Source organism: Ischnura elegans, chromosome 4 (assembly GCF_921293095.1).
Source record: "Ischnura elegans chromosome 4, ioIscEleg1.1, whole genome shotgun sequence".
NCBI classification, from domain to species: domain Eukaryota; kingdom Metazoa; phylum Arthropoda; class Insecta; order Odonata; family Coenagrionidae; genus Ischnura; species Ischnura elegans.
Genome location: NC_060249.1, coordinates 132241653 through 132313741, shown reverse-complemented (window position 1 = coordinate 132313741; position 72089 = coordinate 132241653).

The following is a 72089-nucleotide window of genomic DNA, read 5'->3' as shown; positions in this document are numbered from 1 at the left end:
CATCTTCTCGTGATCCTTCCTGCCGTAACACGATGCTATCTGAAAGATCTATTGGATGCTATTCGAAAAGAGTCTTCCCTCCACACCTTTTACTTATGCCTGTTTCCCCGCCCTTACCACGCAGGTGCTCACTATTGCTTGGAATGGCTTCTTACGGAGCGACAAGACAAGAACAGATTCATACGCCATGGCGGATTGTCGTCTCTTAGTTTTGACCGCAAACGATGTACCTTGGGTGTACGCATGGATATACCTTGTAGAAGACAGCGGAAAATGCACTGCAATGGGTGATTTAGGCTCATTGCTACCAAATAGACTTGAAAGGCATAGAAGATGAATCTTGTTGGAGTACTCGAGTCTTGAGAATAGTGTGTGTCTATTGACTTAAGGAAGCAACTTTGTGAAAGATGGCCAGCCTATTGATGAATAAGGAAGAAAAATATTTCTTCGATATTCACAAAACGCCAAACTGAAGGGGATTGCATTATTCAAACGACCATTTTGTAAAATTCCAATTTATTTTGCTTTAACCCTGACGTTTGTGGTTTTATAGGTAGCAATTTCTTCCGTACTACCTGAGATCATCTTTCGCGACTCATTTTGGAGACCATCTGCAGTTCAAAATCAGTGAACGAGACAGAAAACCCGGGAATGGACAATCATCAGATTCAGCGATGTGAAAACATTAGATAAGTATATTTTTGAATCCGAAGTTTTTAAGGTATGCATATAAAGAAACGACTCATTCAAACAGTGTAAGCATTAAAGAGCGCAGGCCTTATAGTAAATCTAAATCATCGTTTGCATTATTAAGAGGGCATTTTCAATTTTCTAATGAAAAGTTATGCATATTTTAATCGTCATTCGTAATATTCATTCCAGTGTACTTACAAAAGGAGCGTGTGTTTGCTGCATCAAAACATGCAAATTACGTCATGTTCCGTAACACCCTCCTTACTATTACACGTATATTGTGTTTGTATTTAAGTTTCTCGCACCAGTATGAACTTTCGGACTCGATTTGTACGTTCATTCACGTCGATAATCCCATGTGAAAATCAATCCAATCAGTTTTCCTGCGTTTGGTCAACTTGGCATTCTCAATTGACTTATTTTTGCTATCAATGACCCACGTATGCCAAATTATCTGGTCATGCGAACCTCGGCTTGCTTTGCTTTCTAAATGAGAGTGCGTCGGCTGTTACCTTTCTAGTGGGTCGTAACCGGAAAATAAATCGAATCAAAGAATTTGTTTGATGGAAGGGAAAAATAAATGACGGCGTAAATAATCTTCCACATTCAGTCATCCCCTCGTTTGTTTAAATTTAACCTTTAAAATAAGAAAGATTGAATTCCCACTTATAATGAGTTTGTGACGTTTCTTCTGCTCCAGCATATTCACTCGTTCAGGGAGGGTTCAGGTTGTCATGGGGTTCGGGTTGGTATGATCGCTAGAGTGATGGATTCCCAACCACTGGGCCCGGGTTCAGAATACTCTACGGAGACTGCTCGATCCCCGCTTCAGTGCTTTGCGCAACCACTTCAAGTGCAGCACTCAGGCCGTCGGATGGGACGTTGAGGTGTGGTATCCTTGGCGTCATTCAATGAGAACAGGCGAATGGCGACACCAGGATTCTCTCCACCCTTCCTTCTCTTCCCTCGTGATATTAGCAGTCGGTCACCTCCTCCATGTACCACACGGGAAGCGCTCGCGGAGAGGTAGTCTATGGCTCACAGCACATTGAGAAAGCAGCGTGAGGCTTTGGCTACAAAAAGGCCGAGATTGCCCTTTCAGCAATTAGAGTGGGCCCATCATGTAGAATCAACCTGCTTGAAACAATATTATAAATTTAAAATATAAAAATTATCATGCTATGCGCGTCGCACAATTTTGCATAAGGGAGGAACCTATACTGCAATGTCAGACTGGACTAACATAAGGCCTAAAAATGGACGAACGTAAACCCCATGTGCTCACGTTACCCGTGCGTAAGGGTCTTTGTTCTCTCCTTTCTAGCCTATTTTTGCCTATATTTCTTCGTATTGCGTTCCTCCAATTCATCTTTTTTACCATCCCTATCTTTCATGCTGTTTATTTTTTCTGAGGTTTGGAGCTTTGAGCAGGAAAGAGGGGTGGAATATCACGGAGGCCGATAAAAAGAGGTTCCATAAAGAGTCGGAAAGGGAAAAAAAACACACATCCCCCCGAATGAATCGCTCCGTCCCCTCCTCAGACCTTGGGGTTGGCTTGGATTGGGTGAGGGGGTGGGATCGGGGGGATGGGGGGAGCAGGAAACAGGGGGAGAACCACCCCCACCCTCTTCCTGCCCATTCCGTCTGGCGATAGAAACAAGCGAGGGGGCGAGGGCGTGTGTTCTCCCTTTCTTCTTTTTCGTATCTTTCTCTCGGTCCCAAAGGCACCCTCCCCACCCCACCCACTCACCCGCTTCGCATTTGTTTCTTTTTCTTGGCCAAAGGTCCAAAGGGTTTTGTTTTCTCTCGGAGAGAAGCCATGTTTGCGTATTCCGGGGTTTCCAAAAAGTTCGCATTTCAGGGTCCTTCCTGTGAGAATCGTCCCATACACTTGGCCACACTCTTGCTCTTATTGTTTTCCTCTGCTCTTCCTCCCTCCTGAGGCCCAAGCATTTACCAGACTCCCTCTCTCCATAGGCGCACCAAATATTATGACCGTGTACCCCTGCTAACCCACCCCAGTGTAAAAATGGTAACGCGCATTTCTGTATTTCCTCTCGGGTGACTTTCCGCGAACTCCTCTTCCTCTATGGCGGGAAGGAGAGGATGCTGGAATTTCCTGAACCTGAGTGCGGCAGTTGATTTCTGGCTGTCCCATCTTGGCAAGTTTCATTCCTACTGGAGAAGCGCTTAGTGAATATGAATGATTTTTAGGCATGAAAAGTGTTCGTTAACACCTGAATATGAATTTAGAAATATACATTTCTACCTGATGATAGCGGAGCTGATTTGTTGAAACGCGTCGTACAACAATAAATACTGTGGAAATACTCAAAGTTTTTCATTTTTAATTTACCATGAAGTCATAAATATGGATTTAAATTAAGAATATAATGTTTTCTAGATTTTGGAGAATATAAAATAGGTATTAAATTATTGTTATTCATTATTCTGGAGTCTGAGGGTAATTATTATATTTTATTTCTGGTGGTTAAAAAATAAAAAATATTTGCATATATAATAATTCTGTATTACCATTGAACGCGACAGTTAGTAATGCCTTGTCTCAATTTTCAAATGTTGACTTTATTAATTTTAAATTTGTTATTTAATATCAATTGACTCCGCTCCGAAGTTTTTGTGTTATATGTTTCTCTAGGCGGCTGGAATAAAAGATCTTTCGCATGCATTGGTGATTATGTAAAAACTATTTATCAATTGGTTGCCCCTTGAATTGTGGAAGTTAGGTAATATTGTAGCAATTTAGGTGGGTCACTCTGATTTTGCGGCTCTTTTTCGTTGGAGTGTGTGCACCGATCAAGCAGAGATTTCCTTATTAATTGGGACTCTAACCTCAAACTATTGCGTTCCGACCATATAGTATAGTTCAATTATTGGAAATTAAACAAAATATCGATGTGATCTTATAGAAAATGGACGATTTTATTCATTAAATATCTCGAGTGTTTTCTTCCGAATAACGCACTTTAGAGAATTGATATGTGTGAATTTGAGTCATATCAAATTACATATTAATTATTTGAGCTTATATTTGGGTTGATATGCTTCCTAAGTTTCCATATATGATCTTAAAATTCCGAGGTGGTGCCAGAGGCAATGTGGACGTCTCGTGCTCATATCATTCGCGGAATAATTATAGCAAATTAAAAAATCCTCTAAATATGTATCATTGGAATGATCATTTGAATCACACATTTTGCCGTTTAACACAGCGAATGATGGTCATTCGTAAGACCATTTGAGTGAAAATTCACCGTGTAAAACGGCCTTTAAAGATTGCTAAAGGCCACTAAATGCAGTAAAAATCGATTTTAACAAATGAATAGAGCAATATCATGTTTTAAAATCAGCTCTTAACGACAAAAGCTAACTCCGCTTTTTGCGTCTGAGAAACCGTTTTCGATGAATGAAATATTTCAGAGCAAAAATAAATTCCTCCGTAAATAGACGCTGCTCGCGACCCGCACTCCCTGTCATCTGATTGGTGATCTCCATGGGAGTGGTCAATTACGTATAAACTTGGAATTTAGGATGAATGTTTCTCTATCACTAGTCATGTAGTTGGATAATTCCTCCTGGAGGTGTTTTAGGTAAAATTGGTATTTTTTGCTAGATTGCAGCTTGGGCCGCAGTTTGGCTGAAAATATTTTTTTCTGGAGAGGGCTCATTTATATATGCGCCCAAATTAAGATCACTAAAAGCATTTTTCCCCTCTCATCCTTCAATCTATCGAAATGTCGTTCGATGGTTTTAACCAAACTTAAAATGACCTCATTAAAGCCAATATTGCGAGAGTGGTGGAGCTTTTACCTTTTCCAACTTAACGCTAGATTAGTGGCCATTTCCTCTTAGTGAATCTTTTGATCCTTTATCTTTTGAAAAAGAAATGACAGTTCATGCTCGTAAACGGCCTTGAGTGCTCACTGTCATTAAAAATTTCTCAGAAAATTAGATTTGGACCGTAAAGTGGGAAAAAGGGGAACGAAAAAATTCGAGGATCGGACGTGCAACATTAATTGAATTTTTTGGAAAGCAGATCCAAAGGACGCGAAATTGTGGAGTTGATCCTCTTTGCGACACCCACCCCACTTTCGGATTCCCCCCCTCAACTCCCTGCCCCCCTCTCTCCCCTCCCCCCCCCCCCCAACACTCGTCGATGCCATCCCGTTGCGATGTGATGCGTCGCCATCCGAGCAATTACACGTGGAGAGCCTATATGTAATGCGATATTTCGTAACGCGCGTACGGCTGTGATATCCAAACGAATGACCTTGAGAGGAAATTCTCCTGGAACGAGAATCGACCCACGGACCTTTGGTTTTCTGGGCCACTGCGCAGTCCAACTACGCAACCCAGGTTCATGATTTCCTATGACATGGGGAATTTTTTCTCGTGTGAATATTCGCAATGCTGCTTTTTCTAAAAAGGAATTTTTATAATTTCAGTTGGCCTTATCGCCAATCTATATCGGCATCATACGTGCGATTTCATTTAATCTTTAAGTATGTCAAAACAATTTTTCAAAAATCCGACGAAACAAAAAATTGCTAAAGGAAGGAACGGCGGACTAGGCTATGGCATGAAGGCACCCGTCAAGAGAGCAAGAAGTGAATTCATACTGACAGGTGAATACATATTCCTCAGAGGTTGGTTGATGATCCTGATATCTTCACCGAGTCTGTCAAAAGCAAAAAATATCTATTCTTACCGAAATAACGGAAAATATCGTGAAGAAGCAGGGGATGACCAGATGGTATGTTCACCTCATGTAATAATGCATTGACGGATCGAAATATAGGCCGAAGAGAAATAGAAAACGACAAAGGTGGTGGTGATTTTCAGTTGGTTTCTTTGTGATCTAAGGCAGGTATCGAATGTAAAATGAAGAGAATGTGATGTGATGTGCTTTTTAAACTGTAAATATTTACTATGGGCTTTCATATGAGCGAGAAATTCATGGCTATAGTGCGTAGTTTTTCCTTCAAATTTGTCCATCAATAAAAAAGTATTGTTTTGCTAAATCATACTTTTTATCGAAACCTACTCTCAGTAAAGGAGGTAGCCTTTGTGGTTCGGTTGCTGGAGTTACGCATTTCAAATGCATCGACTAAGTAGCTAGGCAGTCGGGAATCGTGTGCGAGTAGTGGGATGGCGGCTTGGCGTCAATTTTTAAAGCGCCCCGCACCAGCAGCGCCCTCAGGTGCATTTAACTGCACCAACTCCGCGGTTACTGCCGGCATTAGCTGAACGTGATATTGAACCCGAGTCAAGTGTATTAGGAATTGATTCGCCATTTCGAGTAAGGGATCAGCCTGGAAGTGCGTTGCGCTGGTGCTTATTGCAGCAGGAGCGGACGGCGCGTCGCAGCTGCAACTGTCTGAGTTTGGCCCCGGTTGTTTTCCATCTGAAAAACTTGGCGAGATTCCTTTAAATGAGTAATAATAATTCCGATTTCGAGACGGATTCTTTCTGTAAAACAGTAGAGACGACCAATGATCTAAGATATTTTGTTTTTTATCAAGCTACATATTTTAAAATATTTATGTAATTTTTAGAACGTAGGTTTCCGCGGCGATGGTTTGGCCTCTGCATTTCTTCCGGGTTTCCTTCCGCGTCAGCTTGTTAGTAGACAACAGTTTCGCTGAGACGCAAGACGCTGGCAGGATAGCCAGCGAAACTGTTGTCTACCTACAAGCTGACGCGGAAGGAAACCCGGAAGAAATGCAGAGGCCATTTATGTAATTGTTCACTAATTTAATTCAAACCAATATATGTGTAGGAAAATACGTATTAGGAATAAATGTAAATCTTTGCACTCGTTTAGAAATGTTCAATTTACAATCACTTCATGTTGTTAAATGCATTCCTATGTTAAGATTGAGGTAACTGCATTATATTTCCTGAAATTTGGTTGCAAAGTAAAGAATTAACACACTCTCCAAATTTGATTCGTTATATAGATCTTCAGCTTGAGGTTGTACCCATCTTTATAGAGAAGGACAGACAGTCAAGGTTTTATTCATGTAGATCTCGGGCGTTGTTGAGCGGTTATAGAACCGTTTGAATCTGGCCATCGTGAGAGGGTGGTTTATGTGCAATAGCGGTGAAATGTACGAGGCGAGCAAACAAATAATGAATCACGAGTGTATTCCAAGAAAAAATCACGCTTGAACTCTTCGGAAAATAAATTCGTATGTGTTTGACGTAGTTCCGAATGTTTTCTTCGGAATATCGAAGGATCAGTATTTTCTGTCTTTTGGAACATACGATGAGAGTGTAAATTCAAAATCAAAAGTAAATAATTTTGGAAATTATTTCAATCCAGAATATTAACAAAACTGTTTCCCAGTCATCAAAATATACCATTCCTGTTTGAAAAAGGAATGAAAAAACCATTCAACGATATTTATTATTTTTTCCATTTGGATTTTTGATTCATTATTTTAAATCTTGAATTTCAGCAGTTTCCGAAAATGAGAGAATTGGAATTTTGTCTTCTAGTGATTGTTGTATTCTCGAATGAAGACGATGCCATTTGTAGTTAAATACTCTTCTATTGTTTTGAAGCGTTCTCAAATGAGATATTTAGTTGAAATTCGGTAATAGATTGAACCAGTTTGCAAGGCCTCGAAAAAAGGGTGGTTTGAGCTGCCAAATTTAACGGATTGAGTTCCATGGATAATGTGGATTTTTAGATGATTGTTTACATCAATAAAATACTTGATTTGTAAAATTTAAAAAAATTGTTTAAGTATTATGTACTTAAAGCATGATCCGGTATTTCAATTTTCATAAATCTTGTTATGAAATTTATTATTTTTAAACACAGTGAAGGCCATGTTAACGCCACGTTAATCATATTCCGGTAATAATTTGTGACAAATTGGTTTATGTTTCGGTATTGGGCGAGTTCGAATTCGAGAGTCATGTTCATAAATTATGCTTCAAAATGGGCATTACTCATTCACTGAATAAACTCTGATCAATTTCCCATTTCTATATTGGTCATCCATGTGCAGGCTCATATTTGAAGTTGCTGGTGTTGTCAAAAGGTCGGGAATTTTCGTTTTCATGGCTCTCGAGGCAGTGCGTTGGTTCAGTTCCCTCGTGCACTTTCTGGGGCCGGCCGGGAGGCAGTGTTCAATGATATACCACGCAGTCATTGGAGGGAATGCAAAGGAGAATGTAGGAAAATCGGAGCGGAGGAGACAGCCCGTTGGCCGCCGCGGAGGAGGGAGCGGAGTTGGTCGCTGTGGCGCGTCAAAGTTACGTTCCTGCGCTCGGAAGTTTTGGTTTCGCTGCGATACGTTCTCAAATTCTATGCAAGAGTTGAAGTGGTCCTTCATTTGCATGGAATTACTCATATGAAACTGTTATTTTTTTGTTACAGACATCAATGAGAAAAACCTTGATGGTTGGCGAAACGATTCAGGAACTTCTGGTGTGTACTGATGCTTTTTATTATTTAATTTAATTTTATCATCGGTTTTAAGCAACGATAATCTGTGGAGCCAAGATTGAGGCCTCGAACTTAATTTGATGCACGGCGGTACATTTTTTGAAGAGTTCGTCCAACTTAAACCATTTTTATGCTGTGTATGGTATTAACATAAAGGCAACAGACGAAGTGAAGTACCTAAGAGTTACGATAACCTCAAACTTCTCGAAGGGAAAAAAATTTAAGGAATATTTGCACCATAGCCCTGAAGAGATTAAGGCTTCGTCGAGCGTATTGTGGGAAGATTTTTTTATGAGAAAGTAAAAGAAAGGTGTTATTTCACACTTGTCCGACCACACCTTGAATATGCAGCGAGCGTATGGGATCCGGTGCAGAGAGACTTATTCCGCGACCTGAATAAAATAATAAGATACAAAGGAAGGCTGCGCGTTTCGTCAAAAACTGCTACGGGCGTACAGACAGCGTTACCCAGATGTAAGCGAATTAGGCTGGTAGCCGCTGGAGACTCGGAGGCTGCGCGCTAGGCTTAGATTGCTTGAACAATTGAGAATGGATATCTTTGAGAGCGACACAGAGAACATAATATTATAGCAACACTATATTTCCAGGTCCGATAAAAGCGAAAAATTAAGAAAGGTATTTAGCCGAACGGATAGATAGTGGAATTCGTTTTTCCCTCGAACCACAAAGGACTTTAATAACTGCTGATCGTAATTTCGTATTTCCTTTCTATGTGTGAACGGCTGGTGTCCTAACACACCCCGCCACACGCCTTTTGGGCGGCTCGCGGGGTAGTACGTAGATGTAGATGAATGCTTGGTGATGCGGCGAATGCTTAACGGCTACGAGCCTGTGACCTCAGTTTGGCTGCGGGCAACGAGCTTTCGTATCAGGACCAGTTTGTTGCCGTACACATTGCAAATCCTTCCCCCCCTGTGTTAGGGGTGGTCAGCCGCCGTGCAACCAAGTACAACATTAAATGCGACGTTTCTTAAATATTATTCAGATTGTAAACTGCCAAAAACCTTCGATTGTAAAGAGCGGAATGGCCATTTGCGCCATGCTTAGCACACGAAAGTTTTCTAAATCGATAATTTTACTAGTTTGAGACTTATGCAGTGCAATTTTAATTTGCTTTTATTAATGCCACTGCAGATGTAACCTCTCACTCAATGACCCGTAGGTTAGTTTTAATTGGTGAAGGTAAAGCTCACCGTGAACTAAGCCACTGTTGTGTGTATTTCACACATTCGATGTAGGGGCAATTCCTTTCCCTTATTTGCCATCTTGCACATGGGGGATTTTGTTTGGGGATGTCCGAAGGCGTCACCCTGGATTTGAATCAGGGAAATCCATCAGCCACCAAGCACTCTCCCCACTCGGCTACCTTGCCCTCTTTAATTATAATTACCTTGTAAATAGTTCATCAAGTAGTTCTGCTAAGGGCTCATTGCGATTTCAGTTTTATGACATGGGGATAAACTCATCAGTGTCTTTTTAAATTGTTTATATATTCTCTTTATGAACTTTATATCATTGTCACCTAATTTTTAGCATGAAATATTCTTGTCTCAAGTCTCGTAGTCAAAAAATAGTCAACTTCATAATATAGTTCATGGATGGTACAATTTTGTGCTAACGCCGGGGCTGAATTCGGAATTAAATGAAGGACAATAATGCTAATGTATCATGCGGATGAAAGTTTTAGCGCGGCGGTGTATGAACAGGCCTTTTTTATATAATACAAGTTCATGATTATATCATGACCTTTGAAGGTGCCTGCGTACAGTTTATTTTCTAATTAAGGTTTGTTTCAAAGGCTAAACATAAAGCCCATATTTAAAGGTGGTGACAAAAAATTTGTTGAGAATTATAGGCCAGTAAGCTTGACTTCAGTGGTTTGTAAATTAGTTGAAAAGATAATTGCTGAGTACCTCCGGGATTTGTGGGAAAGTGAAAACTGGTTATTCGAACGACAACACGGTTTTAGAAAAGGACACTCATGTCAAACCCAACTCTTAGGGTTCTATCAAGAAATGGCCGACTCCATGGATGCGAGTTTGGAAAAACACCGTTGTAGTTGACCTGTCTAAAGCCTTCGATAAAGTCGAACACAATCGACTCATACTAAAGATGAGACAATTACCCCAGCAAATAGACAAACGGGTGTTCCTGTGGGTTGAGAACAGTTCTGTGTGTGGGTGGGTTGAGAACGGTTCTGAAAGGTCGAACTCAAAGAGTACAAGTTGGGGATATGAGTTCCGATGATACAATGGTTACATCGGGGGTGCCTCAAGGTAGTGTTCTTGGGCCAATCTTGTTTTTAATTTATATAAATGACCTCCCAAAAAAAATTAACTCGCATGTTAGACTTTTTGCCGACGATTGCATTATTTATAAACAGATCGGAGGAGAGAGCGATCATGAAACTCTGCAAGTGGATATTAATAAAATGGCAGATTTGGGTAACTCAGAACGGGATGGATATAAAGGTAAGTAAATGTAAGCTAATATCCTTCGGCAACAAGATAAATTCTACCAAAAGGGACTATCCGTTCTTAGGTAACCCTATTCCTAGGTGTGACAACTGTAAATACTTAGGTGTTCACCTGTCTAAAGATTTGAATTGGGGGCTGAACGTTCAATATACTGCTAAGAAAGCCTTCAAGAAACTGCACTGGGTGATGAGAAATCTAAAGGGAAGCAAGTTTCGCACGAAGGAAATGGCGTATAAAACACTGGTTAGGCCTATCCTAGAGCATGCCACAATGGTGTGGGATCCCTATGAGGTGGGACATATGAAGGCTTTGGAGAGAGTTCAAAGAAAAGCGGCTCGATACGTTTTGGGTAGGCATCGGAGGATAGAGAGAGTATGAGGCATGTTAAAAATACTGGCGTGGGAATCTTTGGAAAGTAGGAGAAAAAGAAACCGACTCTGCGGTATGTATAAAATATACAAAGGGGATAAAGCATGGAGGGAATTAAGCAATGAAGTGGGAAAACATAATTTCATTGGTAGGAACGATTATCAGTTCAAAATCAAATGCCGGGCGCAGAGGACCAATGTTAAAAAAATTTTCATACCTGAATAAAACAATTGAAGATTGGAACAGATTGCCTGCAGAGTTATTTGAGCCCTTTCCTAGTAATGTAAAAATATTTAAGAAAAAGCTGAAAAAGTATTTAATTTTTTAGAAATTTTAATTAAATTTTAAAATTTGTACTGTCTAGTTGATATGTGACTTTGTGGGGATGTTGTGTTTTTCTTTTTTGTATATACACGTTACCACCTGGCCAGTTGCCAAATTGTAACTTATGCAGTAATAATAATAATAATCCAGGTTTTATTTGATAACATACATGTTCTATTGCCTTTCATTCCAGGTAAGCTTGAGTCAGTGACCTCATGTCCTCAGGTCACCTTTCAGCGTTTTTCACAACGCACCCACACCAACAAGGTCAGTCAATTGTTATTTTCCGCCGGAGAAAAGGAAAAACTCAGCTACTAGCAGTTGTGTAATTTGATCTAATTTGAATCAATTTATTTACCCTGATTATTTATTGAGCTTTGACCGAGTTCTCATGACCTAGCCATATTTTTGTCAAGGGTTATGCATGGGCGACTAAATTGTATAGACTCCACTATATTATCAATTATTTTTAGTTAAAAATTGTAATCTGCTTAGACAAAAAGTTTTGCAATCAATTTAGTACCAAATATTTGACCGATAGACGAAGTCTAGTCATGACTTCACTGATTTTGTCCACTGGATTTCATGGTGCGTACGTCCTGGAAAAAATCGATGCCTTATCCCGCTAGTTTGTCATATTTTTTCTTCAGTTAAGTCACATACTTCTATTGTAGCATGAGAATCATACTTTAAGACGCATCAATAAGTAATATCTGTATTTATACGTTGGATGAGACTTCATGGACCGGTCAGAGATTTTTCAGCCTACCCTGGTCCTTTCCGTCGGTGCGTCAGAACAAACATTTGGCTCACTTAGTGACTTGTTTCCCATTATTCATGGCCAGCATTAATTTCCAATGATAGGAAAATCATTTTCCAATTAATTATATACAGTGGCTCCTCAGTGTATGCTTTTGGTAGTGAATTTTTTCCAGAATATATCGCTGTATTCATAAAAGTGTTTAAACATTATAGGGTACCAAAGCGGCATCATTTCATCCCCTTATAAATGTAACAAATTACTACTAAATTTCAATGTGATAGAATAAATTTGAAATTTTGTATTGATCAAATAAGATATCATTAATACGAAGGCAGTAGTTATGCGAAAGCATGCTAAAATGGCGGCATTAGATATGTGGCACGAAGGTTCAGTTGCCAATTTTAAATTCTGGACTTTTTATATTTATTGCATTATTAAACTGAATACATAGTCATATAAAATGAGAACGACGGATGAAATATTGATTGTAAAATGAGAATGAAATACCGAAAGATGAAATCTTTTCAAGTGTTAGGAGAATGTCAAGTAGCTTGCTATAACTGTTGTCATGTAGCCTATTGCCATTGATCTGCGGATCGAGTAATGTTTTCCTTACCAAAATCTACTTAAATATGAAATTAAATTGAAATACCGAATTTACGACGTACTTTGATGAAGAATTGGTTTTTGGTCACTGTTTTCAGTGGGTATGATTTCTCTTTTCCTTATTTTTGCGGTCTTAAATGTCGTAAATAGCACATTTAAGCAGTATTCTCACGCGAATCGTTGACAATCGCGTGCAATGTAAATCGGTCTCTTTCATTATGTTTTATGCGTATTTAATTATATTTGTTCTTAATTGTATTTTGTAAAATATCTTAGATTATTTTGGTCCATCTAGGCGTTACTGTTCAATAATCCACTTTCCTTAAACGATGCCAATATGAACTATTTTATTTCCTTACCCTTGAAATTTTGATCTTAAATATGTTTTTATGAGTTTCGTATTATTTGAAATAAACATGGTACCGTCTATTCGATCAGCTCTCTTGGTTGAAGTATGAGATTTCAAGTGGTACACGTTATCGTCATGGCAGGTTGAAATATTTTCGTTATGTTTAAGTCAGTTGGAGCTGGCATTAGGGAGATCATATCTGGTGTATCACATAAAACAGCGTAACTAAAAATAGTAGACTAACTCTACGGATAAATGTTATTGTGTATCTTCTTATCATGCCACGGGGAATGCGATGCGTCCTTAGCCGATGCGGGGACGACGTTTTTTTCTTTTCATGCAGTGTTCCGCCCACGCCTTGGGCGATGGCAACTGCGTCTCCCCTCCCCCTCTCCTCGTCCTCGAGCACCTTTTTTATGCTTCTTGCTTTTTATGCGCTCTCCTTTCTGCTAATTAATTAAGACAATTTATCCCCGTCCTCCCCTCATTATCTCTCTCTCTCTTTTCTCTTCTTTGCCTCGCATCCGTTTATTCAGTTTTTAATCTTCCAAATTTCTCCTCCCCCTTTCTCCTTTCCACTCCTACCCCCTCTCCCTCCCTCTTTACCCCATTCGCCCGTTCATGTGTTGTTATTTGACGGATTTCTTTTAAAAAAATTCAATCAATGTGAGTGCCTATTCATGTCTCTTTAGCGTATTTTGTTTGAGTGTTCCACTTCTCCGGCCGCTCGTCAGTTCAGTTATTATAGCCGGATGAAAGTCAAGTGTGGGTATACTTGGTCGAAACCATTCAAGTGAAGTCAAGGGGTGGGTAAAGGGTGTGCTTCGGGAGAAATGCTCTCATCCACCACACTCGATGCCAAATATGCAGTTCGCTAACCTCCAAAATACTTGTATTCCCATTTAAAATTTATACGCCTTTATTTCACTTCTATCTTCGTGAACCACTCGTCATAACTCAAAATTTAAAATAAAATTGCTATACTCTCTCTCCGCTTGGGCTTCTTTCCCCGAGTGGCCGCACGGGCTCGAATGGAGAGAACGGATCGCACAGTTAAAATTTAATTTCTTACTCATCTAAGCAGAATGTCGTATATTGGTGCATTTCACTACAACGGCTCAACGTGACATCATCCATATCTAACTACATATTGGGTCTTCATTGTGATTGCATGGAATCAGTTAGTCGGTAATAATTGTTATCTCGATAAGAAAAGGTATTGGACACTCGTTTATCAATTAGAGGATTGTTTATTTTCCCAAAATTGATTTCATACGGGTATTTTATTACGATTTTCTATTTTTCCGTGGTTAAGATTGACCAAATTATTTCTATCCTTCATGCGAGTGTTCTTATGATATTCCGAGTAGGTCTCTCTTTCGCACTTCAAAAGTTTTTATCTGAATTGAAATAGGCAATAGGAGGAAAATGTCACACTTCGGTATTGAATTTTTCATCGTGTGTAAGCTGAGAAATGTCTGAAGTTTTGCAAATTTATGAGTGCAATGTTTTTGGAAAAATTATTGCCTGTAAGCGAGGAACTATTGCGTTGTATGTTATAAAATCTGCTTTACAAAAAATATCTCTAGGTACTCACAACCATTTCCAAGCCCGTGGGCCATCATTAGGTAGTCCTTCTTCGTATGTTGGCGCTCGTACTATTTGTTTTCTTCGAAATGGGTAGTTATACGGTGTAGATGACGCACTTTTACCCCATAAAGAATTACTGTGTTGTAATTTATTTAATTGCGCAATATATTCTTAATTAGGCTTGAATCTCAAGTAAACCTTCCTTTTCCCGGCGATTAAAAAGTTGCCCATTTCGTGGAAGTTCGATGGACTGCAACAGTACAAGTGGACCATATGAGAAACAGATTTAAAATTGGCAATGGTCGGTTATTGATCATGGATACTGGATTGAACATCAGTAGTCTTATAAAAATAGATAAACTGCGGAAAAGATAATTAAAATAATATCCGCTATTTTTTTAATAGTGTTTCTTTACCCCACCTGTGAAAGACCCGTCACTAAATACCGAGCTTAATTTATTTATCAAAACACGCCCTAGATGATAGAAACTCCATTCGTGTAAAAAATAAATAGCTCAATTTTAGCGCCATCTCACTCAGTAGTGAGGTGATTTTGTTCTTTGGGAAACCTGTGTTCGTGGTATATCCGGTGATCTGCTTTTGTCGCGCGCTTCAACGGTCAGGAAATAAGCTCACTCCATTTCCTTACCATATTTCCAATCCATGAATATCCAGAATAAATCTTTATGTTTTTTTTTGGGTTATTGAGGTACATCTCACTAAGTTTCATGTGCGATGATGCTAAAGCAAAGAGCATGCAGGGAGGGCAGTGGCATCTATGCTTCTCATTATCCGGTCCAACCAAGTCCCGCATTTTCTCAGCAAATGTTTTTTCTCGCGTCTTTTTTTTTCCTAAGGGATTTCTAACAATTTCCGAGGCTATTGATCTTTCGTGCTTGTGTATTGAAATCTGTGGCACCAATGAGAGCAGTGTACTTTTTATCTAGCGCTTTTATGGTGACGACTGGTGAAATCCACCCAGATAAGGAGTTTAATAGGTCGTATATTTTTAATCGGCTAATGTTTATCATCCATTGTTATGGCATTTAACCATTTCACTTTCCACTGGACTTATTAAGAGTGGAAATGTCACAAATCGACTGATAGTTTGCATAAATCGAAGAGTGTGGAGTATACAGGTGATGAAATTCAAGGTTATTATATGTCAAGGGAATTAAGACTTTTGAAAATGGTTATCCTTGAATTTTCATTCATTTTTTAGTTAATGAGTATTAATAGTTTGACGGACGGATGTCCTGTCGAAATATCCCGCATAGCATTTATGGCAACTGAAAATATGCAAAGTAGACAAATGCGAGATAAATTGAAGCATGTTGATTTACTTTGAACCGTTATGAGCTGTCATCGAAAACTGATTACGAGACCGAAGTCTGTATCATTGAGTGGATGTTTTTAATTGCTGGTTATCCGTTGCCATGGCACATTCTTTTTTTAGAAATGACATTTACGAGTAAAAGTCCGTAAGCCGCAGTCTCGCACACATCATTATAAGAGTTAGAGGGGAGGAGAGGAAATTAAATAAGTGCTCACGCCGTACGTAATGCAGAGAATGATTTTTCCTCCCTGCCGCTCATAAATGAATAGTGTAATTGATATCTCCGCATCCTGCGTTCGAATTTCCTTTCTCATGGAGCAGAGGAAATTGCCTCAGCTCACCTCCTCCCCGTCTACATCCCTCACTTTTCCGTTCCTGCTACGTGTGAGCTCGTCGAAGGAAAGAGAAAAAATGTGTGTACAGCAGTAGCTGTCTCCTCGGGAACAGCCATTATTCTGTACTCGAGGAAAGTGTGCGAAATCCAGTGGTGTTATTTGTATGTAGCGAGTGGGGTGGTCGTAGGGAGGGAGGGAGGGTGGTCCAGAACAATTGATCACGGCCAAAAGAGGTTGGGTCGTCTCGAGGCATTGAAAAATTTTATTCGCTTCGGGGTCTGTTCCCCACGGGACGTGTTTAGCTTACAAATAGTTTGCTGGTGTTTAAAATGTGCGTTGACTCGCATTCCTTGTATCGGCCGGGAGGAGAGGAAGGGCAGTGGCTGGTGGTGGAGGTGCTCTCCTCGCTAATTGACCTCATTGTGTGACCTTTCGGCCCTCTCTCAATTAAGGGCGCGTGGTCATTAAAACGCGCTCGTGGGATTTGACGGTGTGAATATAATTGGCTCTATTGGCCGGAACCTTCTTTCATTGTTTTCTTCGCGTCGAGGGAGAGGGAGGCATAACGAGCAGCCACTGTGGAGTAAAAAATAATGCAACCCTGCTTCTTATTTTTATTCCACGCCCTTTCTAAAGTGAAGGAAGCGAAGACGTTGGAAGAATTTCAATTAGTGAGAATTGTTTTTACCTCTCTTTTTCTGCCTCTAATCGATTAAAAATACGGAGCTGCGGTGACTTCGTATGAATACTCGCTAAACTCTTACTTTTTGTCGGCGTTGCTGTGGAAATTTTCATCCCGAAAATGATACGTTTTTTCACATTTAAAAAACTTTTCTTATTAAAAATACCAAGTTTTGCCGCTATCTGTGATTCCATGTAAGGGTTTGCCTAATCATAGACTGTTATTTTCCTCTGAATGTCTTAACGTTTTCTTAAAAGTGATTTATTTGACATCGGTAATTAATGCCTTCACCTTTTTTCAACTGTAATACAATTATTTCCAGGTTGTGAAAGATAAGCAGATCAACCTTCCCTTTATAAAGTTGCGGATAAAAATATGTAGATTAGCTATTAAATCTCAGAGTTGAGGAGGGACCAAGAGACTGTTCGGGTGTAATGGGGCAAATGGGAGGGGGGCAGTTCGAAAATATATACAGTTTTTATTTTGAGTTTTTAAGTGCGATGTAGTCTTTAAACGATGAGTTCAACCGGTCAGAAGTTGTAAAATTCAGAGGAATTGTGACGTGTTTCAGTACTTCAAAAGCTAGTTAGGCTCAATTAGGGTAAGATACCGCACATTTTGTAAAATAACTATATTCTGTACTACTTTGATTTTTCGGTTAAACTAAGTTGTAAATAGGGTGGCTAGTCTTGTCCTGATGTACACAAAAAACGTATACTTATATCATTCTTCTCTCAGCTGTAAGAATTGTTTTTGTAAAACTTGACCTCGCGGCGTCTATCCCGTATGTTGCGGGTGACACGCCGCACCTATAAGGGTGATTGATACGCCGCATGCTATTGAAACCGACTAAAACTGATTCCTGTATTCTGTAACTCTACTTAAAGAAGAAAAATTGTTGCATTATTGCATTTTCGAGGAAAATGAGCTTTGCAAATACTTTTGATATATTTTTACCATTTTTCTAATTACTAGTCCATGTCTACGATTTTAATGCGACTAAAATGCAGGGTGTAAAACTAGAGCTATGTTTATGCCATTATATGTATTATAAATATAGGAACACACATGTAAACACTAAGAAATTTAACAAACATGGGCTATATTAATTCAATTTTTATCGAAAAACGCTAGTTGAGCATAAGAAGGTCAGTTAAGAGAGACTTTGTATTCAACGGTGTTCGGCGAGATGTTGTGGAACATAATGATACAATGGTAAATGAAGAGCAAACTTAGTGCATGTCCACAGTAATTTTATTTGGTACGACGCGTTTCAGCGACCTTACTTCGCTATCATCAGGTACAAAATGCCATATTTTTGTCAAGAAGTCATATATATACAATCATGCAAATAGGAGGGGTATATTTATGAGTCGGCCCATCCTTTACCCCCCCCCCTCCAAACCCTCTCCCACTTCCGCCGACTCATAAATATACCCCTCCCATTTGCATGATTGTATATATATATTTATATGACTTCTTGACGCAAATATGGCATTTTGTACCTGATGATAGCGAAGTAAGGTCGCTGAAACGCGTCGTACCAAATAAAATTACTGTGGACATGCACTAAGTTTGCTCTTCATTTACCATTGTAAGAGAGACTTTGCCTAGGAATTATTTTTTAGAATTCTAAAATACAAGTTGAAAAATAAATTGAAGCAATTAATTTAAGTTTTATCTTCCTTAAGTCAAAACTTACTGTCACCTACAAGTTGCAAGAATAAGTGTCACCTGTCATATTGATGTTCAGAATATGCGTACAAGTAATTAAATATTTCGCAGCAGAAAAACATCTTTTAGTTTTTGTATACACGCTATAACTGTTATGACGTTGCTAAAAAGGTTTTATAATTCATTTGAACTCATTTTCCATTCCGTGCGGCATGTATCCCGCTTAAGAGAAATGCGGCATCTGTACCGAAGTTTTAGTACGGCGTCTCACCCTTTCTCTGAGAGAGAAACGCCGCACTTCGTGGCTTATGGCCTTTAAGGCCAATATGGCGTAACTAGACTGAAAGCATTCCGAGCAGAACTTACAGTTGATACAAACCTCAAAAAATCGTAATATTGCAGTAGTTCAAGGTCCGATGCGATTTTAGTGCAAGACGAGGAAAACTTTGGAAGATAAAACACCAGACTTATAGCAGTTCTTAAGCTTTAAAATCTGTAAAACAAATGAAAAAAAGCGGGACATTCTCACTTATTTCCTCGCATCTACAGTGAATTGCGCATCTGCACGCAATCTGTCGGGAAACACCGAAACTAAGGAAGGTGTGCTGTTTATCCCGTATGCGGCGTCTCCCCCCGAATTACCCTACATCTATTTTGCTATGAAAAATTAAAGCTTTGATTTTTACATCCTACAATAGATGGTGATAAAACTCAATAAATCTATTCAGGTCGTCGTTGCATAACTTTTCACCATAGAAGCTATGCGATGGAATATTTTTATGCATACCATTGTCCAAATGTACCGAGTTACGCAATATATTGTATAGTGTATTATTATTGAATTTTATGTATTATTGCATTGTATTGAATATTGTCCATATGTACGCAATATAAACAGATAGACTCACACCCCCACTATATTTGGAGCAATAAAGTGTTTGATTATAATTTGAAAGGATGTGCGATGTCAAAATGGAAGTAGTGAAAGGGATGAGGGAAATATTGTGGAGACGAGGAAAAAAAAAAGATTTACTATTTCCAATAGAGCACTGCTCATTTCCGGCATTACCCTGGTCTCTGTTAATCCATAAAATGGTGAAAAAAGAGGGATGAATCCGTCTGCGGAATTTGCACAAGTGAATTTGACCATCGATAAATTTGTGACAATGTCACGACGCGTCGTGCGAAAAGCTGCCAGCAAGCGAGAGTGGTTGTGACAACGAGAGAGGGGCAATGGAAACGGGAGGGAGGGGGAGTCAAAGCCAGCGTAGATAGGCAAGCCAATGCGGCAAATTCAAAGCCATACCATGAATGGAGAAAATATAAACTATGTGACGTCAGTTTTTTGGGCTGTTGCCGGGTACAGCAGCTTTAGTGATTAAGTGTACATGTAAAGTGACAAATTCGTGTTCGTATTTGATAGAAGGTAAAAACCATCGATTGTAGCATGTCAAGAGAGAGGGAGAGATAGGCTTACTTCAAATATCCGATGTAGTTTATTCGTAATTTTCGACTATTTTGATAACAAATGTTTCCCTTTCTTAAGAGGATGGATCTCTACAGGATACCAGTTTCCCTTTCAGTCGCTAACTTCTACATTTGGTCCTCGCCGCGACGGCGATTCACCTCTTAACATAGTTAAGTGTCCTCCGAAAGTTTGCTAGTGTGCTCAATTACTAATTATCCTTAGACGCGAAAATGGGTAATCTCAATAACGCGATACTAAATCTTGCCAAAGTCCGTGAATAAAAGACTGCATATAAAGGTAAAAATATATTCAGATGAGGGGAAAGAAAAGAAATAATCGCAATCTTATCCCCTGAGTTGATCTGGTACCCATACTAGGCAAAACTGGTTGAAGAATCACTAAGGTAGGACGCAGGACAGATAGATTTGCAATGGTTCAACGATCGAACGATGGCTACGATCAGCAGAACAGCGTGAGATAGGCTGGAAGCCGTCACTTGAGCGAAGAACTTAGTATAGGTGGAACCTAATAAACTGATTCAGGGAGAAGAAAAATATAAAAGAAATTGACAGCAGAACAGAGAGATTTAAGATGCTCACCTCTTCAGGGTACATCAGGGAAAGTAATCGATGTGTCATCAATGTAATAAATCGCTGGACTCGCTAGGTTGGCCAAATGCGTTTAACTAAAAGAAATCCCGTCTCTGGTTTGAGTTTGTTGGCCCTTGTATTTCGTTTCGCCATGTAATTAGTGTTATGTAGCTGCATGGATATTAATCCACTTAATAATTTTGTATTTTTTCCATGGTTGGTACCAACTTGCATGGAGCAATATATGATCGGTGAGAGCCCAAACAGCTTGCTTGCATTCATGCACATTCGTTATGGCATTTTTTTCTCGATGACTACGATGTATTACATGCTGGATACTGATATATACTCACCCTCGGCCTAAAAAAAACTGGGGTGGCCCCCATGGTATTAGGTAGATGTAGAATTGATGAGTGACTGCTTTGATTCCTGCTTGTTGTGGGAACTAGGTTGCATCCCATTCTGTAGTTTAATCTTCAATGTATGCTCTCACTTGTGGATGTGTAATTGATGAAATTGTATTCATGGAAAAAATTTTTTTCTCCCTTTGATGATGTTTAATGCCAGTGGGATTTCATCTCAAGATATTTTCTCTCTCACCTGCAAGATTCTCCAATTCTTCAATAGCCATGGTATACCACCCTGTTCCCACGTAGATCCAACGCAAATAGGAGTCCAACATTAAAACTTAAAACCCTTTGGTGGAATGATTTAGTGAGTTTGTCTTTGAGATGAATGTTTCAGACGCTTGGTGAATTATGATTGCTTTGATTTTTCATTTGTGATATCTCCACGAAGGGAGAAATTGTGTCAGTCATTATTTATTCATACCTGAAACCGTTACATCCGCTTAGCGAAGGGATTTTTGATATCTTGCCAAGCCCAATAATGATTCGAGTAACATATATCTCTGCTTAGAGTCCCGCATGTCTCCACTCAAAATTTTCGAATGCACCTCGGATGTTCTCTCACTTCTGTTTCTGCGTAGTTCCTATGGTAGCACCGTATCCCCTGTATTTCATCACTTAATATTTTATGACATTTAAAAAAAGTAGCATTTCCTTAATTTGACTAAGGAGATACTTAGACATTCAATAGTGAGAGAGAGTTCATTTGATTAACATGTAGTGCATAAATGATATGTGAAATCAATATCCTCTGACTGAATAAGTTGTCTCTTGAATGTAGTTTTTCTCAAACGCCTCATGTAGGTAAGCAGTTGGTATAAGGGTAACGTTGCAATATAACTCTCGTTTTCATTCAAAATCCACCTTCCATTAATGAATCAAGTTGTTTATCCCTCAGTTATACTGATTAGTTTAACTTAATGGCAAAGTATGCTACTTAATATTCTGGTAAACACTTCTATTCCTATTGAATTTTGCTGTGTGATTTGTTAAGGAGGAAGTGAGTCGAATCCAAACTGAACTAAGCAAAATTATGAAAAAGGGGAAAATGAAATGTCCGTTAAGTTTTTCAGCGTTAACAACAACAGTGTTTTGGTATTTGAACGGGAGCTATATGTTTAGCCTTGGATATAAACTAGTATTTTTACGAAACGCGAAGAAGGGTGCTGACTATTTTCAACAAATCTAGTTTTACACACCAGGAGGAAATAAGTATTAGCTATAGAGTATGCGATGTCAGAAGTTTGTAAAGTAGAATTTTAGAGAAATGAATTTTTGAAAAGTCTTCGTGAAATAAGACTTAAATTCGATATGTATGTATTCCTTACAAATGGAAACAAATTCATTAAAACCCTCGAGCTCAATTTCAATTTTTTACTGTCAAATGTGTTATTTTTAATAAATAACATTTCATTAAAACCTACATAATCTTTCCTTTATTTTTATCAGAAATGCGTGCGTGAAATATATTTTTCCGGTCAAACTCCCTGTGACTATAACATGAATTTGCTCCTATTTTATCGTGATGATGAAAACCTGATTTGCATCCAAAACTTCCGCTTGCTTTTGCCTGGCAATGTGCCAAGTGAATTTCCAGTTGGTGTTTCAAAATATTTTCTCACCTGAAAGATATGGGCATGCATGTAAAGCAGAGCGTGGAGGTAGATAGAATGTGGTTGTTTTTTTCGTGAGTACAGATGACCAAATGCAACATCTGCTGAACAAATCGTATTATTTACAAATTTATAGTCTCCATGGCCCACTCGAGGGGAACCTAAAATTCATTGAAAAACAAAACCGTCCTGGAATGGAATTGACGCGAGAGGGTAATTTGATGTTTTCTCTGCATGGACAGAGGGAGATGTAGGTGGGGGTGTCGTTTGGCAGATGACGGAACTGAATGGGTTGCTTAGGGGAAAGAGAATGGAAAAGGGCATAGAGTTGGGTTGGGTTGGGTGGGGTGCGAGCGGTTCGAGTGGAATTGAAATGCGTGTTGGACCTCGTGACTCTGAGATTGAAGGGCTAAAGAGGGTTTCCGGAGGGTGATAGCTGACGTCCATGCCATTCGCCGTGTCACCCTTATCATCTGCTCCCCCTGTGACCACTCCCCCTCCACCACCCTGTCTCCAACTCTGCTCTCCTCTGCTGTAACGGCGGCAAAATAACCGGGTTTCTGAGGTGCTAAGCTATTCCATCCATTTCGGTGTGATCGAGTAATGCTTGAAGTACATAGTTGCCCCTCAGGGTAATATCGATAGAAATACCGGTATTCGTATGGTTTTAACGGCATATCAATAGCACTGTTATCATTTAAATTACATTGATTGAACTATAAGCCTAAAAAGATTAAAAATTTTCAATCTTAATTACTTTTAAGATAAGGTTAAATGAGTCATATTAACTATTTGTTCAAACTAAGCTTAATAGAGCATAAAAGTTTTGGTTTAACCCATGGGAACTATAGCTCCAAATTTTATTTAATACAGTATGTAAAATATAGCTGCCATTGCATAATTATTAGATCATGTACGGTATTTAATATCTATCTGGTAATGATATGATGGCGGAAATTACGAGATGAAAATGATTATTTTGTTGAAAATAGATACCTACAAATAGACATTTGAGATTATTTTTCGCTAACAAGGTAATAGAAAATTTCTTGCGAAACCTTTTCAGGTGGCCGACTAGTTATTTAGTAATATCAAATGTAATAATGATTTGGCTTGTTAAATATTAACTTTCACATAAGTAGGCCGGTATTTTTCAGCAATATTACTTCGTGATTACTTATATCGATTTTTAATATTTTTTGAATATCGATAAATTATTTATTTTAACTTCCAATCCTTCCCTCTTCTAACCCCTTACTGATTGTAAACCTCTTCTCCGATTTGTGGTGACTCTTTAGCAGTGGTTGCCACAGCAATGGAAGTACTCCCCCCCTTGCTGTGCTGGTCGCTGAGACGACGCCATTGTCATGGATGGGAGCGGCAAACTGCATCTGACATGCGGGAAAGTTGCTTCAAAGGCCGCCATGCGGCGAGGGAGGAAAACACATTAGCTGTGGTGGGGAGGGGGATAAATGAAATTGGCGCCGATCCACTTTTCTTTCTTTTCAAAATCGGCATTCAAGGTCGGCGGAGGAGGATGGTGTCTGAAGGGTTGCTTGTATTTTGGATTGCTTTGGAGTTGTGCGTTCTGATTTAAAAAAATGAAACAATGCAGCGTATGCATGACCAGATATACCCGTAAATATACTTACAAATATGCTCGCAAACAAATGTATTTGGGAGATTCAGCCATCAACAGAAGTTAATATCATTTTCCCGAAAATTTAATTTTCGTCTTCAAGAAGAGCAGCAGAGAAGAGGAACCTCAGGAACACCATGACAAGAAGATGAAACTACCTTATCAAACTTATGTTAATCATCGATATTAATCTATCCCATTCCGTGCATGTAATTCATTGCTGCATTTTTTGTCATTACATTGGTTACTTTGCGTTAAGTTCCTATTTCAAAACATTGATTCATAATTTTATTTCCTCTAAAATCAATTTTTGGTCAATTATTTGTCATTAACGCCTTGATATTAAAGATTCTGAAAATTCCGGTACAGCTCATTTGATATGATATTGGTCACTAAGTCTGCTAAATGCTACAACGCAAGCTACAAGGTGACATTACAATACTTATCTTCCATTGCTGCTTAAAAAATAAATAACTGCCGTTATTCATCAAAATGTAAGAGAGAAAGAAATAGGAGTCTAGCCCCTCATGTGGTGCAGGTGGTGTGGTGTCTTCCACGTGTAGGGCAAGAGTCCTAATCAAAGCTTTCGCATGTGAACTTTCCCTTTGCAGAATATATGGTGCAAGGTTTTTTCCTCCATGTTTTACATTCATTACAATCCATCCCATCAAAAATTGGCTTACCTGAGCACAATTTTCCACAAACTCCACAGTGTTAATCAGTTTTTCCGGTGAAGTGAATGCCCAGTTCAACGTCCACTAACCACCACTTAGCACCGTCACCCTTATCCTTATTTTTAGATATCTTCATGTATATTTTCTGGGTGTAGGGGGAACTCATAATAATTTCAGTTTTCCTTTGAATGTTTACACCACTTATGCGATTGCAATGCTTTTGGATGTAGTATATTGCTCTCATGAGAGACGTGTGGCTGTATTCCTCCCCTGAACTCAGCTGATGCTCGCCTGACAAACTTTCCTTCTCCTGTCGCCTTTGTGCCTTATAACGATAAAAATTTTTACTTTAATTATGTTACGCCCCTTTCCTTTGGGCTACAACCTTGTCGCGGTGGAAAGGCTTGCGCGTTCCTATGACCCCTAGAGCTGCACTGGCGGGATTAATTCTAAATTATTCCCGGTAGGGCCACCCATGCCAGATAGGTCGAAGGGTAGGAGCCAGACGAAAGGTAGTCCACGTGATGGTGTCACGTAAAAAACACTGTTGGAATGGAAGTGGGAAACCCTACCAACTATCTCTTCCCTGAACACATGGAGTACAACCAAATGAGCCTCGGAATCTCATCGCCCGGGACCCGTCCGCAAAGGGCGGGTGTCGGGCACGGCAGCGAGGTCGGCAAGGTCCTCGGGGTCGCCAACATGCGAAATCCTTGCAGAGACTTATCATCATCATCATCATCAGCTGCAGCAGCAATGGAGAAGGAAGAAAAGAAGACCAAGAAGATGGAGAAGAAGAAGTCGGCTATAAATGTGGGGACGTGGAATGTGAGGACTATGATGAGGGCGGGAAAGTTAGAAAATATCAAAAGGGAAATGGATAAAGGGAGGATAGATATATTAGGATTATGCGAGGTGAGGTGGAGGGATGGCGGGGACTATTGGAGTGATGGGTATAGGGTTATATATAGTGGAGGGGAAGAGAGCCAGCGAGGGGTAGCTTTAGTATTAAACGGGAAGATGGGTAAGCGTGTGGTAGGTATAGACCAGGTAAGCGATAGGATTCTGGTGGTAGAAATTGAGGCGCGGCCCACCAACCTGGTGGTGGTCCAAGTTTACATGCCCACTAGCAATCATAGGGAAGAAGAAGTAGATGAGGTGTATGAACAGCTCGAGGAAATAATTAGAGACACACCGGGTAAGAAAAATCTGGTAGTGATGGGGGACTGGAATGCCTCAGTGGGGGAAGGGAGGGATGGAAACGAAATAGGAGATTTTGGTCTAGGAATACGAAACGACAGGGGAGAGAAAGCAGCAGAATTTTGTAGGAGAAACAAATTATTCATCACTAACACGTGGTTCAATCATCATAAAGGGCGAAGGTACACGTGGAAAAGTCCAGGGGATGTGGGGAGATATCAAATAGACTACATTATGGTAAGACAGAGGTTTAGGAATAGTGTGAAAAACTCGCGCAGCTTCCCCGCAGCGGATGCGGATTCGGACCACAATCTAGTACTCATGAAATGCAATGTAAGATTCAAAAGACTTATGAAAGTTAGGAAGGCGAAGAAATGGAACGTAGGAGCCCTGAAGGGGAGTATGAGGAGAGAATATCAGGAACTAGTGGACATTAGTATACGGGAGATTGAAAGTACTAAGACTGTTGAGGAAAGATGGGATAATATTAAAACGGGAATAGTCAAAGCGGCGGAGAAGTCAATTGGTTACGTTGACAGTAGAAGGATAAAGAAGCCGTGGGTAACGGAGAACATGATAAGGGAAATGGAGGAGAGGAGGAAGTGGAAGAACGTGGACACGGAACAGGGAAAAAGAATGTATAGGGAACTGAATAATCGATTACGACGTGAAACTAAGAGGGCAAGGGAGGCTTGGTGGAAAAGACAGTGTGAGAAAATGGAAAAGTTCCAGAAGGATGGAGAAATAGGCGCGTTGTACGCCAAAGTTAAGTCGCTATCGGGCGGCAAAAGAGGACAAGCCATGTCTAAAATTAAGGGTAAAGATGGGAGGATGCTAACCGAGCGAGAAGAGGTACAGAGTAGATGGAAGGAATATGTGGAGGACCTGTATGACGGAATGAACAGACCAGAGAGATTGACTCTAGAGGAGGAAAGTGCAGTGGAGGAGGATAATCTTGGGCCGGGGATATTAGATTCGGAAATAGAGAGAGCACTTCGTGATATGAAGGCTAGGAAAGCAGTAGGCGTGGACAATATCCCGTGTGAGCTTCTGAAGAATCTAGGGAAGGAAGGTAAGAATAGGTTTTTCGAACTAGTGCGCAGGATCTATGAGGAGGGATGCTGGCCGGAAGATTTCGTGAAGACGGTTTTAATTCCGCTTCCGAAAAAGAAGAAATCTGTGGAATGCGGAGATTATAGGACTATCAGCTTAATATCGCATGCGGCGAAAGTGGTGCTGAGGATATTGAACAGACAAATGGAGGCGAGGGCAAACGAGTATTTGGGCGAAGATCAATTTGGTTTCAGAAAGGGGAAGTCAACTCGTGATGCAATAGCAATAATGAGGTCCCTCGTGGAGAGGAACCTAGAATACGACCAGGACGTATATGCGTGTTTCGTGGATTTTGAAAAAGCGTTTGATAGAGTGAACTGGGTAAAGTTAATGGATATTCTGAAGAGAATAGGTGTAGATTGGAGGGATAGACGACTGATTCGTAATCTGTATATGGCCCAGACTGCGCAAGTGAGGGTAGCGGACGGAGAATCCGGGTGGGCAAGCATTGGCCGAGGTGTGAGGCAAGGCTGTCCTCTGTCGCCGCTGCTCTTTAACGTGTACGCTGAAGAGATGGTAAGGGAAGCATGGGATGAGTTAGAAGCTGGAATAAAAGTGGGAGGAATGATGTTCAAATCAGTGAGATTCGCGGATGATCAGGCGCTGATTAGCCAGTCAGCAAGGGGGCTTCAGGCTCTAGTGGATGCGTTATACGAGCGTTGCGAGGAATATGGGATGAGGATTAATCACAAGAAAACTAAGGTAATGCGGTTTTGTAAAGCATCACGAGCGAGGAATGTGAGACTTAAGATAAAGGTGGGTGGTGAAAAACTTGAGCAGGTTAAGCAATTCAACTATTTAGGCAGTACGTTAGAGGAAAACGGATACAGTAGTAAGGACATTAGGAAGAGAATTGCATTAGCGAAGGAGGCGTTCATGAACCGGAAGGAGCCTCTAAGAGGATCGTTATGTAAGAGTTTAAAGAAAAGGTTAGTGAAGAGTTTGATCTGGAGTGTAGCTCTCTACGGTGCGGAAACGTGGACACTAAGGAAAGAAGACGAGAGAAGATTGGAGGCATTCGAGATGTGGGTATGGAGAAGAATGGAGAGGGTGAAATGGACGGAGAGGAAAAGGAACGACGAAGTGCTGGATATGGTTGGCGAGGAGAGGCAGCTTTTAGATGAGATACGGAGGAGACAGAAGGTATGGATGGAGTTAGTGCTTAGTGGTGAGGGGATGTTGAAAATGGTGCTAGAGGGTAGAATGTTAGGGAAACGAGGGAGGGGAAGGAGAAGAATAGGATTTTTAGATAGATTGAAAGAGAGTAGGCCTTACTGTGAGTTAAAGAAGGCAGTGCTGGAAGGAAAGGGAGGCTCCCAGATCACTTCTTGCGTACTCCATGGAAACCTACCTTAATCGGTAGAATACTATAATAATATGTTACGCCAGACGCTCTGCGTAAGGTACTCACTGCGTCGAAATCTAATTCAGTTGGTTTAGATGACATCTCTGTTAAATATTTAAAAATTGCTTCTGAAGTTTTGACTCCTGCTCTTCTTGAAATATTCAACTGTTCGCTGATGTCTGGAATTTTTCCCACACTTTGGAAATCTTCCCTTATTCGTCCGATTAAGAAAGTCAAAAGTCCGTCTTCCCCTTGTGATTACCGCCCAATATCAATACTTTGCGCCATGTCTAAATGTCTTGAAAAGATAGTATTTCAACAAACTGTTGATTACCTCACAACAAATAAGTTATTTGATCCATTTAAGTCAGGTTTCCGCAAAAACTTCTCTACTCAAACGGCTTTAATCAAAGTGTCTGATGACATCAGATCTTCTATTGACAAAAAATTGTTGACCATACTGGTACTGTTCGACTTTAGCAAAGCCTTTGACTTTGTAAACCATAAGCTGCTCCTACAAAAATTGAGATATCTAAATTTTTCCTGTTCGTCATTAAATTGGTTTAATTCATACCTAACCGGACGACGCCAATCAGTAAAAGACTCCAATGGTAATTTGTCTGAATGGGCGTCTATCTCACATGGAGTACCTCAAGGATCAGTTCTTGGGCCATTACTGTTTTCGTTGTACGTGGGAGACCTTTCTGCATGTATCAAAAAATGCAAATACATGATGTACGCTGACGATCTCCAAATTTATATACACTGTCGCCCGCACGATTTCTCCGAAACTGTTAAATTAGTAAACGACGAAGTAACTGCTATTGTGTCATTGGCTCAACACAACTGCTTAAAAATAAATAGTAATAAAACCAAATCAATGATAATCGGCCACTCTAGGATAATTTCTAGGCTAAATATTGCCGATATGCCAACGATTGAAGTTCAAGGAATTTCAATACCTTACAAAAAAGTGGCTAAAAATTTAGGGGTCATATTTAGCAATACCCTTTCATGGAAAGATCACATTTTATACGTGTCAAATAAAGTTAATGCTGCTCTTCATCAACTAAAACTCCATAAAAAACTACTTCCTATCCATGTAAGAAAGCAGCTTGTCTCTACACTAATTTTTCCACACTTCGACTACTGTTGCCTGGTGTTTCACGACCTCACAGCCGAACTTGATATTAAGCTTCAACGCCTCATGAATTCCTCAGTAAGATTCATATACAACTTGAGAAAAGATGAACATATAACCCCCTATCTTATAAAACTCTCGTGGGTGGACATTAAAACAAGAAGAAAGTTTAAACTGGCCTGCTTCATGTTTTCCCTCTTTAAAAATAACGAACCGCAATATATCATAGATTTCTATCCCGAGAGAACAACTTTACCAAATGTCATTACCAGAGCCGATCCGAATTATCTCCATATATCACATTATAGGTCCACGACGTTTCAAAAATCATTTACAGTTGCCGCCTCTAAATTATGGAATAGCCTCCCCATAACACTTAAGGAATCTTCATCCCTACAAGTGTTCCGTAATAGACTATACTTGATGTTAGGCAGCTCATCCTGACTGGCTGCTTGTACGTTGCATAGACGTGTTTTGTGTGTTCTCTACTGATGTTTTTGTATACTTTTCCTACGCTTTATTTTGATTGATTTGAAAGTTGTTGTAAATGTTCATTTCTGTCGATTGTTTCAATTTATTTTTCCTTCCATTGTATTTGACTGACCTTAAAATTTTGTTATGTGTTAATTTTTGTTAATTTGTTCAAGTTGTTTTCTGCTGCACTTGTTTGACTTGAATCTTTTGTGCATGTTGGTTTCTGTTGATTGGTACAATTTATGTACTTCTGTTGTGTTTAAATTGTCTTGAAGTTTTTTGTATAATCCCATTTTTTGTTAACTGGTAATATTATATTTGGTTAAATTTATTGCTGAGCTAAAATCTGGCTACATATAAATGTTCTAACGGATGTAAATCCGAGAATAATAAATTATATTATTATTATGCATGTCTACGAATAAAACGCACTTAAAACCCTGAAATTAAGCAATATTTACGCAGAGGCAATTCATCAATTTCCATACCAGCTGCAATAGAACATGCGGAATCTTCATTGCCCTTCCTCAGTGTAGCTACCTCCAATATTTGTTGCCCAAATTCTTTCCCTTCGGTTTTTCTCCTAAACTTCCGCATTTTATTTCAATGCAATTATCAACAAAGCACATGTGATATTTATAACAGAAACTATGAGGTCATAGAAAAAAGCAATGGTATAAAGTAGGGCAGGAGTGAGCGCCCGTGGGGCAAGAGTTCTCATGCGGACACTTGACCCAGGAACCCCACCGGGACTGTGGGTTCTTAAAACATCTGTGTTACCTACGCTACCATAATTATATGTTTTTTTCATTTCATTTGAGCTGAACTATCTATTATTTGGCTATAATAAATTATAGTTTGCCATTAAAGATATGCTTTTGATTATCTTTTGGCCGGGAAAACGGCAGAGTCGTCCGATAAAAGTAATGGAATCTCCAAATTGAATAAGTAGCCTCCTTGGTTTTACGATTTTCCGGCAGTATTCAACCAAGCGCCACAAAGCCCGTTTCATTAGCTCCCTTGTTGGGGGGAACATTTGCGATGTTTTGATTGCCCCTCTCACGGCATGCTCCCATATTTTCGCTCTCCGGAGTGGGGATTTAATCTCGCGCGATTGCCTCCTTCCTGCAGCCGTCGCTTACAATCCCTCTTCATTCATTCATTCATCTCTTCATTCTTCTTTCGTTCGCCGTTAAACACTTCCCAGTTCCCTCCAGCCATCAGTCCCTCCACTCCTCTTTCTCCTTTCGGCACCAAAGTCCATAATGACAGAATTGCGGTCGTGGTTTCCTTGGTTACATCGCCCCCACACCCTCTCCTTTGTTCTATCCCTGCACCTCCCAATTCGCGCCCACCCTCCAGAAAATCGCCCGTCCACCGGCTAATTATGCACCCCCCGACAACCCCCCTTTTCCCATCCTCCCCTTTGTATAACTGTTGATGTTAAGGCGAGGAATTTAATTTCGTGTGGCAGCCGTGCGGTTTCATGACGAGAAGTAAGTCGTCTCTCGACCCTTTCATAAAACTCACTCTATCTCTTCCTCTCCACGCCCAAACGAATGAAACGTTTGCGCGCGAGAATTTGTTCTGTTTGCCTTCAACATTTTGTGGCTAGCCTCTGGCGTGAACGAGACCCGTTTGAAGGCAAACGTTATCGCTCGGTGTGGTCGCGCTACAATTTCGCCAGTTATCCGCCGAATGAGGGAATGTACTGTTTGTGGGAGTGTTATTTCCCAAATAATTATGTATCTAAAAACTTTTACGGTCAATTCAGTGGAATCTGCGATGGTTGTGCTCGCTTGAATAATCCTATTAAAAGAGGCTCGTGCTGATGCACATGATGGCCGTTTGTGTCATTATAGCAATACTTTCTAAAGAATTGCCAATTGATCATTGGATTAAATTTTAGCCAATTTGTTACTACGTGCGTCCTGGAAATATTTTTTAACGATTAAATTGGATGAAATAATTTTTTACGCCTTTGTTTTTAGGTAACTGCAGCAAATTGTTCCAACATATATATTAAGCTAATCCTGAATTAAATTTTCAATAGGTAATTTGAGGGCTCTGACGTGAGCAAATAGGAGTGTGTAGTATGCGCCAGGTTGCTTATGTGTTGAATGCCAAGAGATTAAAAATTTAAAAAGTTGGACGTCACTTCTTAGAAGAGTCTTCCTAAAAAATTGCAGGTGCTGCCCGATCCGTTCCTTGCGCCGCCGCTGCGCTGTCCTCATTAAAGCATCTCCTAACCATCAACACGAAGCAAATTCGTAATCTGATTCTCTGTAGTATTACTATTTTTGCCACATATCACACCTCTTTTGGCTGTATGAAGTAATTTGTCAGTGGTATAAATGAGCTGGGAGGATTTTGACCCGTGCTCCAAGGTTAGGTGACTTTTGCGCGTGTCTGAATTGATTGAAGGATAGTCCTTGGGCATCCTTATTCTGCTTGTCCTGGTATTTTTTGAAAGTTATCGTAGAAGTTTGAGGTGAACCAGCCTCTCGACCGTTACTGGTGCGACGATTCTTCTGCGTGGAAGTGAAATAAAAAATAATCCAATCCCTCAGATGCGCGTCTGATTGCTCTCCAAGACCGTACTTGGGCAGTCTACCATTTGAAAACGTCACGTGTCCCAGAGTACATCCCCAGTAGACGTCTGTGTTCACGGACACCTTCTCCAAGGATAGAGTCAGTTAGTGAGCGAAACGTTACAATGGTTTTTTTTCTGATTTTTGTATTCCATCTTAGAGCGGATTTTTAAACGTTTTTATTCTTAGATTTTGCTCTTAGTTTGAGCGGAAGGTATCTGATATGGATCCATTATCGGAGGGTCGTCGGTAGGAATGAAAAATGAAGGAGTACCACGATAGGAAGAGGAGGAAATTGTTTCTTCATCGTCAGTATTTAACGGAAGGGGGAGTCCTTAGACTTATTTCATGCTTTTATTCGTATTATGTTAGAATTATTGCAGTGGGGGAATAGTAAACGAAGGATATTTTCACTTAGTCTGGGAAAAGTTCTCCTCTAAAATTAATAAGTAGACATATTTTGTTCCTTGCTCCACGTTCCTGTAAGCATTCCCATATCAACTCGTTTAGTATATGGAAACAATACTTTTTTATGGTTACAATTCATCACAAATTTGGCCACCCTGCGTTGTGCTATATTTTTCTACATTTATTTGCTCCCCCACTAGAGAAGTGTGGGGGGGGGTGTTAGGGCACCATCAGTTAAAAATTAAAAGGAAATACTGCAGTGACGCTCCAGCCGGCTTTTATAAGGGTCCCACATCGCTCGGGGGGAAAACGAATTCCCAAAGCTATTCGTTCGGCAAAATATCTCTTCTAATTTATGGTCTCCGTCTGACCTGGTAATGAGGTAGGGTTCTATTAAGATGTTCTCCGTGTTTATCTTAAACATATCCATTCTCAATTTCTGAAGCGAACTAAGTAATCAGATTGACTGTCGACGATTTCACTTTGTGGAAGTTCATGGACAGTAATGATTCAAACAGCTGTTGAAATTTCCATTTTCTCATAGAAAATTAAAAAGTGTGGAAGATTACTACAGCTGTGTGAATCAATACCAAACTAAATAATCCTAGCTTGAAGGCTGATTTACTTGGGCGAAACTTGTGCCCTTATTGTGCGCGGGGGTGAATTCATTTTCTTTTCCTATTCCATCTCACCCGAAGTCATTGGAAAACCCTTCCTTGAGATCACACGTCTCTCAAATGTCGAAACTTCAAACCCTTTGAACGTCGGCGCCCACTAACAACTTCCCGCGGTTCAGAACCTGAAACATGACAAATATTTGTTTTCTGCTGTGTGACCATTTTATAGTGACCTTCCCGAGTACATAATGTTGTGGTATTGAGATATAAATTGGGTGGGAAATGTTGATAAATGCAGGAGGGTTGGCATGTGAAAAAATACTGGCATTACATTACTAATTACCATTGTGAGTAATAAAGTGTGGGAGGGTCGTATTGTTTGGAACATTTGAGTTTTTTTTAAGGAGAGAGTCTTCAGTGGCTCCTTTAATACTTCCATTATATTTCTTTTTGAAGTTACTGCAGGGGATGGGGTGCCCGTGTAGGGAGATTTTTCCGATGCTTGAGCGAAAATTCTTTCCTGTGCGCGAGTGTGAAAATATTTTTCTGCTCCTCATCCTGCTAATGCACTCGAAGTGTTTGCAGAAGTTCTTTTTTCCTGAACGTCCACGCATTAAAAACGACGTGCGTTGGGAATTAAGCGCCTTCGATTCGTCCCGCGCAGATCTAAATTCTCATTTTCGATAGCCGCAGGATCTGCAATCGTCGGTTTGTGGGCGCCAGAAAAGGTCGTGCCATCTCTTTCATTGTTTTCACTTCACTAACTTGAGTGAATCTTTCGCATAAGTTATGCATTGGGCTTGTTTATTTATTTTCACTACCCCATAAACAGCACATTCACGGCCTTAACGGGGAATGGCATTGTAGAGGAGCAATACATGTTTTTACGTCATCAGGACAGGTTGAACAAGAGGCTTTCTTTTTCTACTCACTTTGAAATTATTTTAAATTCATCAAAGCAGTCCCTACTGTATCTGCTAAAGTTCTTATTCTGGCAATCAAAAAATGTTTAAAATGTAACTTATTCAAGTTGGGATGCAATATAAAATTGAGTGATCATATATATCATTGACACCACTCCGCGGAAGGCTTTTTCCCATCATATCTTGCTTGGTAACCCTTAGAATGTAATATTTTGTTTTTATTTATATTTCTTGTGATGTCCTTAAAATGGAAATTCATCTGTTTTATGAGTAAAATGAAATCCGAAAATTAAAAATTTATTCTTTTATTTTGTGGATGGGTACAGACTAACCTTTATGCGCTCCTCAAGGTCTCATTGTGATTTATTTTTGTGGTTCTCATTTAGATGCAAGGGAGGGCCTTCGGTTGCTTGGGCCGCCACTTCTCCTTCCTCGAGACGTGAGAGAATCGTCTCATCCACATCACTCTACCCTTCTGCACTTCTCACTTTCAGCCCATTATATTTTCATAGCCATGGATGTCTTGAGAACGTCTTGAGTTTTAGCTTAGACCGCTTAGAGCTCCTTTTTTGTCTACGTGACTTAATGGGATAGTAAGATGTGAGGGTTTAAGGGATGCCGTTTTTTTTGGAGCATAGCAGGGTTGCTTTGATAGAAAGTCCTTGTGCTTCCTTTTTCCTCTGGCCGTTGAATTTTTTTTAAATATCCCTGCAGGGGGGAAAGAGGGGTTCCTACCTTAGCTAGGGCGACACTTTTTCCTTTTTTGGGCGCGTAACTTAATGAATTCCTCTGCCGTACTTACTCATGCCACTCTTTCTACAGCCTACCCAAAGTCCTTCTGTCCCTGGCCATGCCTTCGAAATTTCGTGCGATCATTGGCTCATGCTTTCGGTACGTCGCACTTTCGGAACGTTGCGAGTTGAGCGCCTCGCGACTCGTCGACCCATGAGCACTTGCATTTTGCACAAAACCTGAAGAATCGTCGCTAGGGTGCATCGTCATCTGCTGACTTCGCTGAGACTTTAGTAAGCTCACTTAGAGCGCATTTTTTGTCTATGTAACATAATGGGATGGTAATATATAGATGTGTTCGGTGGGCACCACTTTTTTTTGTTTGGTTGGATGAAAAGTCCTTGGTCTTTCTTTTTCTGCTCGGCTTGCCATTCTTTTTGAATTTATCGCAGCGTCGTGGGGTTGGAGGAATGGAGGGAAGGGTTCCTCCTTGAGCGGGTGTCACACTTGTTCCTTCCTGGTGCGAAAGACCCCCCTCCCCTTCGCCCTGCACTTGAAGTCAAAACGATTCTCGACTGCGGGGGAGGGGAGCCCGTTGCCACGTCAGCACTTCTCTCCATTCCATCTGCCATATTGCTCACCCCCTCACTCCGAGCTTTACAAACGGAGATCGCTCTCTCTGGCCCACCCTCCACAATCAACCCCCTCCCCTCCCCTAGGAATAAAAAAAGAACGCCCTCCATTTCGCATTTGTTGTAAAAGCAGTTGGCTTTGACGCATCAGTCTCCTCTCTCCAAAACACCTCTCTTTCTTTCCGCGAATAATCTCTTTTTAATATCTTCTTTTATGGACGCTGCGCGCCAAGGCTTGGAGTCCCTCAGAGCAGTTGGAGGGAATAAAAGAAAAAGGTCGCCATCATCCCGATTCGTCAGCCGCTCTGAGGCGTGGAATTTAAGTTCGGATATCTCCGAGAAAAATCCAGTTGAAAAAAAGAGATGGATCATTTTGTGTACAACCTTGATACACGTATTGTTGTTCAGATCGTTGAGAGGCATTTTCTTCTTGGATGATTCATTCAACATTATTTGCCATGGTGTTCATCATTTTTTGTGGCGTAGTGCATCATGTGTTTGATTGGTTTGTAAAAGTCTTTTCAAAATGTGCTAAGGAGTTTTTATGAATGGGATATAAGGTAGTCTTTGAGATAGTCTAGAAAGTTACTAACAAGAAAGATATTTTATTTTGAGTAGTTCGGCAACAGTCATACGAAAAAGATTATCTTCGGTCATTAATGTATGAGGAATCTGATTTAAAGTTTCTTTAAATGTAGAGAAATACGGCAAAGGGCTCCTAAACCTAAGTACTACAGAATATTTATGTACTGCTATCAAATAATGAAAATCCATCTTTGTTGCCTTGATTTCTCACCAACAAAGCATAATACCTCTATTTTGAAAGTTCTCTATTTTTTGTTGTTTTTAGAGGTGGAAGTGAAGAAAAAATAATATGGTTGTGATATAAAATTTATTTACGCCAAAATTGCTGTTAAATGCTTTTTGCGATTTTTCTTCTGAATAAAAAATTATAGGACGGTAAACTTGAAAAATCGGATGAACATATCTTAAATAAGCATTAATTTACCTAAAAATTTGCCCTCTCACCCGACTAAGGACGTTAGATGTAACCATCAACATTGTCGTATCATATCATCAATTACTTTCAAGTTTGTCCATTTCTCCGTCCATTTAGGACAAAAGTATAGAGAGGTAGGGTGAAGGAGATGGGGGGGAGGGGGGGAGGGGAAGAGGCGGAGGTGAGGGGGGTGAGGGTTCGAGGCACATCTCTTGGATTGATGGAATCTTGCTCCCACTCTCCTCTGCTCCTTTGCACGCATGCTGGTCGGAAGGAAGTGGAATGGGTCGAGGGGTGGAGGTCATCTTCCTCAAGCGCTTTGAGCTTAACGTTGACTCTTACGTTCATCATGAGTATCAGTCATTAATCCTATCAGTTGGTTTGACCAAGTCCACAACTCAGCTCTCCTATCGGCTAATACTTTGACACCTGCATATTGTTCTGCTTTACATTATTTATCACCTATCCAATATATCATAACCGTGGCCTACCTCCGTCATTCTTCGCTTCTACTTGTTCCTTCAGCGATTATTTTCATTACTTGTCCAATGATTTGGCCGATTAAATTCCACCGTGATCCATCTCCAGGGTTTTAAAAGACTTCTCTTATTTCTTAATCTTCTTCGAACTTCCCCATCACTCACACATGCTTCATCTTCATTCTTCTTTAACACCTCATTTTGAAAACTTTCAAACTTAATTTATTTGATACTGTCGTCACACATAACTCACTGCCAGACATTTGATAAGGTCCGGCAATTAAAGCTGATAAAAAAAGTTTGGAGCATACATTATAGATAAGCACGTAGTAAGTTAGGTCAAGGATTCCTTAAACGATTGAGAATAGAGGGTCGTTTTCGATGGAGTTGACTGTGATACTATTTAAGTTCCCTCTGGTGACTCCAAGGAAGTGGTATAGGCCCTCTTTTGTTCCTTCTGACGTTAATGGCATTACCACCGCAGTCACTACAAAATACGCCTCTTTAACCCTCATATGGATTCGCTGCGCCTTAGCGGCGCTCGTGGTTTTAAAAGTGGTGTAAAAATTTTCCATTCCAATGAATCATTTTGAAATTTTCAGTAGTCTATTTTTTCTGCTTTGTGCGTCTAAATATAAAATTTTGTTAGCGTAGTGTCTATAGTTTACATTTTATTGGCCTCTAATGGAAAAAGTTACGTCGTTGGATTTTCGGCGCCGCTGCGGCGCTCAGTATTTCCTCGTCGCTACGTCGTTGACTGCACTCTCAATGTTAATGTCAAAGCAATTATGTTTCGTATGAAATGCTATAATATATTTATAATCATATTATTTATATTTCTAAACATTATAAACAAAATAAAATTGTTAAACAAAAGGAAAATATTACCATACCAATTTTGCTTTCTATTTTAGCTAAGAATCAATCTATTTGCCTCGTTATGATGTTCATTGACAAAACTTCATCTTTTTACGAGAATTATTCATAAAAACTCATGGCTAGTCAAAGTTGTTTTTTCATGGGCCTCCGACTTAGTTTTGCTTGGGCCGAGAATTTCCTCGTCGCTACGTCAGGGTCTGCACTCTCAACGCTAATGTCAAAGCAATTATGTTTCACATGAAATGCAATAATACATTTATAATCCTATTATTTATTTTTTTAACTTATAAACCAAGTGAAATTGTTTAACAAAAGGAAAATATTACAATACCAATTGTGCTTCCTCTTTTAGCTAAGAATCATTATGTTTGCTTCGTTGTAATGTTCATTGACAAAACTTCATCTTTTCGCAAGAATTATTCATAGAAACTCATGGCTAGCCAGGTTTTCCTTGTTTTTTCCGTGGCTTCCGACTTAGTTTTGCTTGGGCACCTTCTCCGCTCCGCGCCCACGTACCTGCCGTGGTGATAGTCGCCTTTGGGTACATCCTAGGGTGACTCTGTTTAGAATTACTCCAAGCCGCAATTCTAAGAAAAATTTAACACAATGCATTATCCGAATTCGTAGAATAATGCTTCCTCACCGTTGTGTGAATATTTCTCGCTGAATGAGTAACTGTAACTTGCCAGGAGATTCAGAAATTTCACCGACTACCGTGAAGAACACATCGCACAGTTATTGTTATATGTCTTGTACCTTTCATTCGAAAAAAAATCCCTTTGCGTCTAAGATAGTCTATACAAAATTGCAAGCGTTAATACAGTTACTGATGACGTGACAGTTTACCATTGGGGTGAAATCCAGATAACTACCCAACTAATTGTGTGATAGAAAATAATTTCTCTTTCCTGACGATGAGTTTAGACTTCACATGGTAAAAATCATTTCATTATGAATAGGTGAAAAGACAATTTACCGTGAGGTGAAAATTTGTGAACATATTTCTCGTTTCTTTGTGTACTGAAATGCACAGATGTATTATGCATTGGGGGTGTTACTAACGTAAAGGGGTGAGTGAGGAGGAGAAAGGAGAAGGAATGCCAAGAGGTTGTTTTGAGGTGAAGTGGTGGTAGTGTGTCGACTGCCAAGGATCGGGGAATACCCAGATCGTTAAGACAGGTAGGAGTAGAAAATCCTTATTGCGGAAAAGGTTGGGAGTGCAAGGAGGCAATTAGATACAAAAGCATGCTTTTTCTTCTTCCTTCCATCGCTGCATGAGGGACAGGGAACAAAAGCCTTGTCAAAACGCCCCGCGGTGGCCCTCCCTTCATTCCGAGAAGGTCTAGCTCGGTGGGTCATTAGGGTGGAGAGAAGTTCAATCAAGTTCTGTGGGTGGGGGGAAGAAGGTGGTGAATGACGAATAAGGGAGCTTAGTGGGAAGGTATGGACAGTCTCAATGTTTGGGTCAGTGAAACGCTAAGAAAGAAAACGGAAAGAAAATGTAAGGGAAGTCCTTCCAAAGTGAGGGTATTTTTGTCACCCCAAAGTATTCTTTCATCGGTTTCTCACGCAGAGCTGGACGAAAAAAAGGCAGCTGCTCCTTCTCCCCTACCACCAATAACACATACTTCTAAGAATTTATTTTTTTTGGATTTCCCACCAATCCAGGAGTAAAACCTAATCTGATGCACTCCCACGCAAAACATTTACCCGTCCATATCTAAGGAAACCTTTTCCTTGGGCTACACGTCCCCAGTGGGGGAATAGGGCTCCGTGGTAGGAAAAGAGTACCGACTCTTCTAGCTTCAACTCCAAAGAAGCGTAGGGTTCTTTGACACGTCGCTTGTCATCCCATATTATTTATATTTCAAAACCCATAAGACTTGATTTTTTTAATGCAGGACATAAGCTCCCAGAATATTCGTAAGATTTGTCTTGATCGCCAGAATCTAGTAAAAATCACGAAAGTAACACTCGTCTCTTCTCACTTAACCAACATCTGTTCCATTATTAACGTTTAATAACTTATCCTTCTATATACACTACAAAGATATAGCAAATGGGTGGACGTAGTGAAGCAAAATTATGTAATATGGGCATAAACGAATTTTATTCGGTCATCATTTTTAGTATTTCGATACATAAAATTATAAACAATATAAACATTAAAAAGCGGAGTTTGTCGAGCTCTGCATATCAGAAAAATATTTCAAACAACAATAACACATGAAATTAAAACTTTCATTCAAAAATAACAAACAAAGGGAACTGAAATAAAGAGCATTACGGCAAGAAATGGAAAAGAATGCAGCGTTCAAGATTTTTTGTTATAACTTCAACAATAAGGGTTTAAATCTAGCAAAACACGGTGAGAAATAAAGATAATAGATGTATTTACCATTATCAATCGGAAAACTTGTAAATTCTGGCTAACTTTGAAAGATAATAGCAAAAAATGACGCGGCGCCGCTGCGGCGCCGAGAATTCAACGACGTAACTAATTTTGTAAATCCATATGAGGGTTAAAGATGCTGTAGTTGTGTAAATGTATGGTCATTGCGATAGATTGACCTTGAATGCCATTAATGAGTGGTGCAGTATTTGGGAGTTTGGATTAAATTTTGAAAAGTGGGTAGAGATGAACTCTCGGGAAAAGGATATCTCATCAAGAAGGACTTACACCACTGAAGAGATTCATGAATTGAATGCCATGTTCGTAAAATACTGAGGGGTCACAATTACTCGTGATTTTTCGCGGTGTAAACTTAAACGCAAAATATACGGGAAAGCGTAAACTGATATTTGTAAAAATATGTCTCGAAAAATGCCATAGAAAGGTGAAAGATGTGGGCTACCAGTTAATGGTAAGGCCTCACTTAGAGGGTATTGCTGGCGTACGGGACCCTTATGAAGTAGGACTGATAGCAGAAATCAATGGACTAGGTACAGCGCAGGGCGACCAGATTTCATGGTGAGTTTCTGCGATGAAAAGCGCAGGGTTCCCAATTGTTTGGAGGGTTAGAATGGAATGAGGATCGTTTATCAAAGTATAGGCTTAATTAGCCTTGTGAATTAGGGTAAGATTTTTTTTTCATACGACGTCAAACATATCCTTCGTTTAACGTCGCATTGTCGTAGACGGGATTACAAGAAGAAAAAAGGAAATAGAATGCAAAACAGAGACATTTGAAATTTCATTCTTTCCTCGTAATAGTAGCGACGACGTCTCAATTAATAAAATTAATGGCGTCACTCGCTTGGATGAATGATTTCATGTACTAATTTCTCCCATGCTCTAACCTTGCATTAGGTTACCAAGGGAATTACTAACCGTTGCAATTTTTACTTTGCATGATTGCGCGCGTAGTTTTTGTTAATTTGTATACGATCATGCGGGGATTGTCTTGCTTGCTGATGATTGGTCAGCCCTTTCAAACACCCCAGTGGTTGCTAGCAGTCTATTATGTAGATGTAGACTTTCATAAAGATTTTTACTCCAAATGTAAGTCCTAACGAAGTGCTTTCTCACTTCAACGTTTTATCGCCATTCCCTCTGTAAGGAATTCCCCCTTCACAAGGGATGTCCTCTACAATATTTCTCTCTTGCTAAATACACCGTTTGACACTCGGCAACCCAACTACCAGAACTCCTTCACTTTCTCAAGTCCATGCTTCCCTATTTTCACATTAGTCTTCGCCTCTACTGCGGACGTGATGTCGTCGTCTCTTTGGTTTTCTTTGTATTGATACCCAGTTCATAACTGTCCATTATGCTTTCCAAAACTGATGGACTATTCTTCGTGTATCTTTCTGTCTGTCTATGGTCGTTATGTCGAAGGGAAATAGCAGCACGCCAATTTTTTCGTTGTGGATTTTCACTTCTGGCACTTTCACTTGGCACGCTGATACCTTTCTAAAAGAACGCATTGAAAATCACGAGCGGCGGAGCACATCCTTTTCTCCCTCCTTTCTTTATTCTTGCTTCTTTGCACTTGAATCCGGATTTAATTACAGCTACTTGCTTTTCACACTGAAAAAATTGGGTTGAGGATGGTGTGACCCAGAGTAATGAGTCACAAACTTTCATTCTGTTTACACATGGCGGACTTCTATTTATGAGTAGCTGGCCTTGTAAATTCACGTATAGAATTCTTTGTCTTTTTACTTTGCTGTCCGCTTCGAACGTTGTTTTATCATGCTGTGATGTGCTATGACCTAGTGATAGGAATGCTAAGAAAAGCCCTCACCTCAACATTCGCTTTTCAAACGCTGTGGCTGTGGCAGGACGGAACCATCTGGGATGCACACAGGCGTAGAATGGGAGATCAGGATTTTTTTATCGTCTCCTAGATAGGTATTTTTCCAAGCGTGCGGAAAGATGTTATCTCCTTTCAGTGCCGGGGATTCTTGATAGCGTAACGCCCATGGAGAAGATAAGCCGATGGCATGAGGAACATTCCGGACGGTTTGAAGGTATAGGGAGAAGGTGAGCGAGGACTGGATTGATGGCTTGGATAAAAAAGCGCTGCTCTTGTGGTCTCTACCCTCCGGTGTCCCATCTTGTCCTTCCCTTCCAGACAACGATAAAGCCAGACTACGTCACTACGGCTTGCTCGTTCATCTTATTCGGATATCCAGTCAATGCCAATCGGTAACTGAATGGATAAATCTTTTTTATCCGTATGTTTTCTCAAGTGTATCTAATGGAGAAAATAATCTTTTTTTTTGTATTGGTAACGGTGAAAGCGGCTGCGAAGGGAGTTCTCAATTTTGGCAGAGCGAATTTCGGTATTTCATTTTTACGGTTTCCTTAGTACTATTCAGTTACCACATTAAATGTCAGTGTATTATCTTCGATGAGATTTCAAACGGGAATTGTTTTGCTATTTTTCCATCCTCTCTCATTTCTAGGATGTGTAGTTGTTCTCAATTAGCATTCGGATCTCGTGAAATCCTGTTAATACGACTGTATCCACTGAAAAGTCTCGCGCGCTTCCCCGTTTTCGAAGAAGCGTTGAGGTTTACTTATGTCTCGATTATTCTCATTTGTTTCAGGGTTCAATGAATGATAAATGGTATTGATTCAAGTATATAGCGACTCACTCCTCGCGAGGATGGATTATTTTCGTTGACTGGTCGCATTGCGTTTATTTTTGCTAAATATTACCCGACTGTCGATTTCATATCGATCGATTCCATTCGATTTCATCTTTCATTTTAGGGAATATCTTGTCAAATATTACTTGCCTCTCAAGTAAAAAAAATACCTCCGGTTATGCTATATGGACAATTTTCCTGTAGCGGATACACGAAAATGTTGAGAAAGGTGTATGGCTTGTGCCCCATTAAAATTAAAAAAAAACATTTTAAAAGAGGAATACGTTCAGAAAAAAAAAGAGAAAGGCCGACCTCTTATATTCGCAATACATTTACTTTTCGTTTGGCTGTGATCACCTACTCTTGCCGATATCTGTGAAAAATGAGATTTAAAACGATAACTCTGCTTTAATTGGTTTGTAATGAATATGACAAAGTTCATATTGACTTTGATTTACATGAAAGATTTTGTGACTTGAATACTTGTAAACAGCAGCGATGTGTTATATGCGTCGAAGCGGTGCCAACATACATTATAAGTGAATAGTCATGAAAGCCTTTGCACAATTCACCAGTCAAGTGGCTGGAAGGTGACACAAAATTTCCTGAGTCATTGAAAATCAACTTTGGTTGTAACAGATTAATGGAGCAATGTTCTTATCTAGTTCCTTTTCGGTTTTCAAGCTGTTTAATGAAGTGCATAGAGTAGTACTGTGATTACTTACTGTTTATCGCACTCCATGTCATGTGTTGTGAAAGAATGGTATCGACCAATAACAAATTCTTACATTCGTAATTTAATTCTACAAAAGGGAAACCATGAAGTGTTTTATTATGGACTACATTTCTTATACTTTATGTAGTTCAATTTTGCATTATATTTCCATGTCAGCCAGTAAATTTGCCTGCTCTTTAAAAAATTCTTTCCGTGAAAAAATTGGAACTACTAAAAAAATCACATTTAAGTCAACTGAGTTCACATCTGTCTCTTATGACCATGACCATTCAGTTAATAATAACTTTTTTCTGTGCCCTGCTTTTAATATACATATTTATTTTAATTTGGGTCAGTTTTGGACTCAAACCTTTGATCAATGAATAAAATCGCTGGACGTAATATGCGGCCGTGCGTATACCATGGCGATGGTCTTTCATGTTATTGAACATTCATTTTTTGAATCCATGGAACTCACATTGTGCGTATTAACGAATTGCCTGCGAAGGAATCATCCAGAAACACTTTTATGAAACAAGCATTCGCGGTATTGCCTTCCACATTTCATTTCTCTCCGCTCTGAAAAACATGGCATTGGTGTTGATCGCGAACGAATATTTGACCAGGTAGGAAGCGGTACGAAATTGAATATTGTGCGTGATTAAATGAATGCATATCTGTCACTGATTAAATTTAGCTTTAGTTGGCCGTTTTTTTGCTTTCCGGCACGTTTTTAAATGAAAAGCAATTTGTATACTTGCGAATTATATTCCGGTGTGAAATTGAATCTCTCGCGTGGCTTTGTTTTCTATAACCTCCGAGGGCATTGGAAATGTTTTTGTTACAAGTTTTTGAAAATTTTTAATCAATCGGCTTCCATTGTGGTCTGTGATAATATTGAAACATTACAATGAAACGCATATTGATTATTGATTAACCAGTGAGGTGATGAAAACCCTTTTCGTCGTGTAAAGGCTGATTCTATAGATTAAAACATTTATGCATGCCGGCTTTATTGAGAGGTAACAACTAATTTCATTTAATTCTTGTGTAACTGTAATGGTAAAATGTTCACTTAAATACTTTCTTTACTATTAAAATTGCCTCTTTTTATAAAATTCGAATTATAGATTCCTTAATTTTATTCTAAAACTAGGAAAGAGAGTGCCTATAATCTAAAATTTTTCCCTCCTGGCTGAAACCTCTCTCACATTGCTCTTGTGTTTTGAGCTCCGCTCTGCCGATTCAGAGGCAACTCTTATTCCCAACTCTGTTACAGTTTGGCCTCTTTAGGTTCTTATGGCTTCATGGTTTAGCCTCTTTTGTGTATTTTCTTTCATTTATCCTCCACAAGTATGTTTCCATTGATCATCTGTCGGTGAATATCTTCAATTGAGCGTACGTTTTCAGTTATAGTCATTAATGAGTAGCATGCTCCACGGGTAGATTGTCATCACTATTTATTCTACTTGAGATGTGTTTATGCTGTAAGGTGAATTTGTTTAGAGCTGTGTCTCCAATTTTTAATTTATACTTGATTTTACCAAATACCACTATCCTCCACTGGTCAATGCCATTGGTATTTATTTTGCTTGAGGTATTATCATGGTATTGGATGAATATTTTGAGGTATGGAACCCTTGTTTTTACCAAAATGTACAAAATATGAGACAAATTATACTTCGAAGAAAAACAAACGTTTGCTTTCGCCAACAACTTTCTCAGTGACGTATGTTTTGCGTAAATTTCGCTCCACAGAAAGAGCATTGTGTGAGTTGCATTGACGCATCGAAGGAGATCTCCTCGCCGTTTCTCATGTACTCAGGACTGCTCTTACATGGTAACGTACTCCTCCTTTGTGCGAAATTCTCAGCCCGTTAAAGTAGATTGTTTTAGCGAGAAGTACGAGTTTAATGCCGTATTACAGACATTTCTGTGTAATATTAATTCTTGGAGATACGTAAAATCCTCTGTATAGGTGCTCGCCGCTTTCTATTCGTACTCATTTCATTGTGGTGGTTTATTGGAAATTATGCTGTAAGTCTACGTCACCTCCAAGTGCACTCGGAGATCGTATTTTTCAAAACTACTATTGATAGGAAATACCTTCGTGTTCAGCCTCTGTTTGTTAGCGATATGCGCATTCTGTATGCTGTCATCTGCTATTCCATATTTTCAGCTAAGACCATCTTGACCACGAAACATATGCAGAGCATTTGGATGCAACGTTAGGTATATGAACTGGCTCTACGGAGGAGATTCGGAAACTCGAAAAACCCGCAAAGAATTTTTTTTTTCCCTTGTGGAAGTTTTCTTTCTCATTATGATTTCCACTTTTCATGCTGTAGTTAATATTTATGAATTTTTTTATTAAAAATCAGCAATGTTTGGAAGTAATCCATACAAGCAAGTATTCAAAGTATGCGGCAAAGATGGTGTAATAGTAGTTAATAAAGTGGTATAAAACAGTGTTATTAGGAGTGTAGTGTGCGGTAAGGTAAATAATTACCTTTTGAATTTATCCAAAACGACTGCTTTGCCGTCATTATAAAGTGATGAAAGGGAAATTTGAAAAAATAATTGGGCTGGAAAACAGACAGGTAGAATGTCAATAAGAATGAGAGAATGTATGCGCAAAGTAATGATGATCAGAGTGTTTTTACAGTGAATTCTGCAAAAACTCTACCTGGTCCAATTATGTGTAGTGAAACGACACCATGCAGCAAAGCGTACATCGGCGAGACATGCAGGTCCTTGAAGATCCGCCTGCAGGAACACAAGGGGGCAGCACGGAATGAGAAATTCAGCCAATCAGCAGTCGCCGCACATGATTGGAGCGACCCCGGACAAGACTTATAATTTGATGAAGCAAAAGCCATCGCCAAGGAAAGAAGCTATTTTCGCATGGTGATAAGGGAGTCAATAGGGTAGTTCATTCAATCATTTCAGGCATTCATCAAAGAAAACGAAAGCCATTGATTGCGATTCGTTACCCACCATTAGTGTATTTATAATATACAAATTATTTGGTTTTAGAAATACCAGTTAAGACAAAAGTGTATGGTCAATTTTAATCGCATTTGAAAATGCCCAGATTGGCGCCCATAAGATGCCACTCCACGTGGCGTCACAGGGACCTAGATTCTGTACGAGTAGTCAGAAGTTTTACATCGTCTGAGATTACCAATGCATGCATGTGGCACTGAGCTCAGGGAAACATCTCTTAATAATCACCTATTAAAATTGCCTATGGTCTGAAAGTTTCCTTCGCTTGATTGGATATTAATAATCCTCATTTGAGGCAAGCGCTACCTGCTAACAGCCTGCATCGTATCGGCGCTCATAGTCTCATACCAAGGTGGCCTCACACGGCGGCAGCTGGAACCACAATGACGTCACACGGGATTTTCCCATTCATACTAAAATTCATTCCTATTAAAATTGCCTATGGTCTGAAAATTTCCTTCGCTTGATTGGGTATTAGTACCTAATCATCATTTAAGACAAGCGCTACCTGCTAGCAGCCTGCATCGTATCGGCGCTCATACTCGCTTCTCTGCTCGTATGGATTGTAATTGATGTACCAGTAGTTTTCTTTATGTTTTTATTCTGATCTGGTCTTCCCACTTTATTTACGCCTTTATCCATTTAGTTTGAATAGAGTCGTCGTATGTAATATTTCTGGTAAATGGGTACCAATCCGAAACATTTAATTAAATGCGTTATGCATTATTTCATTTGTGATTTATTAATTTCACCTCGCTTACCGGTTATGATTTACTCTTTCATTCTTCCTGTCACCTCTATTATTTGCAGATTTGTAGCCGTGAACCCAAGATTATTTTCTTTGCATAAAGTTTATTTAGTATTTGTTTATTCGATGAAAGCCACAATACAATATAAGTTACGAATGTTACAATCAATGTAATACTTTCCCATGATGGTAATTACTTGTTCATCGCAAAGCATTTTTATATGTTTTCTCCGTTGAGGGCGTCGCCAATTTTTAGGATGTGTGGCAAACCTGTAAATTTGTTTTACCACAATAATTCTTTTTTTTCAATTGCTCTAGTTTCTTTATGAACTACGAATACTATAATGAATTATGTTTTAATTATAAATATTTTCTAATGTGTGGATATTGACTTAAATATTGAGTGCCTTTCGTGGGAAATTCTAAAGTTTTTATGGAGCATTCTAGAATGAAATTACCTTAATTTTACGTTTTCCTTTCGTTTACTTCGATCCCGTTTTCAGTTTTAAGTAATTTGTAGCCAAGAAGGAATTATTTCATCTTATGATGCCGAAAATAGGCGTTATTTAGGGCTGAAATCTTTTAATAGTTCTCATATTGTATTATTTAAAGACTTTTCCAGGCATATCAGGTCTCAGCAGGTTGTGAATGTCTTAGTTTTTACTTGTATGCACTTCCCTTCGCAGCAGCTTCGCAGCAGTGTTTAACCAACACGTTGGAATATTTTCACGTACAAGTGTGTGGATTGAGGTGATCTCGCATTATATAACGCTCCATGCAACGCACAAAACTAATAGTGACACGAGCGACTCACTGTGTCATTGAATTATATGTCCACTTAAAAGGAAAAAAAGAGGATTTACGGTTAAAAAGTGCATATTTTAAATCGCCTTTGCAGAACGGTTGCGTGCAAACGTCTAAGATGTTATTTTCCGGGAATTGCACGTAGAAGATAGGATTGTTTCTTAAATATTTTTCCATGAATGTAATGTTTTAATGTCTCTTGTGATATTTTGTACAGCAGTGCGATGATGACACTTTTAAAATCTGATCATGTCCTTCCCTCCCTCCCTCCCCTCAATATTTCCGCCCTCTCGTGTGCATTTTCTGACACTGTTTTTCCTTTCCGCCCGTGTCTCTCGTGATGGCCAATGCTGTGCGCTCATATCGTGAAACCTATTAAATTTAACCCATACCTACCTATTGCACGTCTCTCTTGAATAATGCGGTCGTTTCTCTTTCATTTTCACCGCTTACCCTCTCCTCCCCGCTCCTTTTTTGCTCGAATGATTATTTTTCTCCCTCGATGCGTTTTTTTACGTCGGACTGCTTGAATTAGTGTGTTTTGGGCCCAATTAAGCGAAAAAATGTATCATTTGAGAATAATTAAAAATCTCTGCCATTTTTTATTCTTATTTCAGTATGCTGGCTGGGCATGTTTTCACATTCCCAAATTTCGTTGAAATAATATTTTCGGTTGCTAAACTCCAATAGGTGGTTGCGCAACTGGGAATTAATACGAGACATTCATGTTTTCCTTATTTAATTATACTGTTTACATGGCATGCGTTTATTTATTGCAGAATTCTACGCTTTGCTTTTCGTCTTTTTTAAGAGGTGAATGGATTGCGAACGCAAAAATTGTCGCTCTGAACATTATTTTTCCAAGATTGTCATTGACACGTGTTGATGTACATTGAAGTGTAGCAGATTCGTATTCATGTGGCTTCTCATTTTAATAACTCTTGAATCCTTTTTATTGGGACGTTCTAAAACAAAAAAATTGATATATGATGAAGAATTGGTGATACGTTATCCTCTAAATTCGGAGCGCCAGGTTACAATGAAAACGACACTTGACGGAGTCCTGCTGTTGAATGAAAAATGCGCTCGTTACTCTCAATTTGAAAATCGTGATGCAGAGATTGGCACTGTAGAGGGGCGGAAATTATTCATGGGTAAAAAGTAGTCGCATTTATCTCCACTAGTCGCCTTTAACATCGTCCGTTTTTGTCAAAATATCCTTGTGATGACTACCTCTTAATTTGGGGTAAATACCTCTGTCCTCGTACTTTTTACCTATTAATGGTTATTGATACGAGTCACAAGGTTTCCTTTTTCATTTTTCACCTGAGTCTTTCAAGCAAAAACCTTAACAGTTTTACATGAACTGACCGCGAGCGTCAGGGAAACAGTTGACTCTGCTTTTAAAGTTCGAATTTTACTGACTAATAGGTATTTTACAATTTGTCATTTGATTAACACGGTTTCATATGCTGTATTTATTTTATTTTTCCACTTATTCATTTCATTGAGAGGAAACGAAAAAGTCAATCCCTTCTTGCTTCTTAGTTTAACCCATGCCCAAAACATTCATTTATCTCGTCAATAGGCGTATACTGTCATCTAAATCGGTAAATCGCAAATGAAAGATGAATTAATGAGTTTCTGACTAAAATATGTTCTGAACACACGATCACAGACTTTCTTTCCATTATTTAGGGTGACTAGATATATGTTACAGAAAAATATTCTTATTCTCTTGCAATATTTGTCTTTTGGGGGACTCATTGTCCATTCGGATTTTTTCCCCAACCGAATGTCGGGATTTTTCACCGATGACTAATTTTTCGCAATTAGATTTCAAGAGCCCTTATCTTCTTGGTCTCGCTCCACAGTCGTGGTCGAAGTGGACGTGGCTTGGTATACATTTGTTTGCGCTGTGGTTCGTGCGAGTGGCTGTCAACTGCGTCCTTCCCTGCGACCCCCTATGCACTTCACATCATGCCGTGCCCTTCCAAAATAGACGGGCGGCTACGCTGCGGCGTTTCTAGCCTTCAATATCTCCTAGACTCGACCCTTTCTTGTTGGGTGCCATTCGTTGGGTGCCAAGGGCTGTGCTATGCCTGCGGACGGCAAACCGCCTTAAAAAGGCAAAATCAGCCAGTGGTCGTCGTGGAACCGACAGCACGTCCCAGTTTTGCTTCTGACGGAAGCTTTTGCGGCAAAATTCAACGTGATATCGTTTGTGACGCATACGTTTGGATATTTCCTATCTCCTCCCTCTCATCCTTTCCGATTTAACGGAGTTACAATGTCGGTCTCTTGCAGAGGATTTCGTTGATTGCGTTTAAATTATTTTTCGTCGAGGATTGGATGCTTTTGAAACTTAAGGAAATTATTTTCATTCTAATTTATTGCCCGGCCTTCTCCCTTTAATATTTGTATGGCCAGCAACACCTCTGTCATACTTAGTTTTTATTGCCTTCTTCTGAATCTATGACTCATTTGTCGTCCTGCCAGGAATCGTTTGATCATCCGTTTGACATTTGATTCTCACTACAGGACATATTTTTGAATCGATAATGAGGTGAATATAAATTTAAGATTCAAATTTTTGTCGACATATATTTAAGTTACATAATAATTTTATCAAAAATATATCACTCGAGAAAAAAAAACCATTTGCTATCTTATATTTAGACATGTTTTTGACTTACATTTGCCTTTGGATAAAAAAAACCTCGGTTTTTATCTATTTCGTCAACTATTCAAGCTGCATGATACACCCTTTTTTCTCTTATGTCATAAAAAAATGTAAATGAACGAATTTAATGGGTAATTTTACCTTACATACTGCCCAAACAGAATGACTTAATTTATGCAAGAGTTATATAGAGTCACTGGATATTAAAATTGCGATCAATCAAAAAGTGGCTTTTTTATCAAAAGATCAATATAAATACTGGGGTAAAATTTTCGATTCTAGTTTTTTTCTGGAGTGTTTAATTTGCGGACATTTATCTGTGACAATTTATTCGAGATAGACTCAAATCTCGCACCAAATCATTCGACTCACGCTGGTCAAATCCCTTACAAACGGAATCATCTTCAATTTCCATGTATTCTTCGTTGGGGTCTCTTTGATCTTAGCCATATTATTATTCCTGTATTTCCTAAGAGACGAAATGAGATGGTTTGAAAACTGGTTCTGTGAGTTAAGATACATGAAGCAATGGGCGAATAGATAAGATACACTATTTTATATTTGATATCCTCGTTGTGAAAGACCTTTTTTTACTATTAAAAAGCAACAACACGAGTTATCTTTGGGCTCTCGCCAAATCATAGGTTTACCGAATAGAGAGGCATCATGATCCGTTCCTCCAGGTGCAAAAACTCTTTACGCACTGCTTGTTCAGTTGGTGAAGGGCCAATGATTTATCTTGATCGCTAATTTTAACCCTCAAAGAGGCGAAAAAGGCTGTACACTGTACTGTAGTGTACAGGATTGCCTGGCAAGTGCATTGCTGTTTGTTTTTTTACACCGACTATCACAGGCAGACACGAAATTCGAAGGTCAAAGCGTGATGGAGTGGAATTTTTCCATATTGAAATAAATTCAAGACAGGAAATGTTTCAATTTATATGGATGTCAATAAAAATAAATACTGCTAACATTGTAAAAATAAAAGAGCTGGCAACCCGCAATCGGAAAGAAATGATGTCTCCTGTGATCGTTGCTCAATAATAGGTTGTGTGGCCACTATTACCCTGGGAATAGTGAAAAAACTAGACTTGGTAAAAGAAAACTAATAACAGTTTAATTAGTTAATCAGTTGTGAAGGCAATCTATTGTGAGGAGGCGTTTCGATACTAATGGATCTATTGGTGTGCCTCGTGCCTTGTAGAACTCGAGCCCTAAGTGGAAAATAAAGCCTCAGTGACGGAAGTTGGGCCGAGACAGCATTCGAGCTCACGATCTGTCTTTCAGCACGCGGAGACAACACAGAGCGACCGGACAGCCGCATCTCGTACGATTGGCCGCCATGTATTCGGCCGCGTAAACCACCGCTCTCACACGCGTTAGGCATTTACGTTGCAGGAGATGTTGATTACAGATTAAGTCAATGGCTGAGTATGCTCGCATCAGATTATCCATTATTCCACGGAGAGATTACTGTCAGTTGCGATGGATTCAGGATCACCCTGGCGACCCAGAGGGCACTGACTGTGTGTTGCCCCCGGGGGGAGGGGGGGGGGGGGACGAAGAGCACGACTCGACGTGACTCCACCTCGCGCTTCACGCCAGTCGTTTGTTTCCCACTGCGGTTCACTCGTGCGAGGAAGGAGCTGGCGACTCAAGTGTCAACAAAAGTTTTCCGTTTGCCCGGCAGAAGGGAAAAAAAGAGATGATAACGCGATGGCAAAAAATTGGATCTCTCAGATGAAAGGCGAAGAGTGTGTGGTCGGAGGGGGGGGGAGGGAGGGGGAGAAAAGTCCCTCCTCGCGAGTGTGTGTGTTGACAATAAAACTTTTGTCGATTTTCGCTCCGTTTCACGACGTTGGGAGAGAGAGAGTGGATGTGTGTGTATTGCCTCCGCCCTGTTCCCCTCCTCTCTTACCCGCGCTTATTGGGAAAAGCCATTCGAAGATAGTTGTCCATTTCGCTCCACGATTTTCTTTCTTTTTCCTTTTGAGTCAAGTATTATATTATTATTTTTACATAAGAAAAAAGCGTTAGGACATTTTAGATTTTTCAGGACGTTCATATTTTTACCACCGTAAAAAAATACGATTTGTGGTCGTTAATTCTTTGTCAATGAAATTAGAGTGGATATGTAATTCAAGTAATTTGAATAAGAATAAAATTCAGCAGCTTATAAGTTGCCAAGCTTTTGATGCTGCCTAGGACATTATGCAATCTTACCGTGTAAAGATCTCCATGATTATTTGACCATAAAATTTTCTTTTCCTTAGGAGAGCGAGTCTAAAAAAATCAACGAGCTTTGAAATTTATGTATTTCCATATCTGTTTCAGCTGCGTTTGAAATGCAACTATTTCTCGCAAACTTCCTTTACGTGCGGGGAAGAATAGCTTTTAAAGCTTAATATTTTTATTCATAGTTTTCAAAATCTGTTTGAAATTATTTTCTATGAAAAAATGAAGGTTTTTTCTTTATTATCGTAGACCAGTGCCTGAACAACATTACGAATCTAAGAAAAAAGAAAAAAACTTGTGGGCCGAAGTGATGAGTATCCCCTTCGCCTTGCATGAGGGAGGGAGTGTGGTATTTCTCCTTCGCCGCACCCTCGCTCTGTGTGAAAGCGGCGCGGAGGGCGAGGAGATGGAATAGGGTGCAAGTGATGGATGGGCTGCCCTCCTCAAATACTGAACGTCTTGTTTGTGTTTACTGTACACACGCGGCCTCGATGCTCTCTTGTTCACGCCCATCCACGGACGCACTAGACCTCTTTGGCCGTCTGACGGTAAACGAATCGCGAAAACTGGAAGAAAAAGGCTAAGCGATGTGGGTGCATGGGAGATTTCATTTTTTGTCACCCCTTCGTTTTTTAAGCCACGGAGTGGGCAGTAGAACCAATCGGTCAGTATTTTTGCCACAAGGAAAGGATTTCCTGGATCAAAGTGCTCCTTCTTCCATATTTCTTTCCAACTTTTATTCCTCATCGTGTCCACATGTTTTGCTTTCTTTCGCAGTTTGTTTTTTAAGACCCACGTCGGATTTTCTCCTTTAATATAATTTATTTTGCTATTTGAAGGCACAGGGGTTTCTTATCCACCTTTGTTATCTTCGTTTTACTTCGTCATGGACTTCAACTATTTTGCTGTAGTATGCACTCGAAAAAAAACTTTCCTAACGCGGAAGGGTTTCTCCAGTCTTTTACATTAAACATTGTATTATAACAGTGGCCCATTACTTTTAAAATCACTGACATAATCAGAACTAAGTTCGGAAACTGAAAGTTAGATAATTTGTTTGGTTCTGAGTTTTATATGAGAGTTTGTTTCCGAGAGTAAGTAAGTACAAAAAAATTCTTCTCTAAAAGCCATTTTCAACCATGATTCAAAGGTCACATACAAAATTCACCTGTTTGCTCACATTACAGCGTGGATGGTTTCATAGCGATAAATGTTCCTGCCGTGCTGCCTTTTTTGGCAGTTCTAAGTGTCACTAATAATTACATTCATACAAGTGGTGGGAAAATTACGGATCGTCCATTTGCTTTTTGCCTTGCGCTGTAAAAAAAGTGTAAAAGCCTCCAAAAAATATATTTTTGAATCATGGAAAGCAACAGTAAACGTCTTAGCTTTCATTTTTTTGTCTATGTTGTTCTAGTTCTCTTTGGAAACCCCGAGAGCGTTCATGCCCATTCCATTCTCATTATTTCATGTCATGTCAACTGTTTAATAGTGAGCTTAGCCTCGTACGATGTCAGTTGTATTTGAATTCTTCAAAGATATTTATGATTCACAAAATATTGGGTATTTTTTATCTTCCATTTCATGCTTTAAATCTTGTGTTTATTATATTTTCTATTTTACCTTTCCTTTCGAAGAAAAAAGTATTGTATTTGCAACGGAATGGAGTCACCTGAAATTGAAATTCAATAAGATAATTCCGAAGACGCATGGAAAGGAAAGGTCTTCATTATTCTGCCATTTTCTTTAAAAGGAAATTATTTGCCTAATGTGCCGCCCATTTTTCAAGACTTAGGGCCAGTTTCACCAACGAGGATAATTGAATTAACTCGAATAATTTTCTCCAAAAACCGAGATATTACAACAATCGCGTTTCACCAGATGCATTAACTCGGTTTAAACTTTTACTGACGATATTCCGCCGTTCAAAGCTTATTATCAGAGTTAATCTGAGGCCAAATGTAACGTGGCATGGCGCGCGCATGCAGCTTCATCAGCTCTCGGAAAATACGAATGACGGTTTCCAATGCCGTATATTTTATAATATTCGGAATGGCGAACATTTCTCTAAACTGGTAGTGGTTCTAATGAAAGGGCCTTAGTTTGGCTGTAATTATTTAATTTGCATGCGGTTGGGCCGGCAAAATCCTATCATCACCTCCTCGCGGTGCCGGCTGGATATCCAACCAACGATGAAGGTCTTCGACGTCAGACGGAGCGACGCGTTGGTCGAAGTATTCTCGGTCGCATAAATATGCAATGTCGAATCAAACTTTGGATTGTAAGGTTAGGGCGTCCCCCGCAAGCGACGCGCGTCGTCCTCGCCCGAACGGCGTGAGAAATATGCGAAGGCTAATGGACGGAGCGGGCTAAAGAAGCGAGTCCAAATTCGACTAGCTACTATCAACATCGGCACAATGACTGGAAGAAGTCGAGAACTGGCATCCGCCCTGAAAACACGCCGCGTCGACATAGCATGCGTCCAAGAGACGAAATGGAAAGGAGCCAAGGCCAAGGAGATCGGGGAAGGATACAAGCTGTACTACAACGGCATACGGACTAACCAAAACGGTGTCGGTATCATCGTCAAGAGCAATCTGTGTGAAAACGTTGTCGAAGTCACCCGCATCTCCGATCGTATAATGTCCATCAAGATCAATGCCAGTGAAACCACCCTCAGGGTCATCAGTTGCTACGCTCCGCAAACGGGCTGCCCCGATTACATCAAGGAAGAGTTTTGGGATCATCTGGATGACCACATCCGATCGGTGGGACCTGATGAACACCTGGTGATTGGGGGTGATCTGAATGGCCACGTTGGATTCTCACGCGACGGTTATGAACATCAACATGGCGGATGCGGGCACGGAGCCCGCAATAATGATGGGATTAGAATTCTTGACTTCGCGGAAGCACACGATCTCGCCGTAGCGAATACGTTCTTCAAGAAGAGGCGATCACATCTGCTCACGTACGCCAGCGGTACACGTGCGTCCCAAATCGACTACTGGATGATACGCAGGCGAGACCTTAAGCTTGTGGTCGATGTAAAAGTTTTACCATCCGACAACGTCGCCCCACAGCATCGTCCCCTCGTCATAGACTTGCGGCTGGACGTTGGGCAACATCGACGAGTGCGCACGACCGGACCAGCCAATATCAAGTGGTGGCGATTAAACGATAACAAAAATCAACTGAAGATAGCCCTAGATCATCTGAATGTCGATCCCGACCAGCCGGTGGCTGACCTATGGCGCAGTGTAGCGAACCAGATCCCAGAAGCCGCCTGTGAGGTCCTTGGGCGAACGAAACCAGGAACACGCTTTATCGATAAGCAGGTATGGTGGTGGAATGAAGACGTGCAACGCATCGTCAAAGAAAAGAAGATGGCCTTCAAGAAGTGGCGCGAGACAAACCATATTGTGGACTATGAACAATACCGCACAAAGAAATCTGCCGCGAAACGAGCAGTTGCTAAAGCAAAGACAGCACACTACGACCAGCTGTACGCCAACTTAGATACACCTGGAGGTGAAAATAAGATCTACCGCCTTGCCAACTCCCGACATCGAGCAACTCAGGATTTTAGCCAGGTCAAATGCATCAAAAACGACGATCACCAGATACTACGAGACCCACCTGCCATCCTTCGGCGCTGGAGAGAACACTTCTCGGCCATCTGTAACACAGAATTTCCCCACCCACCGATCATTAGCGCGGACCCTATATCCGGACCTGTGCAACACATCAGTGAAGCTGAGGTAGCCGCCGCTATCAAGGAGATGAAGAATGGAAAGGCAACGGGCCCTGACGACATTCCAGCGGAAGTGTGGAAGCTACTTGGCCGCAACGGTGCTGTTATCCTCGCCGAGTTATTTAACAACATCATCATTGACAGCGAAGTTCCCGACTCCTGGCGGACCAGCATATCTGTGCCCATCTGGAAGGGTAAAGGCGACGTCGCAGAATGCTCCAACTACCGCCCGATCCGGCTTTTATGCCACGCCATGAAAATATTCGAAAGAGTGATTGATGCTCGGCTCAGACACATTGTTCACATCACACCCAACCAGTGTGGATTTGTAAAGGGGAGTGGCACAACAGATGCAATACACGCAGCTAGGCTGCTCTTGGAGAGGTACCGAGAGAAGAACAAGCCAGTGCATATGTCTTTCCTTGATCTGGAGAAGGCCTTCGATCGCGTGCCTCACGACCTTATCTGGCATGCCCTCAGATCTCACGACGTCCCTGAAGTCTACGTGTCATGGGTGAAGCTTCTCTACACCAACGTCACCAGCTCCGTCCGTTGCCCATCAGGAATATCACCGCCTTTCCCAATCACTGTTGGCGTCCACCAAGGATCGGCCCTCTCTCCGCTCCTTTTCATCCTGTGCATGGACACACTCACGGCCTGTCTCCAAGAATCACATCCTTGGTCACTACTGTTCGCCGATGATGTCTTCCTTGCCAGCACCACCAGACCCGAATTACAGCAGCGAACTCAACTATGTAAGGTACGACTCGACAACTATGGGTTGCGATTAAACATCAAGAAGACTGAGTACATGGAGTGTGGGCCTCAAACCGATGGCACGATCAGCATCGACGGCGACGACCTTGAAAAGGTCGAGAAGTTTAAATATTTGGGATCTGTCATCAGCAACGATGGAAGCACAATCGCCAACTCACGAGCTCGAATCAATGCAACATGGCTGAAATGGCGCCAAGTGACTGGCGTATTGTGCGACCGTCGAATGCCCGAACGATTCAGGGCCAAAGTATACAAGACCGTAGTCCGCCCAGTGGCCCTATATGGAACAGAATGTTGGCCAGCCACAGCAAATCAAGAACAGGCCATGCATGTCATGGAAATGAGGATGCTGCGATGGATCCTAGGCATCTCCCGCCTGGATCACATCAGGAATGAAGACATTCGGAAAAGAATGGGAGTTGCATCGATCACAGACAAGATGCGGGAGGCTCGACTGCGGTGGTATGGGCATGTGGTGCGTAGTGATGAGAACTCCGTGGCCAAAACAGCAATGCGGCTGAGTACTGAAGGATGCCGACCACGAGGACGACCAAAGATGCGCTGGCTCGACAAAATTAAGGCGGACATGAAGACCATCAACGCCACGCCAGTAGACGCCCTGGATCGAGCCAAGTGGAGAAGGCTTTGCAGAAAAGCGGACCCTGCAATAGCGCGGGACAAACGCTAGGATGAAGAAGAAGAGGAGAATTAATTTTCATGCGGTACTTTTAACTAGTCTTACACAATAATTATGTATAATGTCGGGTAGCTGGTATAGTGGTCGCGTCGTCGACTCTCACCCAGGGGCCAGGGTTCGGGCCTTCGCCAAAGCATTTTGCGCGGCATTTTTTTCTTCTTCATTGTGATCATACGGCGACAAGTATATGAATAATTTTAATTCAATCAAGCACATACAGGAGGAAATTTTTTTTATCATCATAATGGGGTACGTGATCTCCCCTTGTCAAAGCAATTTCACGTTTCTTTCTCTAAAACTTGAGCTTATCCATGCCTATGCTCCTCTGGAGCCAATGATTCCGGCATATATTCATATATATTCATAAATGTTACAAGCCTTTCTTTGAATTTTCTCACATATATATACAAAAACCTTTAATCTCTGTCCTCTTCCTGAATTAATACCTATGTAAGAGCATCGTTATCTCCAAAATCGTAATTTTACCGACGTGAGACGTAATTAATTATTGTAGCACAAAATAACCAAGAACTGAGTTTATTTATACCTGGGAGTCTCGGTAAAAAAAACGGTACGAGCCAAATCATTAACTATGATTCTCTCGGTTTTTTTAAAACTAAGATAAAACGTCGGTGGTGAAACACGATCCTCACATATCTGAGATAATAATTTTAACCGAGTTTTTGAAAACTGAGATAATAGAGAATATTATCCGTGTTGGTGAAACTTGGCCTTAGTGAGCTAATGGGTGTTCTGGTGAATGAAGTTCTTCAGAGAGATCACTCATTCGAGTGTTGAAGACAATGAACCATTTGAGAGGGATGCATGGGATAGGAAGTAGCGGTGAGCCGCTGGGCGTCAGTGTCAGTGACGTCATGCTCAAATCCGAGAAAAGGGCTGCCGATATTTCGCCGCGATGATATTGCTAGAAGTAGGCTGCGGATAAAAAAATACGGCTCTCTTCAATATTTCAAATTTTATCATAATTCACAATAATAAAAGGATGTGAAAGATCCCATTGGCATTTATGACAGACTTAAAACAAGTGGTAATTATGTAAACCACTGTAGTAATTTTCCTCACTTTTGAATTTGCTCTACCGGTTTCAATGTTTTCATATCTTCATTATCATGGGCCGTCTCCAGATAGACATAATTGTCTAGAGCTATCTGGAGAGACCTATTGATAATGGTATGAATGCATTGAAATTACTACACCTGCTTGTATTATTTCTATTGATGAATTTCCAAGAAGTGAATTCGTCCTCAACCTATCTGATTGAGACAAATATTTCTTGTAAACTGTTGTAAACAATCAGATTAATGCGGTTCAATTATGGTAAGTATGGGCACAGGACCAATGTAAGGTAGACCAGCTTAAATACCTACTTCTTAATGAATACTGGAAAAAAAAACAAATTATGGCCCTCTCTTTTGCTTTTTTTGCACCTTTTAGCCATCCTTTATCAACAAATAAACTACATATCATTAACACAGAAATTAAAAAAACCGCATATAGCTGACATATTTATCATTAGGAGTCAAGAATCCTAATGTTGGTTTGACCTAGCTCTCCATTCCTCTCTCCTGTCCGATAGCCTTTTCATAGCGACGTATTTCTTCTCTCTTATATCCTTTATAACCCTTTGTCCTATGTAACTCATTCGGGGCCGTCCCTTGCCCTTATTCCCTTCCACCTGTCAATCTACGATTGCTTTCATGAGGCTCATAATGTGGCCAAATAAGTTGTCCCGTCCTCTGCTTAAGTTTTTAAAAGACTTCTCTTTTCTCACTGCCTTCTCAGCCCTTCCTCATAACTTTGATCCGTTCCAATGGATCCTCGGTCCTTTTTTGATCTTCGTCATTCTTCGGTTGTGCCACATTACGAATGCTTCCACTCATTACTCTCACTCATCACTTTCATTCTCTGTGGATATTTCGCACAATTTGTGCATTGCGGGCGACTACCGTTTAAGTAGGAGCAGACGGAGAATTTAAAAATCCCGGGGTAATAGCAGGTAGAGAGTTTGAAATTATGCTCTCAACTGGCATCAACTATGCAAATACGCCACTTCACTGTTGTTCACTGTAATCTCCGTGGTGACCACATTTAGCCGGACTGCGCAAGATCTGGGGTAGCGGAACGCTTATTTGCCTTACGAACCCAAATCGTTTCCAAATAGCGGCGGCGGAAGGTGGGAGGGATAGAGGTAAGCCTTTTTGGTCCTCTCGACCCCAAAGGCGAAAGCTTTTCCTCCAAATTAGTCTCCGATGCGAGTGCTGCGCTAACGGCGAATTAGCCGAGTGTGGCGACGTCATCTCTCCGGCCGTTTTGATCGGACCGCTGCGGAAAACCCTTTCGCGAGAAGAAAGAAACCCTTTCGCCGTCGCATTAGATTCGTGACGAAGATAAAGACAGAGACGGTGGGGTTGGCCTCCTTATCTCCTTCCGATAATTGCGTCCCTCGTGGCCAAACGCTCTTTGCGGGTGATCAGTGCAAATGAGACCTAGGCAAACGTGGACTCTCTCGCCACGGGTGTCCTTTAATCTTCATTAGCGCAACTCAGAGCGGAAGGTCAGCTGAGGCGGAGTCGAGGCGAGCACTGAGGCGGAGGCTGCTCAAATTTCGCTCCTCGTGACTTCGCTGTTTGCCCGTGGTGATTTTAGAGGGAGTCAGGTCTACAAATACTGCTCGAATCGAAAGATTCAAAATAGATGCCACGAAGTTAAACGAATAAAAAATTCCTTTTGACGAGCTTCGACGGAGCAGTAAAATAATTTATATTCAGGATATGGAGTTTGATATTTTATAAGTAAGCGCATTCTAATACAAGCATTTAAATCCGTATAAAAATGAAGGATTCTCTTCCCTTTCCCCTCAGAGTACCTACCACCCGCAGAGCTTAAACATTATGGAAGCCAGTTGGGTGATGGTTAAAATTCCCCGCGCATGAACTTCAATGAAGTTCTGTTATATAGAAGGCGCGGACACTCAAACTAGGCCCTCTGGTTGACACCATGTGTCCCTTTTGTTCATTATGTGCATGTACCTCTGTTCTCGAATTAACACTAAAATACGTTTATTTGGTGACGACGCTGCCATCTAGTGCAAAACTAGTAATTACTCTGACTTAGGAATTCGATCATCGGATTTAAATTACGTTCATGTGTGGAGCCAGGAGTGAGGACTCGAACTTAGGAAATGCACGGCGGTACGTTTCTTGCAGAGACTGTCATGTACAGGGAGCGACAGCATTACTTCCTTTTTAAAATGGGCGCTTCCATTCAGTCGGTTGATGTCGCAGCGGAACGCCAGTGGTCTCGTTTGAGAGGCGTGGATATAAGCTTTTGTTTCTGCAAAATTCAATCGCCATATTGCGTCGTTCAGTCGGCCCACACTTCAGAAGCACAGGTGGCTGTTTTGAAGGAGCACTTCCCTGAGCGCTTCATCTCAACCAGGGGCATTTCAGAGTGGCAGGCCTTCTCTCCCGATTTGGCCTCTAGAGATTTTTTCAATGGAATTTTTTGATTTCTCATGTTTATGCGCACAGTTCAAGGTCCCTGCAGGCTTTGAATACCAACGTTCGGGATGGATTTGCCATCATACCCCCTGATATGCTGGTAACAGTCATGACAAACGCCAGAAAACGGTTTACTCAGTGTCTGGGGAATGAGGGACGTCAACCACCTAGCTTTGTCTTCAAAATTGTGTGAAATAGAACTTTAGAAATGTGGTTACATTAAAAAGTTTCCAATTCCAACGGGATTTTATAAGTTTTGAAAAAGGGAAATTATGTTGCCGCACCCTGAATATACTGTGGATGGTGTAAATATATTAGTGGCGAAAGATGGTGTGATGTGTCCAAGAGTTAAGATAACTTTGAACCTGTCGTTGGGAGCACGTATAAGGAATCTTTGCGGCGTAGCCGTGAAGAAATTAGGATTCGTCGAGCGTGTTGTGGGAAGATTTTCGAATGAGAGAGTGAAACAGATGTGCTATTTTACACTCGCGCCGTCATACCTTGAATATGCAGCGAGCACATGGGATTCGGAGCAGAAAGAATTCACCCTTGATATTAATGAAATAAAAAAGAAAGCTGCGCGAGTTGTCAAAAAATGTTGTAGGCGTAATGATAGCGTTTCGTAGATGTTAAACGAATTAGGAGACGCCAGAGACTGGGAGGCTGCGCGCTTGGCTTAGATTGCTTGAACAATTGAGAATATATATTTTTAAGAGCAACACGGAGAATATCAAATGAGAACCCCACTATATTTCCTCATCCGACAAATGCAATAAATTTAAAGAGATACTTTGCCCAACGGATAGGTATTGCAATTCGTTTTTCCTACGGACGATAAAATACTTTAATAAATGCTAGACGTGATTTCGTAAGAGAATTTTATTTTATGTGTTTTTAAACGTCTGGTATCCTAACACCCTCGATCCAAACGCCCATTGAGGCGTCTTGCATTGTTATGGGTAGTAACGTAGGTGTTGATGAAGAGTTCATGCTTCGTGGGTATCTTATTTGGCTGTCACCGATCATTTTGTAGTCAGAGCGCTGATTCCTCCTGAGTCTAGCTAAATTAATGGCTGGGGAAGAAATTTTTTTTTCGATCCACGGCTGATTTGTTAGGCAATCGATGTAGCTAAACATCCCTTTCATTTTTGTGTGGGCGATACTTTTCACCATATAGTGATCAGAATAAGTGAAAAAAGATTAATGTGGGTTTGGTAGCCATTCATGTATTTGATTATCTTTTTATAAATTTGAATTGATTTCTGGCAGCTATATGAAAAATATATCTTTTCACTAAATGCTAATGGGTTTGATATTTTATCCGATAACATTTTGAAACAATTTCATTTCTATTAAGTCTTATAACAAAAATTATTAATCCACAGGAAATGACATAATCTGGGAATAGAATGATAGTGAATTATCGTAAAGTAGCTGAAACTTCCATTTCGCCATCACACTCCCTACGGTAGAAACCCTCTCCCGAATCCTAAAAACGAAAGGCACCTGCAGACGTGAGAGGGTAAAGTGGTGGTATAAGGGTCCGCGTCAACCCCTTCGGAAGCACACTCTCGCGGCGGTAATGTGAACCTCGGCTTCTTCGCTCTCACCGAATTAGACGGTGGTGGTCCCTCCTAATGGCATTAGCCCTTTCCAAACCTCTCCCTCCCCAAACACCGCCATGTTAGGGCCATATCCAGGGGTGGCCCGAGGAAAGAGCCAATCTAATATGGGGTAGTGAGGGGGCGAAGACGCGTGGGCCCAAGGCGCTCTGCTCAAAGGATGAACCTTTTCGGATTAAATTTCTTAAAGAAATTATTCCTAACAGGGTCTTCTTTCTTGCTTTCTTTCGTTTTCCTGTGTGTCCTGGAGCAATTCAAAGCGAATATTGTCCTAAATATTCCCTATCTACGGCGTTAAAACAATGGGTCGTGTTCAAAATGACATGTGACATGTGAGAAGTGAAAAGAACGTTGTAATCATTTGTTCAACTGCATTTGTACAAAGGTTCAAATTGTTGAGGCAATTGAGATCGCAGGCCTTCATTGTAAATGAAAAAAAGTGGAGAAAGATAATAGGAAGCGTAGGTACTAACCGCCAAATCTGTGTCCTCTCTTTTCCGATTTTCTAGCGTTTCAATCCGGATCTGGCATAGACTGCTAACTAGTTGTAAACATTCCTTGCTTTAGTTTATTAATTTTTTACCCGATCCCCTTAATCTCTGAAAAAAATTTAAATGCAAAAATTGTCATGTTATCTGCAACAGTAGTATGAAAGCATTTTTTCGATCCAAATGCGATAGTGCTATAACGGATATTGCTGGAGATATATGCTTGTAGATTCAGGAATATTGGTGAAATTGTACATGTGCAATTTGACCAAAGACCCTTTCCCTTCCTCTGTAAAAAGTACAAATTCGTGCTCATTGAGAATATTTGGAGGATAGTGCAAAATTTCTATCAGCGTTTATTCGTGACTAACTACAATAATCATTTTAAGAAATACGATTTTTTTCCTTTGGAACCAAATGACGAATGCATTTTCTTCATAGCATTGCCGCGTGACATCTTTGTTTTTATCACCCCATTGTTATTACCAAAGTTTTCTCTATGGTTAGTAAATTTTTGGAAAGTGTTATCTCAGTAATATCCTTGAAGCATATTTCTTAAACTGTGTATGAAACATTCAATGTTATTTCCAAGCACGGCATTCATGGTATTTTGATTCCCTCATAAGTAATAGTGCATTCAAGGGATATAACGTTATTTTTATGTATCACACTAGCCATTCTCTATCTGGCTATATTCCACTCCATCTGATTAATTAAAATTAATTTTTTTGCCGAAATTTATCCCTTTCCAAGTCTATGAAAAGAATAATTACCTTTTTCAGACATAAAATTAAAAGTATTTAGCCGTATCATTCACCGAACGCTTAAAAATAGTGGGTAACACTAAATCATATTTGCCGGCCGACGATAGGTACTTTTTCACACCGACTGATTTTATGTAGGGCAAATGTTTCATTTTTATTTACCTGGTAATTTTATATGTAAACTCACCGCAGATGGAATATTGAATAGTGCAATCGTAAAATGAATTGCTTAATTGATACCCGAGTTCGTAGATGAATTCATTTGTAGGCACTCACATGGATACACAACCATAGATAAACAGACGACTGGCTTTTCACATGGATGAAAAGTTCATACGCGAGTGAATTATTATCGGAATAGATAAATATATTACTACAAGAATGCCTCGACGAATATGTGCACGGCTGCATCATGAAATGTGAGCAATGTGGTTGAATTGGACCAAATGCACCTTGCTGACTGACTGCATGATAGCTTGGGAGGTGCGACCCACGCCGGCATTTGGACACTCACACACATCTCTCTCTCTCTCTCCTTCCCTCTCGAACGAGACTGCCTGCTCGTATTCCTCTCTTTATCCGTCTCCACCAGAGTTTCCTTCAATTAATGATAACTCTAGCTACCAATGGCTCACGTCGTCAATTTCTGATGACATGTAGCGAATGCTTTTCGGGAAGCAAATCGTACTCATCAAAGTATTCGGTTGATTTCTCGAATTGCTTTGATGAATATTCGAGATGAGAAGGACACGTGTAAAAAATATACTTGTCCAAAGTTTGTCGTATAAACACTGATAAATGTGAGCGCAGCATCTGGGAGATTTTATTAACATTGTATTAGGGTGAATTTGTTCATCTCACATTTTTCAGACTTTAACGAGTATCCTCGATCAAATGCAAACGATTCTCAAGTTTGTTTTTATCCTAAATCTGTTCGTAGAATTGAATCAGTGATAACGTGAAGCATTTGAATGTATTATTGAGGAGATAAGCAGCTGACTAGCAACGTGGCGTGCATTAATGGAGTCACCCGCAAGTGCCCAAGTCACTCTAAGTAGAGCCAAGAGACCACGGCTGCAGATGCTCTACATTCTACTACTAGCACTAGGACATTGGTTTTCCAGAGGACTATTCAGTTGATTTGATATTACCCGTGTTGTGTTGTGCGACTATGGATGATTTACGAATTGTGAGACTTTGTGATGACATACGTTCTCAATATGCCGGTGTGCCTAATGCTTGCAACTGTCATTCCTTCCATTGTCAAACGTGGCGTTTCAATCGCTGTTTTCGGCAGAGCGTTCGGATTGGCTGAAAGACGGTTCCAGCAATCGCTTCGATTTTACGGAAAAATAGCAAGTGATAGAAAAAAGGGCGAAACATCCTATTGCCTCTGTAGCCATTGCGAGAAATGATCGCTTGAAGCGGACCACCATAATTGTAGCGATCCCTTTACTCGCCAGAGAGCTCTTGAAAGGGCGGAAAATAATGATTCGAGCTTGAGAGTGATGCGAGGGTAGAGGGCGCATAGTGTAGGCGTTGAAAGAAGCAGCCATCGCATCAATCACATCATCCTGCGTCGCTGCGTCATTCACATTCGCTAATGGTTCTTCCTGTTTCCCCAATAGCTTTCACTCGTGATACACCTTGCTCTGCTGATCGCCATGTCTCGTTTGCTGAGTCATGGAAACCGCTTTTACAGGATAACATCTTGCTTCTTCTATGTAAGAGTCGTCCAGTGCAAACGATTGTGCAAAGTGAGGTTTGGTGGAACATCTTTACACGAATTAAGTTAAATTTATAGTTTTGTTCTTTCTACACCGTAAAGGGAGAATAGCGTATAAATCATTGTCACTGTAGTTGCCACCGACATATGCCATACTGACCCAATAATAATACTTTTAAAATGTTATCGCTTGTTAATATATCACTTGGTCAATGCGGTATACGTCAGTGGCAATAAAAGAGCCATTAACTCTTTTTTTATTTCCCCTAAGCTCTTTTTTTGCTGTGTATTCCTCTTGGTTTTATTGCACTGAACAAATCCACACATCATTCAGGGGAAAAGGTGTCCTAACAAAATTTGTGTCGCCGCTGTCCGTGAGAGGAGATAAAGGTTTCCTTTGCACTGGGTTGTTATTCCTGTCCCGACGAGGGAAATTCAAGCAAGATAAGCCGTCTCCAATTGTATGCGTCCAACACCGTGGCGTCCGAATAGCGAGAGGGGTTTCCTTTGCGTTCCACAGCTCAGTGAAATGAAAGATGGTGGGTAGGCCTTCACAACCTTGGTTGTTGGTAATTGATTGGTGATGGACTGTTTCTGAATGATCCCTCGTCCTGTTCCTAGGAGTTTATTCTGTCGGAAATTAAAGCGATTCTTTAGCCGAGCGATATTGACGAAGCAACTTTTGTTGTGGTCCTTCCCCCCCCCCCTTAGTTTCAATTTATTTATTGAAACTTTCGCGAGCCATGATAATTATTATACATACGGGTGTATGCCGTGTGCTACACCAGTAGATGACTCATGTTTCGTGGTAATAGTTGGTTCTGTTGACTTTTAGAAAATTCAGGCTGAAGAACTGGGAGAAGAGAGGATGTTGAGACTTGAAGGACAGGTGGAGAAAATTTGCCGATTCGTGGGAACAATGCATTACTAAACTTTTATACGGTATTTCTCAAATGAAATCTACGTGCCTTTCATTCTTGATCTCGAAAGCTTCCCGCATGACTCGGAGTTTGAAATTCCTCCCAATAAATCCGCATTTATCCGAGTCGATCGCGAGCCCTTCGGCTCTTGCTCCGCTATTACCGACTATGCGCACTCCTATTGAATTTTAACTTGACGCACCGTTTCTCCGATTTTTTGTTTTGAAAATTCTGCAAGGTAATTTCACTTAATCAGATTTCTGCGGCTTTCTATCCTTCACATTTCGTGAGAATTTTTTACTTAACCGTCGGTTTCAAAAATCTCTCTCCCTTTCTCTCAAAGTGTGATCCAATTAATGGCGTTTTTGCAAGTAAATAATGTAGCAAATTCATGTCTGTTTCATTTATTTACATAATTCAAAGCATACGATAGGTATCACTTATAATAGAATGAGAATAGGCACACCAGAAGTCTGCTCTTTCGGTACGGTTGCCAACCGATTCATTTGGCAGCGTAGAAAAACAAAACTATCTAAGCATCAAGGCAAGTTAATGCGCAGAAAAGTGTTGCTTATTAAAAAAACATCAAAGTCAGTGCTCAATGACACCGAAATAGAAATCATCAAAACAAAACTTCGTTTCACTTGCCATCCCTGCGCTGGTGTGTGAACGCGACTCCGGTTCGGAAACATCGGCCGAATGGAGAGAGAGGACCCGGCTGGAAGCCTAAACAGCCCCATTTGATTATATTCGCCGGAAATTTGTTTTATGCCTCAAAAAATACCGAAGACTTGGGCTCCTGGTGTAGCCGTCAATATGAAACCGTAGAGAGAAAAATGTTCCCTGATTCCGCGTAATTTGACGGTGGCTCAGTGGTGGGAGGAGGCGTATGGATTTCGATGGTAATACTTTATCTGAATTACTTCTGAGAGGAGATTCTATACTTTTTTATTCGTCAAATTTTCCAGGAACTGTGCCATTTTCTAGTGCGGAATTTCATTGTGAAAAGCTTTTTTGAGCACTAATAAAATACGATTTTTTTTTCGGTTTCAATTGTGATAAAAGAATGTGTGCGTCGCAGTCATTTCAAAGGGAACGAGTTCGTAAAGCTGAATTTTCTGTAATTTTCGGTTGAATTCCTTGATTAGAAGGTGAAAATACGGTTCTCAGAATTGCTGACTTTGATAACGATTGAAATTATGAATACATGGATGAACGCTTTTAATTCCTAATAAATAATTGCATCGCTAGGAAAGAGGATGATATTTGCACTATTTTTTTCCTACTAACAAAGTGCGTCGCCATTTGAATGTCAATATTTCGGCACGATCCCCCTTAATATGATGAAAATTTGTAACAGGTGAGGAATGCCATCACACAGGGCAAATAGAAATAAGCTATTCTACGTCATATAAGGAGTGAAAAACATCGAAGAGTCAATCTACATGTTTATTTTTTGGAAAAGTGACAAAAAATATTGCAAAAAATGGCATTTTCGTTAGCGCAGAGAATTTATTTATTATTTTTATAATTTTTAATCAGATAAGAAATGTACTTTTTATGAAGATTATCAATTGTATTAGTTTGCAAGACATTTGATGGAGATATATGACTGTTTATGAACAAGTCAGGTGCTGCCAAAGTGGGCGATATGTTTGCAGGTGATTGTAAGGGAAAAAATAGTCACGTCAATTCACCGAATTTCCCCAGTGCCTAAGTATGAAATAATGGAGTGAAAGGAGATAAAAAAGGAGATATGCTAGAAAAGCTATTCCACATGCTAGATGGAATAGCTTTTCTCGCATGTCTATTGAAAAGAAAAAAAATGTTGTATTGAGCAATAAAATTCTCATTTGAGAAAAAATATTGTGTGTCGCAGCTCAAGGCAAAATTGCGCATTGCCATAAAGAGATTAAATCTTATCTGTATGAAGGACAGGATGACAAAGGTGGTTGTTACATGCAGTCAAAAGTAAGATGGGATATCATAGAAAGAAACATTGGGGATTTCCTCATCCGGTTGGATGGCTAGGAGAAGACGAGAGGAAAGAGGAAGTTCTTGGATGAGAAGTTGAACAAAACACCCTCTTTATGACGCTACACGTTGTTAAATATGTTGAAGTTTCCCTTGCCTCTCTTGATTAATAGCTCGAGGAGCAGTTGACAATGAGACAATGGCGTGCTTTTATGATGATGAAGCGATTCTGCCCGAGAAGCAGTCTAGAAGATGCCTCTCCAGGTGATCGATTTTGTGATGATACGCGACTTTTAAATGGACCCTATAATTAATTAGGAGAAAATTTTTCAGGTGTAAGATAAAAGTGACAAGTGAAAGCACGCAACAAATGAACGCCTTTGAAAATAATTCTTCCATACGTACTATGTAAGTGATAATGATTGATCTGTCCTAAACGTCCATATCCTTCATGAAACTCCTTACTTATGATTGGGCCACTCTGACAGACGGAAAATAAACAATTCTTGATGTTATATTGGTTGCTAATTGTTTTCTTGAAAAATAAAAGTTTATATTCATTCCGTGAAAAAACCGTTGCGTTCTAAATTGCCCGTAATATCGTTTTGTCCAGAATCCATCAAAAGCGTCATCTTTCGTCTCCTTTTTGAACTAATATTAGCAAGCACACTCCGCCACGACTTTGAAAGCAGTTTTGATTATTTCGTGCTATTTTCTTCTGCTTACTTTTTCCAAATTAATTCATATTGGACTGCTGAATCGCGTACTTTTTCGACCGTAATCATTAGCGCATTTCCTTAGCAATCAAAGCATCGAAATCTTGACTACTCATGTTTTGGAACCGGTTGGTATTCCTCAGTGATAATGAAAGGTCATTCAGATGATGCGTACAATCGAAACTTTCGAAATAGCGCACTGGTACACCCAATTTTGCTAAACTTTTACTCGTTTGGAATGAGAGCAAACGTGCGTTAGCCTGTCTTTCTTCTCGCACTCACACACTTCATTCTTAAGGAAAGAGTGGTTAGGTGCTCAAAACTCAAACCACAAACTTGCGCACACAATTCTTGGAGGTATCAAGGCGAATGATTTTTTCTCTGTGGATATTTCGCACGATGGCAGACTAGCTTGAAAATGACGTAGAACACGTCGAAACCGATCGCAAAACATAAACATTGTGTGGAAAGTACAGATTGATTCTATATTATTTTCTCATCCATTTATGTTAATATATTGTTCACGTTTTCAGTTGAGAGTAAGATTGGTATTTGGCGGGTGACGTCACTGCGCTAGTCTCAACACCACGAGATACTCAATGGCATCGTGACTTGCATTACGATTTGCTGATGGCAGTGCTGATCATTGCTGTGCATTTGAGTGCCAAGAAACATCACGAAAGGGAATATTAGCGGCCTTCCTTACTTGAGTAAATTTGATATAAAGTGGTAAATTTTCTACAAAATTTAAGGCGTAACTTTTCCAAGTCACGTGATGATAAGTACGTCCACTAAAGAAGGTGGTAGCTACCCGCTCTGTATCAGTCCTTACAAGGCTGTAAGTTACAAAGGTTGTCAGTTTCTTAATTCAGGACTGCAATCACCTTCTTCTGCACACCCAATCACTCTCTCTCCTTCCCATCTTCAAGTGCGAGTAATGTAATGGACTCCCAAGTTGGCTTTTGGCGTCAGTGAGGACGTGGAATCACCTCGCATTCGGTCCAATTGCAGCGGAGGTGCAACGCAACCTCCAACCGAAGTGTAACCTCCTGATACAGCTGTTAAGGTAGAAGTTGGTATGTTTAAAGCCAATATTTAATGGCACGTCTTTCCATTTATAACATTAATAAAATGTAGAGCAGATTGTTTTTAGTTTATGGGACTCTGATATTCGCTTTAAGTAGGTACTTAAAAAATAGATAAATGCGAATGTCGATT